The sequence below is a fragment of the Monodelphis domestica genome, chromosome 1, assembly GCF_027887165.1.
Source record: "Monodelphis domestica isolate mMonDom1 chromosome 1, mMonDom1.pri, whole genome shotgun sequence".
In the NCBI taxonomy this organism is placed as follows: Eukaryota; Metazoa; Chordata; class Mammalia; order Didelphimorphia; family Didelphidae; genus Monodelphis; species Monodelphis domestica.
Window position 1 is genome coordinate 716,959,272 of NC_077227.1, and position 72,089 is coordinate 717,031,360.

Consider the following 72,089-nt stretch of genomic DNA (forward strand, 5'->3'; position numbering starts at 1 on the left):
ATTAATAGGATTTTCAAATGAATACAGATGCTATTGTGACTTGTTAAACAGAAAATCACTTAGTGATATTGAATTTGTAATATCTTCCCTCCATTATGTATTTCATCAATCAATGAATAATAATAGGATTATTCTTTGAGAGTTTGCAAAATGCTTTGTTACTAGAAACAGGCCCATGTATTTGAGAGATGGAGGGTCTGTCATTTGTTGAATATGAGTACAACTCACAGACTATCCATTTGTTCTCATTCTTTTTTTTAAAACCCTTACCTTTAATCTTAGAATAAATACTGTGTATTGGTTCCAAGGCAGAAGAGCAGTAAGGGCTAGGCAATGGGGGGTTAAGTGACTTGCCCAGGGTCACACAGCTGAGAAATGTCTGAGGCCAGATTTGAACCCAGGACCTCCCATCTCTAGGCCTGGCTCTCAATCCACTGCTGCCCCCCATTTTTTCTCATTCTTGTTCAACAATTGGTCCACACTTTCATATTATATATACTTTATGACGTCTTATACACTACTTCAGTCCATTTACAGTGCTAGACATCTGTCCATTGTCCTTTGGATTATCCACAAATCTGATTCTTTGGAAAGCATATATTTCATGATTCTCAACCATATCCCATCACCAGGAAAATATGGGTGTGGAAAAGAAACCTGTTCATTTCTTTATGTTGCCAAAGAACAGCTTGGGAATCAGTGAAAGGACTATGAAGTTTCCCAAATTTTAAGCAACTTGATTTTATTGTCTCATTCAATTTTGAGGTCTAATTTTTTGTCCCTTGGAAATGCCTATTCCCAACAAATATATGATGGACTAAGTCAATGGGCTTCTCATTCAATTGTATGTCACAATCCAGGAAATATATTTTCTTCATCCATTTGCTTTTGCTCCTTTAGATTTCTAGACTAATCCCTTTTGGGTGGCTGAGAATTTTAGCCTGGTTGAAGTATGGGTGGCTACAGCATTTTGAAGCTAAATGAAATCAATGCAATATTATTTGCAATCATTTGAAGAACTTCAACATCTATAGGAATCCTTGTTCCATTTGAATTCTGTCAGGTAAAAACCTTTGATGATTTGACATAATAAGCAAAGAGGGAGTTCTACCAAACTCCTTTTACGACACAAACATGGTACTGATTCCAAAACCAGGCAGGTCAAAAACAGAGAAAGAAAACTATAGACCAATCTCCCTAATGAATATAGATGCAAAAATCTTAAATAGGATACTAGCAAAAAGACTCCAGCAAGTGATCAGAAGGATCATTCACCATGATCAAGTAGGATTCATACCAGGGATGCAGGGCTGGTTCAACATTAGGAAAACCATCCACATAATTGACCACATCAACAAACAAACCAACAAGAATCACATGATTATCTCAATAGATGCAGAAAAAGCCTTTGATAAAATACAACACCCATTCCTATTAAAAACACTAGAAAGCATAGGAATAGAAAGGTCATTCCTAAAAATAATAAACAGTATATATCTAAAACCAACAGCTAATATCATCTGCAATGGGGATAAACTAGATGCATTCCCAATAAGATCAGGAGTGAAACAAGGATGCCCATTATCACCTCTACTATTTGACATTGTACTAGAAACACTAGCAGTAGCAATTAGAGAAGATAAAGGAATTGAAGGCATCAAAATAGGCAAGGAGGAGACCAAGTTATCACTCTTTGCGGATGACATGATGGTCTACTTAAAGAATCCTAGAGATTCAACCAAAAAGCTAATTGAAATAATCAACAACTTTAGCAAAGTTGCAGGATACAAAATAAACCCACATAAATCATCAGCTTTTCTATATATCTCCAACACAGCTCAGCAGCAAGAACTAGAAAGAGAAATCCCATTCAAAATCACCTTAGACAAAATAAAATACCTAGGAATCTACCTCCCAAGACAAACACAGGAACTATATGAACACAACTACAAAACACTCGCCACACAACTAAAACTAGACTTGAACAAATGGAAAAACATTAACTGCTCATGGATAGGACGAGCCAATATAATAAAAATGACCATCCTACCCAAACTTATTTATCTATTTAGTGCCATACCCATTGAACTACCAAAATACTTCTTCACTGATTTAGAAAAAACCATAACAAAGTTCATTTGGAAGAACAAAAGATCAAGGATATCCAGGGAAATAATGAAAAAAAACACATATGATGGGGGCCTTGCAGTCCCTGACCTAAAACTATATTACAAAGCAGCAGTCATCAAAACAATTTGGTACTGGCTAAGAAACAGAAAGGAAGATCAGTGGAATAGACTGGGGGAAAGCGACCTCAGCAAGACAGTTTATGACAAACCCAAAGATCCCAGCTTTTGGGACAAAAATCCACTATTCGATAAAAACTGCTGGGAAAATTGGAAGACAGTGTGGGAGAGACTAGGAATAGATCAACACCTCACACCCTACACCAAGATAAATTCAAAATGGGTGAGTGACTTAAACATAAAGAAGGAAACCATAAGTAAATTGGGTAAACACAGAATAGTATACATGTCAGACCTTTGGGAGGGGAAAGGCTTTAAAACCAAGCAAGACTTAGAAAGAGTCACAAAATGTAAAATAAATAATTTTGACTACATCAAACTAAAAAGCTTTTGTACAAACAAAACCAATATAACTAAAATCAGAAGGGAAACAACAAATTGGGAAAAAATCTTCATAGAAACCTCTGACAAAGGTTTAATTACTCATATTTATAATGAGCTAAATCAATTGTACAAAAAATCAAGCCATTCTCCAATTGATAAATGGGCAAGGGAAATGGATAGGCAGTTCTCAGATAAAGAAATCAAAACTATTAACAAGCACATGAAGAAGTGTTCTACATCTCTTATAATCAGAGACATGCAAATCAAAACAACTCTGAGGTATCACCTCACACCTAGCAGATTGGCTAATATAACAGCAAAGGAAAGTAATGAATGCTGGAGGGGATGTGGCAAAGCAGGGACATTAATTCATTGCTGGTGGAGTTGTGAACTGATCCAACCATTCTGGAGGGCAATTTGGAACTATGCCCAAAGGGCGACAAAAGAATATCTACCCTTTGACCCAGCCATAGCACTGCTGGGTCTGTACCCCAAAGAGATAATGGACACAAAGACTTGTACAAAAACATTCATAGCTGTGCTCTTTGTGGTGGCCCAAAACTGGAAAATGAGGGGATGCCCATCAATTGGGGAATGGCTGAACAAACTGTGGTATATGTTGGTGATGGAGTACTATTGTGCTAAAAGGAATAATAAAGTGGAGAAGTTCCATGGAGACTGGAACAACCTCCAGGAAGTGATGCAGAGCGAGAGGAGCAGAACCAGGAGAACATTGTACACAGAGACTAATACACTGTGGTATAATCGAACGTAATGGACTTCTCCATTAGTGGCGGTGTAATGTCCCTGAACAACTTGCAGGGATCCAGGAGAAAAAACCACCATTCATAAGCAAAGGATAAACTATGGGAGTGGAAACACCGAGAAAAAGCAACTGCCTGAATACAGAGGTTGAGGGGACATGACAGAGGATAGACCCTAAATGAACACTCTAATGCAAATACTATCAACAAGGCAATGGGTTCAAATCAAGAAAACATCTAATGCCCAGTGGCAGCGTCGGCTATGGGGGGTGGGGGGGAGGAAAAGCAAATGATCTATGTCTTTAACGAATAATGCTTGGAAATGATCAAATAAAATATATTAAAAAAAAAAGAAAAAGAAAAAAAAATTAAAAAAAAACCTTTGATGAATGTCTATCACCTGCTTCCATAAATTTTGATAATTAGAGTATTATTGGGCACTGAAATCTCTACTTGTATCTATCAAGGAACTTTGTACATCTTTTTTTAATTACTTTTTAAAAAATATATTTTATTTTCCCAATTACATGCAATATCAATTTTCAATATATTTTTTCCAACATCATAAGATCCAAATTGTCTCCCTCCTGCCTCTTGGAGATGATAAGCAATTTGATCCGAATTATACATGTATTATCATGCAAAACATACTTCCATATTGGTCATTGTTGGAAAGGAATACTCATATAAAACCATAACTCCCAAATAAGACAACTGAAGTGAAAAACTGTTCTTTCTCTGGAGGTGGGGAGTATTCTTTGGCATAAGCCCTTCAGAATTGTCCTGGATCATTGTATTACTGAGAGGAGCGAAGTCTTTCACAGTTGATCATTGTACAGTATTGCTCTTTCTTTGCACAATGTTCTCCTGGTTCTTCTTATTTCACTCTGCATCAGTTCATGTAGATCTTCCCAGCTTTTTTCTGAAATCATCCTGATCATCGTTTCTTCTGTAGTGCAGTAGTATTCCATCCCCATCATAGACCACAATTTGTTCAGTCATTCCCCAGCTGATGGACATTCCTTCATTTTCCAATTCTTTGCCACCAGAAAAAGAGCTGCCATAAATATTTTTGTACAAGTGGGTCCTTTCCCATTTTTTATGATCTCTTTGGGATACTGACCTAGTAGTGTTATTACAGGATCAAAGGTGTGCATTGTTGTATAGTCTTTTGGGCATAACCTTGCTGGAACAAAGTCCTTGATTAGTCAAATTCTTTTTTGAACATTTTTCAGTCAATCTTGGCATTATGAAGACTGGGTTTGTGAAAATTTTCCTGTTCCTTTTGATACAAATAGACTATTCTTTTTTTTTTTAAACCCTTACCTTCCATCTTGGAGTCAATACTGTGTATTGGCTCCAAGGCAGAAGAGTGGTAAGGGCTAGGCAATGGGGGTCAAGTGACTTGCCCAGGGTCACACAGCTGGGAAGTGTCTGAGGCCAGATTTGAACCTAGGACCTCCTGTCTCTAGGGCTAGCTCTCAATCCACTGAGCTACCCAGCTGCCCCCCACAAATAGACTATTCTTATGATTTTATAGCAATTAAATAGTGGTAGGTGGGTCTATAGTTGCTGGTATTTTTTCAGTTGCTTTTTAGAGATGATGATGGTATCTGTGATCTTTTCCATCCTCTTATAATATTTCCTTGAGAATATAATGAAAACTGGCTTGCTGTAAAATTGTAAAGAAAAGGAATCGGTTTGCAATTTATTCTTTTTTTTTAACCCTTACCTTCTGGACTAAGTATTGTTTCTAAGGCAGAAGAGCAATAAGGGCAAGGCAACTGAGGTTGAATTACTTGCCCAGGATCACACAGCTAAGAAGTGTCTGATTTGAACCTTGGTTCTCCCATTTCTAGGCTTGGTGCTCTATCCACTGAGCCACCGAACTAACTGGCCCTGCAATTTATATCTGTATAAATAATAATAGCAGATATAAAGGTGGAAATCTGGAAGCTTTGTTCTTGTTTTAGACCAAAAGCAAAAAATGTTTTGATCCATATTGTAAACATTTTTTAGCCTAAATCACTTCATTTTCTTTTTAAAATGTTAAATATGTAAATGTTACTGAAATGTTTGATTTTTCCACCACATGGTGATGTTCCTCTCCCACTGTAAACTTCTTGGGGCCCCCATATTATATTTCATTGTCTCTTCTCTCCCCCAATCTTGTCCCTCCCTTACACCGGGTTGAACTAATGCTAGGCACATAGTATGGAAATACTGAGAGGATGTATGATTTTGTCAGCATAGGAACCTATGGAAATAACCCTTTATCAATGCAGGTGGGTTCCTGCTTATGATAAGAAGTCCTATAAAGATTAAGTGACTTATCCAAGGTCACACAGCTAGTGTTAGAGGCAGAATTTTCTGACTCCAAGACATTAGCCCTCAATCAACATTTATTAAATTAATTCATCAATCAATGGGAGAGTCCATACAAACCTAGATGTAAATTAAACAGCTGAAGGAATTAAGATCCTTGGAGCAAAAAAAGAGAGAAGACTGTACTTATTGGTGGAGCCATTATGGAAACTATGAAGTCATGGGTGTCAGCAAATTGCCTGTCAAGTCTAAGGCTCTGCTTCCCTTGAGTAATTCAAAACCAATTCTGTCCAATTAAACTTTGCTCTTTTGAAGGTCCCTGGAACCTTCTCTTCTATCGAAAGTATTAATTGAAAAAGGAAACTTTGAGGCGATGAGAAAATTCCATTAGCTCATTTGAGCCCCGATCGTCCCTTGAACAGACTCCCAATACTTCAGCTATCTTCTTGACTGGGGCTTACATTGAATAGCATCTTACACGAGTTATTTTTGCCTCTTCTACAGATTCTTCAATGTAATGCTGTTTCCAAAGGGCTAGCGCAACCTCCTCTCATCTGTTGCAGGAAGAATCTCATTTCCTCCAGGAGCCCAATTTCCACCATTGCCTGTGCTGAGTCTCTTGATGATTTACTGGATAAATGTTGGTAGGAAGGCAATGTGTCCTTTTGGAGAGAATGCTTTGAGTCAGAAAGACCAGGGTTCAAATATTGCTTTGGATGCTCACTGTGTGATTCTAGGTGAGTCACTTAACTAAGCTGACTGCCACCTCTGTAAAATGAAAATAAGAGTGTCCACACTCTTTGCTTTGTAGGGTTGCTGTTGGGATCAAATGAAGTAAAATGTTTTATAAACATCTTAGCATGAAATAAATATCAGCTGCCATTGTTTTCTTTGGTCCAGGGAGGCAGGGGAAATCACTCATTGAAGGGGCTGGCCTACAGACGTTCTCAACTTTCTTGGTGTCCTGGACCCCTTTGGCAGTAAGTGAAGTACTTTATGGACCACTTCTCTGAAAAAAGGTTCTAGATACATAAAATAAAACACACAGGATTACAAAGGAAGCTAGTTCTACAGATGGTATTCTTTTTGGTTTGCCCATTCTTCCAGCCTACTTCCCAATGTTGGCCCTGATTTTAGGGCTTGGGTTCTGTGGCATTCCTGGAGGGAAGGGCTGCTTTTGGGGAATATTGAGTATTGTGTTATTCCAGGGTCTCAAGGAGAGGCTGGAGGCCTGCTAGTTTTCAATGCTCCCAAAGGGGTCCGATCCAGTGTACACAGTATTGATTCTAAGATGGAAGGTGAGGGTTTAAAACAAAAACAAAAACCAAGTTCATGGGAGCAGCTAGGTGGCTCAGTAGATAGAGAGTCAGGTTTGGAGTTGGGAGGTCTTGGGTTCAAATCTGACCTCAGACACTTCCTAACTGTGTGACCCTGGGCAAGTCATTTACTAGAGCCTAGTTCTTAACAATCTTCTGCTTTGGAACCAGTACATAGTTGTGATTCTAAGATGGAAGATAATGGTTTAAAAAAGCCAACCAAGTTCACAGACCCCAGATAAAGAACCTCTGCAGGATTAGCATCTGCCTCATTTGCCCTGAAAACTGAACTTCTGCTCTGATTCTCCTCCTGCTCCCTTCCCAGTCTTGTTACATTTTTAACTCCCTTCCGCCATTTTGGATTTTGCAGTCCAATAACTCTGCCATCTTTGGTATTCTTTCAAGAAGACACTCCATATCAAAGGCTTTCCCCCATAGCTGGAATTCTTTCCCTCATCTCTCCCTCCAGGCTTCCCTGGATGCCTTCAAGTCCCCCTACCTAAAAACTTACCTTCTATATGAAACCTTTCCCATTGCCCCCTTAATTCTAGTGCCTTATCTCTGTTGATTTGCTCCAGTCTATCTGGTACATAACTTGTTTTATTTGCATGCAGAATCCCCCCTCATCCTTCCCACTTAGGTGGGGAGCTCTTGGAGAGCAGGGCTTGTCTTTTGCTTTGCCTTTTGTTCCCAGGGTTTAGCAAAGTGCCTGGTACCTACTAAGTGCTTAATAAATGTTTCTTGACTGACTTTTCCTGACTGCCATTCCCATAAACTGACAGATTCCCATAAGGCAAACAGAGCCTGAGAACTGTGAGATTCTGAAGCTAGCCTGGCTGAGAATAACATATTCAAAAGCAAAGTAGCAAAGAAAACAAGGCCATTGGCTTCCTTAGTTCTCTCATCAGCACCGGACTGTATTCGAGAGGGGAAAATCCAGATTTCAGTATCGGGAGGTTATTTATACGTCTAGCCTGAAAAAAGGAACAACTGGGTGTCTCTGGGGCTAATGAAGGTTGTCATTTCAAATCAGTGCTCTTCAGCACAGATTGAATTAATGAAAATGTAATTTCAATGAGTTATAATTGCCTCCTTGAACTCCTACTAAATCTTCCTGAGACTTTCTTTTTGGATGAAAATTAAATTATTCCCCAACTCCATATCTGGGAGGCAACTTTGGAGAAGCCTGGAGTGGGAATACAAAGTCCTGGATTGGAGCCTTGGCTATGTCACTGATGGGTGGCTATGGGGAAATCCTTCCCCTCTATGGGTCTTAGTTTCCTCCTGTGTAAAATAAAGGCATTGGCACTTGGCAGAGGCAGGGAAGAAGCAGAGTGGGAAACTGGTAACATAGGGAGCTGAATTAAACAGACAAAACAGCCACAAGCCTCCCCAGAGCAAGCCAGCAGGGCCAACTCCTAGACAGACACACCATGGGAAACAAAGGCAGCTATTCCAAAGGAGCCTATTCCAAATACAGAGAAGAGTCCCTTGTAAGCTTGGAGTGGTGCTTCCTCTACCCCAGGAACAGAAAAGAACCTCAACAGATAGATAAGATAATGGGGGGGGGGGGGGGGGAGAGACACTAGAAAAATGATCAAAAGTAAAAAAAAAATCAACAACAACAAAAAACAACCCTGACCATAGATAGTTACTTTAATGATAGAAAAAACCAAAATACAAACTCAGAAGAGTACAGCAGTGTCAAAAAGGAAACAGGTGAAGCCTCAAAGTAAAGTATGAAAGGTTGTCAAGCCCCAAAAGAAACCCTTGAAAGAATTTGAAAAGAAATGTTTAAAAAAAAAGACAATTGACAGAAATACTCAACAGCTGGGGGGAAAAGTCACTAAAGAAATCAACTTCCTAAAAACTAGAATAGGCCAAAAAGAGATGGAGGTACAAAAATACATCAAAGAAAATAAGGAAAAAATAGAATGGATCAGAATTATTTTGGATCATTGTATTGCTGAGAAGAGCTGAGTCATTCACAGTTGGTCACCATACAAGACTCCTGTTACCTATGATCAATGTTCTGCTGGTTCTGCTCATTTCACCTTGTATCAATTCAACTCAATCTTCCTAGGTTATTTGAGAGCATCCTGTTCCTCATTTCTTATAATACAGTAATATTTCACCATAATAATTTACTACAACTTGTTTGGCCATTCCTCAATTGATGGGTATCCCTTCAACTTCCAATTCTTTGCCCTCACCAAAAAAAAAAAAAAAAAAGCTACTATAAATATTTCTGTACACATAGGTCCTTTTCATTTTTTTTTTATTTTTTATCTCTTTGGGATACTACTAGGTCAAAGGGTATGCACAGTTATATATCTCTTTTGATATAGTTCCAAATTGCTCTCCACAATGGTTGGATCAATTCACAACTCTATTGACATTGCATTTTATTTTTCTGTCATATTAGCCAATTTGATAGATGTGAGGTGGTAGCTCAGAGTTGCATTACTTTGTTTTTCTCTAATCAATAATGAGTTAAAGCATTTTTATGTCTATAGATAGCTTTGATTTCTTTGAAAATTGTCCATTCATATCCTTTGAATGTTTATCAGTTGGAGAATGATTTATATATTCTTATACATTTGACTCAGTTCTCTATATTTGACAAATGGAGCTTTTATTGTAGAAATGTAATTTTTTTCAGTTATGATTATTATATATGTCCCTCCATCCTATTTCCCCCATTTATACTACTATACCTCTCTTCTTGTCCTGTCTCTCCCCAAAAGTGTTTTGCTTCTGATCACTAACTTCCCCCATTCTGCCTTTCCTTCTACCTGCTCTCCCTTTTCTTATTCCCTTCCCCTCCTACGTCCCTGTAGAGTAAAATAGATTTTTATACCCAACTGAGTGTGTATGCTATTTTTCTTTTAGCCAATTACAGTAAGCATAAGGGTCAATCATTGTCTGACACCTCTCCCCTTCTTCCCTTGTACTGTAAAAACATGTTCACATCTCTTATGTAAGATTTATTCAATTCTACCTTTCTTTCCCCCTTTCTCCCAGCACATCACTCTATCAATCCCTTCTAACTGCCCTAACAATGAAAAAGTTTTTAGGACTTACAAGTATCCTCTTTCCATGTAGTAATGTACACAGTGTAACCTTATTGAATCCCTTAGAATTTCTCTTTCCTGTCTGCTTTTTGTGCTTCTCTTGAGTCTTGTATTAGGAAGTCAGACTTTCTATTTAGTTCTGGTCTTTTCATCAAGAATGCTGGAAAGTCCTCTATTCCACTGAATATCCATTTGCCCCCTTGAAAGATTATACTAAATTTTCCCGGTAGATGCTTCTTGGTTGTGATTCTAGCTCCTTTGCTTTCTGGAATATCATATTCTAACCCCTCTGATCTTTTCATGTAGAAGCTACTAAATCTAGTGTTATCCTGACTATGACTGCATGAAATTTGAAGTGAAATTCCTGGCTGATTACAATATTTTCTCCTTGACTTGGAAGTTCTGGAGGTTGGCTATAATATTCCTTGGAATTTTCATTTTGGGATCTCTTCCAGGAGGTGGTCAGTGAATTCTTTCAATTTACATTTTACCTTCTGATTCTAGAATATCAAAACCGTTTTCTTTGATAATTTGTTGAAAGAAAATGACTAAGCTCTTTTTATGATTGTGGTTTTCAGGCAGTCCAATAATTCTTAAATTCTCTCTCCTCGACCTTTTTTTCCAGGGCAGTTATTGTTCTAATGAGATATTTCACATTTTCTTCTGTTTTTTTTCTTCATTCATTTTATTTTGGTGGGTTTTTAAAATGTGTTTGTTTGTTTCTTGATGTCTCATGCATGGGATTGTGACTCTGGATTATATCTGAGTGTAGGCAATATCCTGGACTCCTTTTGAGTAGATTTCTAACCCTCTCAGGAAGCTGCTCCAGCAACTGATTCAGTTGCCCTGAGGTGGAGTCTTGCTAAAGTATTGATTGCCCTAGACTGTATTTCACTCTCACCTTAGTTTGACAGACCCTTCTTGCTGACCTTCTAAGTTCTCAGGATGGAAAATTGTTTCATCCTATCCCTTTGTGGGTTCTGTCATTCCAGAATTCATTGTGAGGCATTGTTTTAAAGTTGCTTGGGAGAGCTCAGGTGAGTCTCTGGCTTTTGATTGCCATTTTGGCTCAGCTCTATCCAAAGCAGTCTAGTTTTTAAATGCCTGAAGAAAGTTTCAAGAATATAATCCTCCCTGTTACTGGCAATCTCACCCTTTTGAAAATCACCTTGTATTACTTTCAACAAATATTGATGTAATTTATTTGTATAGATTTATCTATTTGAATCATATATCTCCCTTGAAGAATGTAGCTCCTACCTAGGTGACTGGGGGCAAGTCACCTTGCCCTTCTCTTAGAGTTGTTGCTAAATCAGAAAGTAAGGATTTAAAAAAGGAAAAGAATGTAAGCTCCACGAGGGCAAGGTCTTTTCTTTTCGTCTGTGTTTCTTCAAAGCCTGGACAACTTTGCACATAGTGATGAATGTTGGTTGAATAAAAAAATTTTTATTGAAAATTTTAATTTAATTAATTAATTTAGAATATTTTCCCATGATTACATGATTCATGTTCTTTCCCTCCCCCACCCCTGTAGCCAACATGCAATTCCACTGGGTTTTACTTGTGTCATTGATCCAGACCTATGTCCATATTACTGATATTTGCACTAGGGTGATCATTTAGAGTCTACATCCCCAATCATATCCCCATTGACCCATGTGATCAAATAATTGTCTTTATTCTGTGTTTCTATTCCCACGGTTGAATCAAATTTAATTATTGAATCCTGATCCAGAAGGAGTCAAAGAACCTAGTAAATATAAGCATTCAATATTCACTAATGTAGGAGATAGAGTGAAAGTGACCCAGAGACTTGTGATATAACCTGTGCCAAATCTACCTTTCTGAAAATGGAGGGCAACCAGCCATGGCTAGAATCTCTGGGAATGCAACCAAGTGTGGATAATCAGGGAGTTTACCAGCTAATCTTATGAAGGAAGTCCAGCCCTGAAGTCCAACTAATGTCAGACCTGGAAAAGAACCTCAGGCTCATCTGGACCATCTCCTTTATTTGACAGAAGAGGAAAGTAAAATCTACTTGTTTGGGGTCATGTAGGAAGTCAGTGACAGAGAGGGCCAGAATTAGCCCACTGTCTCAAAGATGAAGTTTTCACGTGTAATATTTTGTTTGTTTGAAAAAATGAATAATGTTATTAAATATTTTGTGGGGAAATGGAAAGTTTATAGAGCTTTAAAGTTTGAAAAATATTTTACATATATTTATCTTATTTGAATCTCATAATGATTCTGAACCCTATTATTCTTAGGTAGTGAAGCTCTCCCCCATGTGTAGCATGGGGGTGTCTTTGTGTGGCTAATCACATTGCTATGACCTATCTCACCGTCCTTGTTTGGTCTATTGGTTGGTTACTAGCTGTGGTGGGATTGATTCTGGGTTTCCTTATCCATAAAAGGAGGAGGTTGGAGGTGATATTCTTCAGGGACTCTTGGAAATGTTCGCCAAACTGAACTTTAGTTTACTCCATCCTACTTAGTCTAACAAAAACAGGAATGTCTACACCCATCCTTAAGGATTAAGTATTTAGGAAGATGGCTTATGATAGACATGTGTTAGCAAATGACAAATCAGAAACTGACAGACCTGGGCTGTCCTAAGTCAAGCTTAAGCTACCATTGAATGTGAGATACAGGAAAGTGATGTAAAAACCGTCTATATATTTCATGTCACTTCCTCTCTCTGGGCTCTTTGGTGACAGAGAGGTGGCTGGTGGCAGCATGCTAAGCGTTTCGGCATCTTGGAGTGGTGGCTGCTATTGTCCGGGTTTAGTGGTGAGTTTTCCTTGATACCATACTGGAGGAAGCAGAGTAACCTAGTTCAGGTGAGGCATCTTTACTGAGCTCTCTGGGAGTTCAGGCTGATTCTTTCTCTTTTACCTTCCAAATACTATCCTCTTAAAAAGTCACCAATCTTTTTCAGAGACCTTGTGGCAGAGGACTTTGAACTGCCAGGAGAAATCCTACACCTTTTCCCTCTCCCTTTTCCCTCTCCCTTCTCCTTAATTCCTTCCCTCTATATTAATTAAACCACCATAAATCTCCAAACTGTCTGGGGTATTTTATTTGGGATATTCCCTGGTGACAAAATTAATTTAGGTTAGGTCCCAACCCTAAAATTATCCTTACAAAACCCTAAAGTATTCTACTAATATACGTGATTATTGTCCTTGTTATTGGACAGATGTAAAGACAGAGTCAGTCAACTACAGGCATTTACAGAGCACTTGTGGGATACTATTAAGTTCTTACAAATACAAGGAAAGGCAAAAATAGTCCCAGCCTTCCAGAAACTCACTTTCTCATTGGGAAGATATGAAAAAAATAATTGTACATCAAAGATACATACACAAGCCCTATAATAAGGTTCTCCCATAATTTGCTTGAGATTATAGTCTCAGGGCTGAAAGGGACTTTAGAGGCCATCTCATCCATTCCTTTCCTTTTGCAGCTTTGGAACCTGAGGCCCAGAGAATTGTGATTTGCCCCAAGTTGCAAAGCTAGTAAAGGGCAAAGCTGGAATTTAAGCCCAGATCATCTGGCCCTAATAATTAACTTTTCTACTCAGTTTCCTTAGGTAGTTCTCATCACATAGAGGACAATGGCATACAACTCTAGGATGGTGACTATTGCCAGGTGTCTCTGGAGGCAAAGAAATGAAGAGTTCCATTGCCTATGTGGGTTCTATTTTTATTAAAATCTCTATTAACTTGTTTCTCTCAGGGCAATTAAATTGTCACGGTAGCCATGAGTGGAGTGAAGTATTGCTGTGGAGTAGGAGGTGCTTTCACTGAGAATGCACGCTTTGAGCCTCAGAGAATCTCCTGAATGCTTCCCAAGAGTCACGGTATGTGGGTATGGGTGCTCCCTCCACCACCATGACATCTACCACCTGCTGCCCAGCCTCCTGGTGATGAGTCTGGTTGGTCTTTTGAGGGCCCCTTGGGTCAAGAGCAGGCACAACTTTGGGGGAGCCAGGGTCACCTCCCCCAAGGAGGACATCCTAGGAGGGTCCATGGAGATCACCTACGGTTTTACCAGTGAAGAACCCCACACTCAGGGGACGCCTAAAGCCCCACAGACCCAAGTGCTGGGACTCCATCAGAGCTCTGCTGATGCCAAGGCCAGTGTTCTCTCAAGAGAAGGGCTTCCTCAGAGAGCTTTCTTTAAAAGTAAATTGCTGTTACAAGAAATTATGAATGTGATGAATTCAGAGAAATACAGGAAGAGATATGAATATCATAATCAGGAATGATGTAAGCAGAAGAAACAAAATATCATTCCCAGGAATTATACAAAACTGAAGAATGCTAAAACCATCAACATTGAGTGCTGGAAAATTCTAATGGCTAATCTTGAACCCAAAGAAGAGACAGAAAAATTCATTTCCCCTGCTAATTTGCAGAAATGACTGCCTATGGGACAGTAAGGTGGCATGGCGGATAGAGTGCCCAGGTCTGGAGTTGAGAGGTCCTGGGTTCAAATCTGACCTCAGGCGCTGCCTAGCTATGTGACCCTGAGTAAGTCACTTAATTCCATTGCCTAGCCCTTGTTGTTCTGTCTTGGAACTCAGACTTGATTCCAAGATGGAAGGTAAGGGTTTAAAAAAGAAAGTACTTAAAAAAGAAAGTAATAAAAACAAAGGGTAATAAAATAATATATAATTAATAAATAATATGTAGATATTATATATAAATTATATAATATATTAATATATAACTTGAAAGATAATAAATTTTAATTTAAAAAATAAAATATATTAAAGAAGGGGTTTTTATTTATTTATTTTAAACCCTTACCTTGCTGGAGTCAATTGGTTCCAAGGAAGAAGAGAGGTAAGGGCTAGGCAATGGTGATTAAGTGACTTGCCCAGGGTCATACAGCTAGGAAGCATCTGAGGTCAGATTTGAAGGTAAGACCTGCCATCTCTAGGCCTGGCTCTCAATCCACTGAGCCACCCAAGCTGCCCCCTAAAGAAGGTTTTTTTTTTAAAGACTTGCAAAGCCTGAAGACTAAAGCTTGTTCTCAGCCCAAATGTCGTCTTTGTCATGCCACAATTTAGCAACACTCCCACATCTCTCTTTAACTTTGCTAGAGATCCTAAAATGTTTGTGCTGAAAGCGTCTCTAAGACAGAGGATTACAGTGCAGCAGAGCTGGAAAGGATCTTGCAGGTTATCCTGTACCATCCTCTCATTTTGGAGCTCAAAACCGAACCCTGTGGGGAGTGTCTTGCCCAGGGTGCCCCCTCGGTATTAGAAGCTGGGTCTTCTTTCCTCGTTCTTTCTTTGATCGAATTGAACAACTCACAGCCAGCTGAACGTCTCAAGTTTGCTGCAGAACCCATTTTAAAGAAAACAGTTACCACTGTACATAGAATGGAAGCTTTAAGCTCTGGTATTACAATGAGGGTGTGATTTTTCACCTAGAAGTTCAGAGTAATGTGCTTTTCTCAAGCTCTGTGCATGGAACTCAGGCCTGAATTTGATCTTGGATGCTTTAAAGAGGTGGATTATTTCTCCTCCGTCTTCATAATGAGTTAGAATGTGCCAAAGGTAGAAGGCTGCAATCATACCTGCAAACACTGACATTTGGGAAAGGGATCTTTGGAAGTCCATGTCAGAATGGAAAGGCACGAAAGCATCCAGCCCTACCCAAGAGCTAGCGGACAGACCAGCCCCCTCCCTGCTCCAGACGGCCCCCCAGAAAGGTTTATCTGCAAGCATGATTCACGTAGGACGCCGTATTGTTTCCAGCCCAGATACGGAGTTGGGAGGGAGGGGAGCTGAAGCTACAGATTAGACCTCCTGTTCCCAAAGCCACTGTGTCCTGCCAAGTTAGATACAAAGATTCTGCATGCCAGCGGCACGATGGGCAGGGTGCCGAGGCCAAAAGAATGCCCCCAAACAAAAACGCTCCTCTTTTAAAAATAGAATTTGTGGATCTCAGGAGTCTGCTTGCATGGCCAGTGGCATGAGGGGAGGGTTGTAGGGAAAGGAGAGGCTTTAGTATTTATATCTGTATGCACGTGTTGATTTTCTAAAGTATCTATTGTGCATTCGTGTGCCACTTTGGTCAATGACTTGCAATCTTTTGCCGTAAGAAATGAACAAGAGTGACACGATGAAACCTTGAAGGTTTCATTCCTTTTGTTCCCCAACATGGCAGAAACGTGCCTTGGAATGACCGGCAACAAAGCAGCCTGGATCGCGCATGCCGGAATAAAGCTTTGTCTCAACAAACGGTGGCAGCAGCTCATTTTTGCCAGGAGGGCTGAAGGATACTGGGAGAGGGCCCTCGTTCTCCACTCATGCCAGCCTCGGAAGCGAAGAAAACACTGGAGCCCTGAACAGAGGTCCTGGAAAGCCTGTTGCCAGATAACCTACCCAGTGATGAGAGGCCTGCTTCATACAGAGCTATGGGTATCCTTCACGCATCTTTCCGAGGGCTGGGGAGGGAGTTTCCTTTGTGCACGGGTCAGAAGGCTGCCTGAGGAAGGGAATTAGGTTCAAAGTTACAATTAAGCTGTATATTGGTCATTAACTCTGAAGTTAAACTGCCTTGCTTTCTCCCTCAGATTCATTGCAGCATTTTGGCTGGGACTCTTCTCTTTAACTGTGGCAGAGGCAGCAGAATCTTTTGGCACTATTAGAAGGTTCATTTATTTAAAGAAGAAAATGAGACACAGAATTTTCCTTCAAAGAAATCAGCTTAGTGAAATCCAGGGAAGAGGAGAAGCAGTGAGCTTTTACAAAGGACACCATGAAAATAGTCTAAATAATTCTTTGATTGAGTCCTACATAATATGTTATTTAAAATGAAAAACAATTTCACGGGGAACCTGTATTTTCACAGTACTGAACACATATGAATGTGGGATGTCGAGCTGGGGAAGAGGGCGCAAATCTTCTTCCCCTCTCCCACTATCAGGGGGAAGCTTTGAAATCATCTTGGAGGGGGAAGCCAACAGAAATGCAAAGCAAAAAAAAAAAAGAGCTAAAAGTCTAAGAAAACATTTTTCTGGCTTGCCAGTCACACAAGTCTCTGAGCCTTTATTTTGAAAGAAATGGCTTGTGTTGAGTCTTCCTTGATAGAGAAATTAGAGGGTGAAAGTGAACTGTCAACCTGGAAAAAGACAGGGTCCCTTTAAGCAGTCAAAAAGAAAAAGGTTCAATTTCTGAACTCAAGAGATAACTGTGTGCCAGGGCCTCTGGGTAACATTAAGATATGATCACTTGCTGGGAACAAATGTTTTCATCTCCCCCCTTTTATGTATTTGGCAATACTTGTAACGCTGACTCCCTAGTTGCTATTTCTTTGTTCAGTTTTTCCTTTTGCCTCAGAACTTTATCACACACCACCCTCCCCTCTGATAAATCTTGGCATAAAATTCTTGGCATCTTGGTTGGTTGGGTTCATATGGCCTCAAAACAGAGAAGCTAGTTAAATTTCCACCCTCTTCATCCTCTGGCTCACAGCTCACTTCTCAGAATCCTGAAGCAACGAAGAATCATCCAGATAGGGAATAATGTCATCCAGAGCCTCAGACTTCTGAGCTGGGATGGGTTAAGCCATTCTAGGTGTGATGTGCATTAAAAAAGCCTTTGTTGATTCTTTGCATTCCCTTTACGGAATATGAAGCAGCAGTCGTAGCCAGGCACTATTTTCAGAGCCGTGCCAACACTTATTAATAACGCTGGTGTGTAAAAGACATACCCATTTCAAACTCCTTTAGATCCAAAAAAAAATTACCATTTGCTGGGAAGAGAGTAGAGAAAACAACGGCCACAAATCACTACCAGAATGAAATGCTGCTCTTGGTTTTAAATGGAATCCAAGTACCCCCTCTGGAGCAGCCGTGACAAGCCCAGCTCTGGCATCCATCAGCTGGACAAAGAGGCTAGGACTTCAAATTAAACATAACTGATCTTCCCATCTCTGAGGAGGCTCTTGGCCTTTTGCTCCTGTGCATAATTATAACTGACATTAATGGTCATGACCCCTATTTCCTCAGCTCGATGGAATTTCATCCTTCCAAATCACCTTATCATGCTATTGACTTGGAATCTAAATTTGGCCACTGTGATTTTGTACAGTGGGACTATCTCTCCTGGGGTAAACTTTTATGAGAAAAGTTATAAAAATCAGAGGCTTTATTTATTTTCTTAAAGCTGGTTATTTTAATTTCATTCTGGGGTAAGCTCTTGGGAGAAATGTGTTATAAAATTGGAGGCTTTATTTAATTTCTTGAAGTTGGTTATTTTAATTGCACTGGGGCTGATCTCCGAATGGTAGAAATGGAAAAGATACCCCTGACTTCAAGATGCTATCCAAACCATAACTGTACTTGGATGAGTTCTCCCCAAGAGGACAGACTGAGGCAACAGTATAACATACACAGAAACTAAGTACAAATTGCAAACAGAAACATATGTACTTTATAAAAGGAAGACTCTTTTGGCTTTGTTTACAGACTGTTGGTGGTGGTTTGTTTTTTTTTTAAGTATATGGAGCCTTCCACAGATACCAGGCAGAAAAGCAAAACACTGGAAAAATCAACCAAGAGATTTTTAAAAGCTCAGACAAAAGACCAGGTGTTTTGCTTTGATTAATCATTCACAACCAATAACAGGGTGACTAAAGCTCTACTGACTTTCCCTCTGGCATATTACACCTTTTTAATTCCGCGTGGAGAAGCTGCGCATTAATGAGGAAGAAAAAGCAGGAGCTAACAACAAAGTCCCCATTTTCTGAAGTCTGGAGTTCACCACTGTAATCATTTCATTTACTGCTTTTAAATGAACTATGGTCCAGGTGAATGGTCTGAGTAGAACTCTGCTAGTCGTTATTATCACAGGCTAAACCATCATCAAGATGTTCTGTATGTTGGGTGCTGCAGAGCATTCACTTTCATTTTAAGTCAAACTCTTCATTTATCAGAAATATAAGTATGATCCCCAAATCAGAAAACTTATGCTTTTCCTTGTTATGGTTAATACTCTCATTACCAAAAAAATTTTTTACTGCCAGATACAAAAGAAGGAAAGATGAGCATCGCACAGAGGGCGACAGAATTCTGAAGGAGGGGAGATGGAACAAATATTTATTAGCCCACTATGTCAAAGATGGAGGAAAGGACCTACTTGTACAAAACATGTCTAGGAGCTCTTTTGGTGGTGGCAAAGAATTGGAACCTGGGAGGACATCCATTAACAGGAGACCGACGGAACAAGTCATGGTATATGATGATGATGATGATGGAAAACTACTGGGCTATAAGAAGCACAAAGCCAAATGATTAACAGGATAATGACAAAAAAAAAGCAACAAAAAACCTAGAAGGATTTATATGATCTGATGCAAAGTGAAGTGAGCAGAACCAGGAGGACACTGTAAAGATGATCAATCATGAATGACTTAACTGTTATTAACAATGCAAGAATAGTGGACAATTCCAGGGGACCTAGGATGAAAAACACTATCCACCACCATAGAAGGAACTGACAGAGTCTGAATGCAGATTGAAACATGCTTCACTTTATTTCCTCCATGAACTTCTCTTTAGTGTAAGTGATGTGTCTTGTTTCATATGATAAATATGTATTGTAGATAACACATATACAACCTTCCCTGGGGAAGGGCTGAGGGGCAGAAGGGAGGGAGAGAACAAGGATTGTAAACTCTCAGAAAACAATTATTAAAAATTGTATCAACATGTAATCAGGAAAAAAATTTTCAATAAGTACCTACTCTTGTGCCAGCTTCTATACTAAGGGTTTTACAAACATTTGTTCCTTTGACAGAAGGAGCAGATGAGCTGGACCTGGGGCAGGAACAGAGATAACTAGTGGTACTCTCATGATGGGTTGAGAAATATCAAAGGTTTCCAGACTGACGGGTAGACACCCTGGGGCTAACTTTTAGGAGAACCTGGTTGAGAGACACATTGGCTGGGCAGGCATAGACTAGGTTATAATTTTAATCTTCAAAGAGAACTACCAAATTAATGAAATTATAAAATTCTCCATTTAGTTTTCCCCCTTTTAGTAAACTAGAAAACTCTCAGGCCCATCCTTAACCAAATGGATGAGTTTGTTTGTAAAATGTGCTGGATTTCAGTGGGTAGAAAGCACCAATCTGCCATGAGTAAAATCATGTACCATCATCACTACCCCACTTCTCTGCCCCTGGCCCAAGAGCCACACTGATGCAGGGAATGCTGACCTAAACACAAATGTTTAATGGAATAGTCATGCTTGCATTAACTTAAAAATAATAATCATTTCTCTTCTTGGTTTCAGGAGCAATCTGGAATTTAAGTCAATTGGATAACTCCTTTGAAAAAATTTACCTCTTGGCTGCAACTAAATGTAAATATAAAAGAGGGCATATGGAGTGAGCTTTGTCTGGGGTTGGGAAAGTCTACAAATGGCAAAAAGATTGTAATGATGGTGGTAAGGATAAGAGGAATATAGGTTTGCACATGTCCTCCCCCCGGCACCATTCCAGGGTTGGGGCTCTTACAAAGCTAAAAACTGAATAGTGAAAAACATCATAGCAACTGAGATTGATGCTGAATATCACATGCGGTAAGGATTGCTTACTATGAGTGTCATATGCTATAGCAACTCCTATCACTAGTTTGCAAGTCAGAAGAGTGCAATTTAGGACCCCATCAGTGGAGCTCCTTTCTCACTAAAACAACACAAATGGCCTGCCCTCTTCTGAGTTAGGTAGACAAAGAAGCTGGTGCTGAAAAGGAGACTGGGTGGAGGTTATTGTCTACTAGGCAGATCCTTGGATAATTCTAAGCTTGAATACACAAAACACTGTGGTTAGAAAATAATCTTCTTGGTGTAGGTTCAACTGATAGCAATGGGGGCCATTTCCTTAGCCCTAAAATTAGTAAAAGATCAACTTGGTCCTAAAGGACAAAGACATTTTTACTACACTGTAATTCTAACAGTGCGACTTAACATGGAATTTCAAAATCTGGATGCTCAAATTTTCTTTTCAAATCGGGAAATTCTAAGAATATTCCTCCTCTGGGTGAGAAAGATAAGCTATCCCTGGTTCTGCTCCAGTGTGTTCAGGAATGGGTCTTTCTTGCTCAGTTGGGGGCTTTGTTTCTGACAGTCTCTTCAGGGGGAGGTTTTCTCCATGCTGAACACAGACTGTCTTCCAGTTAATGACCTGGGAAGACAGGCAATCATGGTGAGACGTTTACTGGGGGGAGTGTGAGAAGGAAGAAAAATACAAGGTCTCTTCTCACTTAACATTTGTTGTGTTAAGCTTCTCAAATAAGACTCTTTGTTCTAGCTTCCATGTCTTGATTTCTAGATGTAATGAAGACTGGTAAAACGCCCTTTAACAACTATTTTGCCAATTTCAAATGACTCTGTGACATCTTTCTAGAAAGAGAATGGAATAAATTTGAGGGCGTATAAAACCTTGGATTAAAAATAAGTTGGTTTGGGCATCTCCCCTCTAGGATGCCTACACTGAACTGAATTCAAGCTCAAAAAAATCCCTACTCACAGCATACAAAATAATATTGTTATTTGAAAAAAATCTCTTTTTTCTGCTTTTCCCCTTATTCTTTTCAGTTATTGTACTAATGATTGGGGAAATGATCATCAAGCAATAAGAAGTATTTCCAAACTAGAAGAGCTAAGCAAGTCAGTGTGATTGCTTTTCTTTTAATAATATGAAAAGGAGTAGAAGAAAATTATATTACCTTCAGGCAACTAGGCAAATTTTTGCATTATGGGTGAGATTTGTGCCCTCCTCAGCAGCTCCTGGACTCGGGTACTTGACAGTATTTCAAACTCTTAGGCACAAGCGCTTATAATTCTAATTTCATTGCTATGGTATGTTGTTTAAAATATTAGTAACCCTTACTTGGGAAGGATTTTTGTTCCGACAACCATGAAGGCCACTGCAAATTCTTGGAACAAGTAAATGTGGGCTGCCAACAGCTGCAGGATAATTTCCACACTGTGGAAGACTGCTTGGCTAAAGTCCATTCTCTTCCAAACTCATCTTTTCCCAACAGAATAATCCCCCATCCAGAAATGCATTTCAAGAAACAATCGATGCCCTGTGGAAAAGACGGTTTTCTTGTACAAGGACAGCCAGCTTCACCTGAGAGACACTTCAGTACAGATCTCAAAGTGTCCCTTGCAGCAACTGTGTCCTGCACATTTTCAGCCTTCCAGATCTGTGAATTTTCTCTTCTTGTAATTCTGAACCAGGCTAGAAGCTGTGATCTGAGAAGCTTGACCCTTCTCCCAGCACTGAAAGTCATTCAACCCTTTCTGGCCTGTGTGAAACAAGCCCCGTTCCAGCTCATCCAGCCGGGCAACCAGGCTTGAGGTGTCTTCATTGTAGGCATTCTGAGAGGAGTCCATAATACGGCGGAAACGCCCGATAAAGGTCTAAGAGAGGAGGCAATCACAGTCGTCATTGAGCTACAAGATGAAAAATGCCATTTCTACTTTTCACTTTTATGGTAAACCATCCAAATGGGATGGAATTTGAAAAAGTTAATATTGCCTCAAGTTCAGGTGGAATTCCATTGAAATTTTTGACCTAATGACCAAGAATCACCTACACATAAAATTTTCCACCAGAAAAATGTCAGATCTAATTACTCTAGGATTTTGTTATTGTGCTTGAGAGCAGGACTTGAGGGATGGGACCCAAACCTGCCTTTGCTGCCCTCGTGATTTGGGAATCATAAGACTTTGAGCTAGAAGGAATCTTTGTCATCTGCCTTCTGACCCCAGCCCTCCAAACTGAATCTGCTCTCTCCAATGTTACTCATGATCTCTTCACTGTCAAATCTGATGATTTGTTCTCAGTCTCCATCTGCTGTGACATCTCGGCAGCATTTGACACCGCCGATCACTCTCTCCTCCTCAATACACTTCTCTGAGTTGTGACACGGCTCTTTCCTGAGTCTCTTCCTACCTTTGTGACTCCTCCTTCTCTAAATGGCTCCAGGCACTCTTGTCTTCTCTAGTCTCTCACATGGTGGCCAGCTTTTATGGATTTAAGTAGGGCAGCTAGCTGGCAGTGGATAAAGTGCCAGGCCTGGAGTCAAGAAGACTAATCTTCCTGAGTTCAAATCCAGCCTCAGACACTTACTAGACGTGTGACCCTGGGCAAGTTACTTCACCTTGTTTGTCTCAGTTTCCTCATCTGTAAAAGGGGCTGGAGAAGGAAATGGCAAATTACTCCATTATTTTTGCCAAGAAACCCCAAATGGTGTCAAAAAGGGTCCAATAGGACTGAAAAGTCAGAACCACAACATTATCATCTCTCTGTAGATGACTACTAGATCTATATCCAGTCCCAGGCTCTCTGCTGAGCTCCAAGCCCACAACACTACCTTCTCAATGACATATCAAAACTGGATGTCGTGGACATCTCAAGTTCAACATGACTAAAACAGAACTTCTTATCTTTCCTTTCCAAACATTCCTGCCTTCTGAGCTTCCTTATCTGTTAAATACTCTTGGCTTTCCAGGTTTGTAACCTTAGCATTAACCTCAACTCCTCTCTTTCACCTCATCTACCCAATCAATAGTAATAGGTAGCATTTAGTTAGCACCTCCTTTGTGCCAGGCACTGTGCTAAATAATCTACAAATATTATTTTGTTTGTTTTTCATAGCAAAGCTGTGAGGTAGACCCTATTATTATTGCCATTTTGCTACTGAGAAAAATGAGACAAACCGAAGTTAACTATAAGCCTCTACATAGCTAAGGATTGTCCGAGTGGGATCTGAACTCAGGTCTTCCTGACTCCAGGCCCAGTGTTCTGCCCACTGCACCACCTTTCTTCCTGTGATCAGGTGCGAAATACTGGCATGTTTATATCTACACCTCTCAAAACCATCCCTCTGCCACTCTTCATTCATCCTATACTTTTGTTTGGTGACCTGGACGATTGCAATGATTCCTAATGGATCCCTTTGCCTCTAATTTCACCTCGCTCTTTTTGAGGAGTTCTTAACCTTTTCTGTTTCATGGACCCCTTTGGCAGGCTGGTGAAGTTTATACACTCCTTATCCTAAGATTTAAAATAACTGAAGGAAATGCTAAGTTTTAGTTAGAGGTTAATGAGAATAAATTCCCCCTCCATCCAAGTTGAATGACACACTAAGATCTCTCCCTGCAGCCCTTGAAGTCCCTGAACACCATCCTTCAAACAGCTATCAAAGTGGTGCTCCTCCAGTCTGGCCACACCATCGTTTTACTCGGCAACCTGCCCTGGCTCTCTACTATCTCTGGAAAAAGATATGAATTCTTTTGTTTCTCTTTTAAAGCCCGTTACAACCTGTTCTCAACTTCTCTGCCTCCCTTTACCAGGCTCTGGTCCAGCTTACCTGGCCTTCTTTCTAATCCACACACGTGACATGCCCCTCTCCAGGCCTTGGCACTGGCCCCCCTCCAAAATCTAGAATGCATTTTTTCATTCCTGTTGCCTCAGGGAATCCCCTTGCTTCTTCAGGACCCAACTCAAGCACCCCAAAGCCATCTCTGACTCCACCAACTGCTAGTGCCCTTTCTTTCTAAGTGATCCTGGATTGATTCTATTTTTATACTAGCTAATGTCTGTAGTATTTTAAGATTTGCAAAGCATTCTACATTTTATCTCATTTGATTCATATGACAACCCCATGAGGTGGGTGCTATTACCATCACTATTTAGCAGGTGAGGAAACTGGGGCTGAGACTTAAATGATTTATCCAAGGTTGTACAATTAATTCTGAGGCAGAATTTAAATTGCATCCACTGCCATCCATTCACTGCACCAGCTAGCTGCCTCTCCCTGTAGGGATACATCTTGTCTCTTTAGGTAGAAGGTAAGCTTCTTGACAGCACGGATGGTTATATTTGGGTCTTGGTGTCTCCAGTGCCTAGTTCCAAAGAAATGCTTGTTAACTGACTGCTTTACTATAGCGTAGTCCAATCCCTCATTTTATAGTTGAGGGTTTTCAACAAGAAATAAAATCCCTGAATTTCTATTCCTTCTGCTGTGTTATGGTCCTATATCTTGGCAGACAGGTGGCTATCAGAGTTGAGATAAAGCAATTTAAAAAATCAATGGAGACAGAAAACTCACTGGAAAAAAAATGAAATTAAGAAGGCTATTTCTAGAGACCTAGAAACAGGAATTTTCCTCATTTCATTAACTTGCATTTTCCCCATAACTATATTTTTTCTTTCTAATTTCTATGCATTAATGTTTTCCAAATTAAAATCAAATGAAGCCATTTTTGTTTACTATTAGCAATGAAAATAGCATCATCAGTTTAAAAATGGTAACACCTTTTCAGATAAAACATCTTTATTTATCCATCAGTCTGTCTGGTGATGTGAGCAGTCCTCAGGAACAAATGTGTGTCTAGCCGACTGCTCATCCCAAGTAAGAAAAGACAGAAAGAGTTTTGGGCTGCTTCAGTCCCAAAAAGCAAATGGGGAGGTTGGTTTGTTAGATAATAGATGATGGAGTAAAAATAATTATTAAAAATAATCAAAATGTTATACTTTTCAGTAAGGTAATATAGGCTAGGAATTTTAGTTTGTCCAGCAGACATTGAGGACAATGGGAAAAGGAAATAAGTAAATCTGCTTCAACTGAGGTCCTCAGACAGGCCACGTTTTTACTGTTGGAGTTAGACTAAACAGAAGCCCCTGTGACTTGCTACCATCTTTCCCTCTATTCTGAGGCTTCCTGATCATTCTTGGTTTCTCTACCAGCTGTTTGTCAGCAAATGAAGCAATAGCAGTCAAGTAAGGTTTTGTTTCTTTTGTTTTGGCCAGAAAGGATAGTCTAATTTGGAATAGGGAACAATATCAACTTTACAATTTTTAATATAAGAATGTTGACCTGCTTCCTATTTTTATATGCTTCTGAAGCAAAGAGCCCAGCAGACCCCATATTCAAGTCTTCATCTCTGTTACTTGCCTGTAAGAGTGTCTGGGACACATCTGTATTCTCTGGACTTTCGAAATGCAGGAGCTGAGAGCCAAAGCCATAGTAATGGGGGCCCATTTTATGGAGGTCCACCACATTGGCATCAGCACTGAACACTGTCCTCCAACCCTCTTTATAAATCTTGGGGAGTTCCACAGAAAGTATCCGTCTCTTGTTGTCATAAAGTCCTTTTGCCAGCCACAGGGGAATTTCCAATTTTGAGCCCTAAGAAAGAAAACAAAGGCAAGGTCTCAGAAAATAGATCAACCAAAAGGAAAACCCACAGGGCAAAAAAGAGAAACAAACCATGAGATAAGTTCAGACTTTATCACTGAATGACTGTTGGTAGCAGAGGATTTTGCAGTTACTTTCTGAAAAGTAAACTGTGGAGGCTGAAATAATTTTCATGACAATCTAGAGAAGAAAATTGATGAATACATGAAAAAAAGGCTAAAAAAATTTGAGTATAAAGGAAAGTTTTAGCATACCTCAAATATGCCAAGTGAATTCATTTTTAGAGCTAATCTCACTTTTGCTATAGTACTTTCTGACTGTGTTCAGTAAATTGTTCAAATATTAAAACCCTGGACATGGTATTTGTCTTCTGACCTGACTGCTGGTTCATGTCTTAAGCTAACAACAAGCCCCATGGATGGGTATTTTGCTTCCATTAGTTTTGACTGTTCAATTTTCCATTCTAAAGAAAAATTTACAAAAGGGCACTGACTTATCCCAAAGAGACCAAAGGAAAAGGACCTATTTTTACAGAAAAATTTTTGGCAGCTCTTTTTGTTGTGGCAAAAAATTGGAAATTGAAGGGGTGCTCAAGAATTGGGGAACAGTTGAACAAGTTGTGGTATGATTGTGATGGACTACTACTGTGCTGAGGAAAAATAACAAAAAGGAAATTTTCAGAAAAACTTGAAAACGCTTATATGAACTGATGCAAAATGAAGTGAGAAGGACCAGGAGATCATTGTGCCTAGTAACAGCAATGTCATAATGATGATACTGTGAAAGACTTGGCTACTCTGGTCGATACAATGATCCAAGACAATTCCAAAGGACTCATGAAGAAAAAAATGCTTCCCACTTTCATTGAACTGATGAACTCTGAGTGCAAACTGAAGTATAATTTTCTTACTTTGTTTTTCTTGCTTTAAAAAAATATAGCTAATATGAAAATATATTTTGCATAAATTCACATGTATAATTAATATTGATTGCTTTTTCAGTGCGTTGGGAAGGGGCAGGAGGGATGAAGAGAATTAAGAACTCAAAATTTTAAAAAAAGTGCTAAAAATAAATTTTTTTACAAAGAGTTGACTTGAATATATTCCTTAAACTAAATGGCTTAACTTTCATATTATATGAAATAATTGTATTGATGCACACCATACATCAGGTAGTACCTTATATTTTAAGGGATCTTTGATCTCATTGATGTACCCTCCAGCAGTATACAATGAAATCCACACCTTCAGACTTTGGTGACTCTTGTTTACACCCTTTCATAAATCACCCACAAGGGTTCCTTCTACCCATAGGATTAGAAAGGGCCTCCCTTGAAGTTTCTTCATGAGATAAGTGCCAGTGAAGCATCTAGGCAGCCCAGTATGAATTCTATGGTCTAAATGTATCCCTGACCACATCCCCCCATCTTCTCCAGTAATCTGCTCTCTTAGTTATCATCTCTCTTGAATATTTAGTCTCTCCATAAATACTGGTTCCTTCCCTATTGTCTTCATAATATGCCTACATCTCTATCTTTAAAAATAAATAAATAAAAGAACCCTTTACTATCATGGTCTCAGTTATCATTCTATATCTCCCCTCTATTTCTTAGCCAAACTCCCAGAAAAAAAAGCGCCTTCACTTTCTCACCTCTCACTCACTTGACCCTTTACAATCTGGCTTCTAACTTTATTACAACTCAAAAGGACCTTCCAAAGTTACCATTGTCTCTTCATTGTAAAATCTCATGTTCTTTTCCCAAACATCCTCCTTCTTGCTCTGTTGACCATTCTTTATACATGAACATTCTTGTCTGAGTTTTTGTGATGCTGCCCACTATCAACCCTCTTCCTACCTCTAAGATTCTAGTCACATAGTATTACTAGCATTACAAGATGGTTTTTAATTTCAGGGATATGCTTGGAGGTCATTAAAAACATTTTATCATTTCCCAAACACAATCCGAATTTCTACCTTCTCAATTATTTGCCTAATTCATCATCTCTCCACAATATATATGGAGAAGGTCCCCAAAGTCAATAGTTTTAAGCTTTAGTAAGATTAAATTGGCATTAAAGATCCCCTGTATCTATCTGAAGTTTATGTACTGATAGAACAGTTCCCTGGAATAGTCATCTCTTTGAATATCATGGTCTGGATAACAGGAATTATTCCTTTACCTTGTTTTCCTTGCTCATGTCTTCCTTCAGAGACTGTTTCCATTCACACTGTAGATATCTTACCCATACAATTTTCTGCATTGTCTCCCTTATTAGAACTCTGTGAGAGCAGGAATCACATTTTTGTCTTTCCCAGTATTCCCCCAGAACTCAGCCTGGCACATATAATAAATTCATTGACTGACTGGGTATAGGGCTTTAACTAGGAAGTCCTACTGGGCTTCATGGCTTTAGGCAATTAGTAGCTCATCTATAAGCAGGGGCACTGGGAGGACCTCATAATCTGTAGGGAATCTCTCTTCCAAAATCTGTGATGAAGTGGCATGACAGTGGCAAACATCTTTAGCAAGCATTCCTCTTCTTACGTTATGCCTCTCTTGATGGCAATAGTCAGAAAAGCACTAAAGAGTGATCTCTGCCATTCTGCCTGCCAAAGAATCTTTCATTCTTTCAAATTTGTGCAATGGGAGCTCATACTTTGTGGACCATGGGGGTGGCATTCTGCTCTCCTAAGTCAAATGCTTTACAAAAAAACAGTTGAAAAATAAAAAGCACAGTGGAGTCTTGTACTCTTGGCACTTTTGGCCAAATGGGGGGTTATGAAGACAGGGTGTGCTGTAGAAAATCATAGGCAAAATCCTAGCTATTCTCTTATTTCATCAAGGATGCTCTCAACAGGTATGAAAATTATTCTCTAAAGATTTTTAGAAATGAGAAAGAAGGCACGTGAGTCAGGTGGAACTTCCTGATCTCTGAGTCATCACTTTTTTGGTAATAATGTCTATGTTTTTTACATTCATTTGGCATCTTCCTCCTCTTTCAGATATCTTGATAACAGATCCCTCAGTATTATGGTATAATCTTCATGGATCTGCACTTAATGAATTTAATATAAATGTAACCTTTTTTTCTTTTAGAAAGGAAAGTTTTGAAATAGCCCCATCCTTTGACTGGGTCATGTATACCTCTTAGCTCCTGGTGTCTGGAAGACTGGCCTCTGACCTGGACTGAGGTCAAGTCTGTCCAACTAGAGAGACCCAGAAGGAGTGACATCACCAGGCGTTATAAGTCAGGGGTCTGAGGAAGCAGAGTCTCTCTTGGTTTTAGAGACCTGCCTGGTAGGGTTGTTCCATCATGATCTCCTACTAAGCAGTCGTTGGGTGATTGTGTGACTATTTTTCTCTCTCCAACTTCAACCTTTTTGATCTAATAAGTCATTATAAATTAACAGTGAGTCTCTGGAGAATTTTAATCCCAACATGGCAGAGTTGGCAGACAGGAAATGTAAACAGGGCAGGTATCTTTGCAGGGCCAGGATTTTGTTTTGCTTTGCCTGAACTTATTTGTTCTACTGGTAGTAGTGCTGTCATCAGAAGGTGACAAGGATGTTAAAAAGAAGGAAGGACAAATCAACAAAACACTTCCTAAAAAGACACAAAGAGAAACAATTTCAATGAGGAGGAAATGGGGAAGTTATCTAAAGACACATGGATGCCAAGAGCTTTCATTGCCCAGATGAGGTCTTTCAGTACAAAAGATGGATGCAAGATCAGGTAATAGAGGATTTTAAAGTGTTGTGTTAAGATTAAAATTCTCTGGAGACTGAGCTTAATTTATAATTATATATTAAATAAATTTAAAAAGCAAGTCAGAGAAAGAAAAGGTCCTGGCCATATGTGGCAGGCTGCTCCCTTCATTCTCCTTCCCTGCTAGTCACACTGAGCTTGAGCTCACCTAGTCATCCGTGCTCACCTAGCTGCTTTGCCTCACTCTCATAGCGATTCCAAAGAAGGCCCTTCCTTTCCTGCACCAGAAACTTGTATCTTCTGTGCCGTCACTTTTCCGAGTCTCTCTGACTTGCTGGCCAAGCCTGGAGACACGAGGTTCTGGATTCAAATCCGACCTCAGACACTTCCTAGCTGTGTGTCCCTGGGTAAGTCACTTAACCCCACCTGCCTAGCCGTTGCCGCTCTTCTGCCTTGGAACTGATAGATTATAAGAGAGAAGGAATGGGCTTGGGGGGTGGGGGTGAAGGTATCCTGGAGACAAGTGAATAAAAGAAAGAACAAGAACCCCTGTTTCAGAGGATGGGCTTATGATAACATAACAGAAAATGCAACCATTCACCTTTACAGCTGTTCTTGGAGAGGAGGAATGAGATGCGGTGAGAAGCTGCATGCAGGAAGACCTGCTAAGGTCTTACAAGAAGCTACTGAGACATTTCAAATGAGACCTCAGGAAACCCTAGATGAGGCGGCTGTGCCTTAACGGGGGTAAAGATAGTGAGAAAGACACCGGAGAGGAAAAGCAGACTATATAGACTGTCAATAAGGGGGGGAGAAGGGGGAAATGGGATGGAGATTGTGCGCGTGAGCAGCAAGAACCGTACCCCCCCAGGCATGCGCGAGACTACCTCTTGCAACTCCCCCCCTCCGCCCTTGACTACAATTCCCAGCATTCAGTGCGTGATAAAGCCGAGAGGCTCAGACGACACGTGGCCGGTGGACCTGACGGGAATTGTAGTCTTTCCCCGGATGGAGGTCGGAAGAGTTACCTCGGGGATGCCGCGGTCGCTTTCTCCGCCGCCGCCGCTGTTGCCTCGCTCCAAAAAAAACATTCCGAGTCGGGGCAGGACTGTCTCGGTGCGAACCGGCAACTTCTCGTGGGACATCAGGATATCGTCGAGTGACAGGAAGTTCTCTTCGGGCCCCAGCGCCCCCGACTCTACCGGGAAATAGGCCTCGGACATGGCGGTACCTTCTCTGTGTCTTCCCAGCGAGACCGCAGGCGGAACCTTCCCTGCCCGTCAAATCTCCCGCTTCTCGTCCGGACTCGGCGCGTGGGACGGGCCAGGCGAGAACAATCTATCCGGCGCGGTGAAATCATCGATTACTCCAAGGCCAAAGCAATCGAACCGCGGAGGGCCCTGGGCTCTGTGGCCAATGGGAACCAGGACTGTTCTTCCTTCACCGGGTGCAGAATTGTTTAGAAAAAGGAAAGAAAAAAAAAAGATTGCAGGCCCTAAAGTTACAAGAACATCGTTACCAAATATTGCATCAATAACTTTTTCCTGCTTTTCCGTCAGATTCATGACCCCAGTTAAGCTTTTCTTTGTAAAGATGTGGGAGTGGTTTGTCATTCCCTTGAGCAGTGGATTTAGACAAACAGAAGTTAAGTCATTTGCCCAGGGCCACACAGCTAAAGTTTGATGCCAGATATAAGCCCAACACTCTATCCATTGAGCCATCCAGCTGCTTCCTATCAATAACTTTATGTTTTTAAATGTCATATATATCAAATATGGTACCCCAATAGATTGGTACCAGGTTAACCGACCTTAGAGCTGCTTTAAAAATCAAATCATTTTGGTGATGAAATACTTTTTTTGCTCTAAGGAAGGATGAGCCACTTGATTTCTCTAAGAACCAGAAAGACCTCCATGGATTGATGCGGAGTGAAACGAGCAGAACCAGGAGAACATTGTACACAGTAACTGAAACACTGTAGGACCATGAAATGTAATAAACTTTGCTACTAGCAGCAATGCAATGATCCAGGACAATCCTGAGGGACTTATGAGAAAGAATGTTATCCACAGCTAGAGAAAGAACTGTGGGAGAAGAAATGCTGAAGAAACATGTTTTCTCACTTGTTTATTTGGTTATCTGATTTTAAATATATATGAATTAAAAGATTATTGCAAAAATGAATAATATGGAAATAGGTTTTGAATGATAATACATGTACAACCCAGTGGAATTGCTTATCAACTCCCAGAAGGGGAAGGGAAAAAAGGAGGGAAACTACATGAATCATAACCATGGAAATATATATTTTTAAAAATTGAATCATTTCTTTGTTGTTCACTTTTGTTTACTTCCAATAAAAGACACATTAGAAGAAAATTAATTGCCTCTGAATGAAATAAAGGCAATTTTCCCACTGTCCTAAAGATCTACTTAATCCTAGTGCATTCCCTCTATGCTTTTCTCCAGTTTGTCAAAGATATTTTGTTGACATGAGATCATATGCCCACCTAAACATACTGTATGTTCAATTAGTCATATATATGAACATATAAGTACAACAACTAATAATAATAGCTAACTGCTATTAAGGTTGCTTTAAAGTTGGCAAAGCCCATATATATCAGCAGTCAATATGTGTGTATGTAAACCCATACATCATACACTGTAAACCTTAAACACTATATATAGTTAGCAATTGTTATTCGTAGTCATACATAGATATATTTATCAGGTAAAGTGTTTTACATGTGTACAGATATGTATACCTTAAATATATATGGTTATACTGCTTTATAAATCATATATATGACATATATTAGGTATATTTTATATAAACCTAGTGCCTTGTGATCCTTAGAGCACTTCATTAAGCTAACTATGTTATTTTTAATTGTACCTAGTTGTTAGCATATCCTCATCTCTTCCACCCCACCCTTCCCAATAGAGCATAAGGTCCTTGAGAGCAGGGACTGGATTTTTACACCTTTCTTTGTTTAACTCCAAGCACTCAGCACAATGCCATGCACACAGTAGGTACTGAATAAATGCTTGCTGGTGGGGCCAGCTGGGTAGTTCAGTGGATTGAGAGCCAGGCCTAGAGATAAGAAGACCTAGGTTCAAGTCTGACCTTAGACATTTCCTAGCCGTGTGACCCTGGGCAAGTCACTTAACCTCCATTGCCTAGCCCTTACCATTCTTCTTCCTTAGAACCAATACATAGTATTGCTTCTAAGGTGGAAGGTAAGTGTTTAAAAAATAATAATAAACTAAATTCTTTCTGGTTCAATGATGATTCTAGAAGAGCAGTTCTCATTAGTAGAGTGTTTTACTGTTTACTCAGAGGTGGTATTGGTATAATGGTAAGAGCCCCGAACCCTGGGCAAGTCTCATCTGCTTAGCTCTTGGTCTTGTGTCTTAGAGTAGTTACTAAGAAAGTAAGGGCTATTTTAAAAGTAGAATTATAATATTTGTTTGGTAATTGTTTGCATTTAAAGTATATTTGCATAGATAGGAACAATTATAGTGAATTATAAAAGTTTTGCATCAATTGATAGACCTGGTTCTTCTAGTGTTAGTACTTGAGAACAGGGGCTAGACTTGTGTCTATAGAAAATATATAGAAAGTATAGAAAATCTCCTTATTAAGAGTACTTAGGTACATTTCACTAATCCAAGGACCTGTGATTTCCTCAATATGAATGCTCTCATAGAGCCATACAGCTTGCAAATCCTCTCCAAATTTAGTGAAGAGTCTTTAAGACTTGTGCCTCCTTTACTCCCAAATCTATCACATTTCTTAGCTCAACTTGGGGATGCTAATCTCAGCTCAAATCTTGTCATTAAGTAGCATGTATGGTATTTTCCCTATGTGATAAGAGAGAAAGCTTTTTTCAAACTGAGAGAAAAACAGCCATCATGTTGTTTTATGGAGAGGAGAGACATTTTTTTATCATCTGTGCAAAACTGGTAGGTTTGATCACAAAAAGATAAAGGATAACAGGAACCTGGATCTAGCCCTGGAAGGGACCTTAGGGACTCTTTAGTCCTGTGTTGGCGAACCTATGGCAGGTGTGCCGGAGAGAGCTTCTCCCTTCCCCCTCTCCACACATACATAAGGACATTTCTCCTATCACCTGCCCCTCTGCCCAGCAGCCCAGTGGGAGTGCTTCCTCCCTCCCCTGTCTAGGTTAAGGCAGGTGGCTCACATGCCATTTGAGAGGCTCATTGCTCTAGACTGACACCCTCATTTTACAGATGAGGAATCTGAGTTCCAGAGGCTGTGACTCAGACAGACTTGCACAGACATTAAGTGTCAGAAGTGGGATTTGAACCTATGTACTCAGATAATTAACATTTATTATAGAGTCTCCTATGTGCCAGGCCCAGGGCTAAACACTGGAGGTATACCAATAGGTGAAACAAATAAAAAACCCAGTCCTTGCTCCTAAGGAGCTCACAGTCTAATGGAGAGAAAACATGCAAACAAGCCATAGTCAGGTTAAACAGGGGGTTATCTCAGAGGGAAAGCACTAGAATTAAGACTAGGAAAGGCTTTCCATAGAAGATTAAACTTCAACTGAGCCTTGAAAGATTCCAGGGAAGATGGCCATGGAGATGAGGAGGAAATGTTTCAGGAATGGGGGACAACCATCAAACATACTTAGACTTGAAAGATGGCGTGTGTTCAAGGCACAGTTAGGAACACCAATGTCTAAAGTACTCACTAAAATAGTAAACACAGTGAAAAGATCATAAGATGATGAAATTCAGCGTTGACAGGGAGATGAGAAAATAAATGCATTCATTGTTGGTGAGCAAGTAGATTGGTGCAAGTTTTTTGACAAGCAACCTAGCAATATGCAACAAGAGTCAGAGAACCAATTATACCTGTGACCAGTGATCCTAAAGTTAGGACTTTAGCCCAAAACATAAAGAAAAAAGGGACTTATCTGTCTAGAAATATTCAGAGCTGCCTTATTTGTATTGCTTCCTCCCATACAGGAATGGCCAATATTGTCTAACAATTGGAGGATGGTTGAATAAATTATGATATAGTAGTGAAATGAAAAAAAAAAGTTTTTGATCTGGATGTGTGATTGAGGAAATTCCTGTTGTGGAAATTCCCTCTGTTAATGTAAAAGGGGAATTAGTCTTCGAAATCTGCCTGGGACAATGAGGTTGAGTGATACCTCCATCTTCACAAAGCCAGTGGGTGATAGAAGCGATATTTGAAGCTGGGTGAAGTCCAGCAGCCCCTCTGAAATATTAAGATGCTGTAAAAATGAAAATGAATCATCTGAGGAAACATTTGAAGATCTATATGTAGCAATGCAAGGTGAATTCTACAGGAGCAAAATTAGAAAGCCCTTGACTATAACTGTACAATGGGAAAGAGAAGGGAACTGAACTTCACATAGATCTGAAAAAAGACAGAGAACAAAAGTAGGTCCTTCTTTGTTCCTTTTAAACTCAGAACCAGATAGCCCAGAAATGACTGAGCTGAATGAGAATCCTCTTGGAAATATCCCTGACCAGTGGTCAACCCATCTGTTGCCTGAAGATCTCCAGGAAGAGCAAACACATGAGCATTCCTCCCACTTTTAGATGGTTCTCATCATTGGGAAGTCATCCCTGTCATCAAGTCTTCTTTGTACCTTGCTAGTTCCTGGCTCTCTCCTTTGGGATCCAGCAAACAAGTCTAATCTGTCTTCTATGCTACGTTCTTTTCAATATTGAAAGAATCCATTCTCCTTATTCACCCCAATTGATGGGGAAACTGAGGCAGTATTCTATCAGCTGGAGAACATCTCACAGATCATCTCATTGAAAAATGTCTTATCATGTTTTGTTTTTTACATCTCCAGAATTCTGTCCAGTATCTTCTTTCTTGAAAAGCAATCCTATTTGTGAGGAGCTTTTAAATGGTCCAACTTAAAGAAAAGGAGTTGGGTTGATCAGGGAATTTATCTTTTTAAAAATTGCCCAAGGGGGCAGCTGGGTAGCACAGTGGATTGAGAACCAGTCCTAGAGACGGGAGGTCCTAGGTTCAAATCTGGCTTCAGCCACTTCCCAGCTGTGTGACCCTGGGCAAGTCACTTGACCCCCATTGCCTAGCCTTTACCACTCTTCTGCCTTGGAGCCAATACACAGTATTGACTCCAAGACGGAAGGTAAGGGTTTAAAAAAAAAAATTGCCCAAGTAATTCCATAGCCTGAGATATCATAAAGTACATTTGGGGGTTCAAGGTAGGGGGTGCCCTATGGGGTGTGGTCATGCATAAGCCAAGATCTGCTCTTTCAGCAAAACTCCCTTTTCCATCCTGGTCTCCTTGAAAATTAAAATAAAATAAAATAAAATTAAATTAAATTAAATTAAATTAAATTAAAAAGGTCACTCATTCCAGGCTGAAGACACAGCTAAAGTCTGAGAAGGGGGCACGGGCAGTTGTGAACCTGGAGAGGCTGCCTGGTGGAGGAAATCCCTGGAGCCCCACTCCCCACCCGCAACCGAAATCCAAGGGGCGATAGCCAACTAAGGCTGGATGGTGGAAGGGAAAGGGTGTGCCCGGAGAATTCAGGGTCAGACCCCTTTGGAAAGACCCTGACTTTGCCACTAGCTAGCTGGATGACGGACTGTGTGTGAATGACTTCATTTCTCTGGCTCACCCATCAAATTGGAATTAGAATATTTCCTGCAGGGTTATGGGGATGAGCAAAGGAGTTTATGCTTCCCACTGGACCCCGCCAAGGTAAGGCAGTATCAGTACTGCTCTTGTTTTTAATTTTTTAAAATGTAAATGTAGATACATTTTTAAATAATCATCTTCTGGCATTTTGCCATCCAGGTTCTCTTCTTCCCGCTCTCCTCCCCCCTCCCTCCTCCCCAAGAAGGCAGTAAATATGCTATAGATTGCATATGTGCTATCATATATGTAATACATATTGCCACCTTCTTGTGATCGCTTACACTAGAGGAAAATTCATGGAGGAAATAAAGTGAAGAATGATATGTTTCAGTCTGCCTTCTGGTTTCTGTCAGTTCCTTCTATGGCAATGGATAGTCTTTTTCATCATGACTCCCTTAGAATTGTCCTAGATGGGGAAAGCTGGGTAGCTCAGTGGATGGAGAGTCAGGCCTAGAGATGGAAGGTCCTGGGTTCAAATCTGGCCTCAGACACTTCCTAGCTGTGTGACCCTGGGCAAGTCACTTGACCCCCATTGCCTAGCCCTTACCACTCTTCTGTCTTAGAACCAATTCACAATACTGGTTCCAAAACTGAAGGTAAGGGTTTAAAAAAAAATTGTCCTAGATCCTTGCAGCACTGAGATAGCTAGACCTTTCACAGTTCATGCTATATTGCTGTTGCTGTATACAACGTTCTCTTGGTGCTGCTCATTTCATTTTGCATCAGTTCATATAAGCCTTCCGAGTTTTTCTTTTAGTATTCTTTTTAATAATATTTCCTTTAGGAAAGGAATATCTAAGACGGTACAGGTAGGGAAAGGGAGGGAGGAAGTGAAGACATATGTCAAGAGTACAAAGAAACGATCTAAGTTAGACCTAAACATTTTAAGAACCAGTCTCCCTAACTATGGAAAGTCTCAGCTGCTAGAAGCACTGGCCTGGGAGTCAGCACACCTGAGTTCTCATCTAAGCTCCCTCACTACCTGTGTGATCTTGGGAAGGTGGAGGAAGTGACTAGCTAGGTACCATGGGAAGAAATCTAGGTTTGAAGCCCAGGGATCTGTCTGGGTTCATCATTCTAGAACCATTTGATAGTATGCCATTTTGGAAAGCACAATGGATTTGCAGTCAGGGAACCTAGGTTCAAAATGTGACTTTGCTCCCTAGGTTACCTATAAAACCTTGGGCAAGTCATTTCCCCAAGAAAGTCACAGTGACTTTTCTGGACCTTAATTTCTGTATCTGTACCTAGAACTATCTCTTTTTTTTCTTTTTCAATCCTTGTCTTCTATTAAGACAGAAGGACAAGGGCTAGGCAAATGGAGTTAAGTGACTTGCCCAGGGTCACACAGCTAGGTCAGATATTTGTGTGAGATCATTCCTCCCATTACCCTGGTCTCCAGACCTGGCACTCTATCTACTTACCCATTTACCTTCCCCTCCAACTCTCTCTTAATGGTTAAAATCAACCTGCATTTTGCAGTATTTTATATTGTTGGCCACTCCTTCCTCCTAGATACTCTTTCCTCCTTGAATTTTAGTGATGGAGTTCTCTCCTAATTTTCCCCCTGCTCATCTCACTGATTCTTGTCTCCTGTACCTGATGAAAATGTCTGTCCTCTTTGGATGTCTACAAGAGTCTGTCCTGGGCTTGTTTTCTCTCTCTCTCTCTCTTCAACTCATTTAAGTCTCTTTGTACCTGCATGTTTTGTGACTCTCATATTTTTATATTTAGATCTACTCTCTCCTGAGCTCCACATCTGTATGACTAGTTACCTGCTGGACAGCTTCATCTAGATGTGCCTTGTGTGAATTTTAGTTTTACTCCTCCCTGATTAGTCTTTAGAATTCTAGCAACCAGGAATGTATACACCCCCACTTAAGGATTAAGTGTCAGGGAGGAAGGACTATGACCAGCATGTGCTAGTAAGTGACAAATCAGAAACAACTGACTGATCCCCTGGGCTGTCTTTCCTAAGCTAAGCTTAAACTACCTTTGGTATATGTGAGACACAGGAAGTGATGCAAAGAACTGCCTTTATATCTCACTTCCTGTGAGAGGAGGCTTGGTGGAGTTGGCCCTGGAATTCGACCCTGGAGGAGCTCAGTGTGAGACCTCAGACTGCTTTCTTTTAGATGGTCACGTGGTGAGTTATAAGGCTGACTCCCTTTTCCCTTGGCTTCTGGAGAGGCCCCACCTGCCTGGCTCAGCCTGGGCCGGAGCAATTCAATTCCTTTTTCCCTCTCTCTCTAATTCTTAATTTCTTCCTTCTATTGTAAATAAACCACCATAATTTCCATTCTGACTTGAGAATTTCATTGGGACTTAGAATTTAAATCCCTGGCAGCCATCTAAATTTATATTCAGTCTCAACCCCTAAATTTACCCTTAACACTTGGACACTTCAAATTCAACCAGAAAACAACTCATTATATTTTCCCCTAAATCCAACCCCTTCTCCAAATTTCCAAATTTCTGTTGAAGAGTTCACCATCCTTCTAGGAACCCAAGGCTCACAAAACATCCTCGTGAGACATCTTTGATGCTTCTCTCACTTTCCCCATCTATCTAATCTATTGCCCAAGTTATATTCATTCTGCCTCCACTTGTCATATCTATCCCTATCTCTGTACTCACATAGTTCCAGCCTTCATCACTTCTCATATAGGTGGAATAGCCAACTAATTGGATTCCTGGCTTCCAATCTCTCCCCTTTTCAACCCCCTCCTCACAGCTGCCAAAAGAATCTCCTTAAAGTATCCTGTTAGAAAATCTTATAAAACCCTAACTCATATATATATACATATACACATATATATATATAAATACTTACATATTTAGATACAGTAGCTCCCCTGGAAATATGTAAACTCTTTGAAGGAAGGGACTAGGTTCTCCCCCTTTTATCTTTATATCCCATTGCCTTGGATTATGACTTCCATGTAGGCATTTAATAATTTTTTTTTAATTTAAAACCCTTACCTTCCATCTTGGAGTCAATACTTTGTATTGGCTCCAAGGCAGAAGAGTGGTAAGGGCTAGGCAATGGGGGTCAAGTGACTTGCCCAGGGTCACACAGCTAGGAAGTGTCTGAGGCTAGATTTGAACCCAGGACCTCCCATCTCTAGGCCTGACTCTCAATCCATTGAGCCACCCAGCTGCCCCCTTACAGTAATATTCTGACATAGGTACCAAGTTATTAGTATTCCTATTTTCCAGATGGGGAAACTGGGGTTCAGCTTGAATGACTTGGTTATAACCATGTAGCTAATGTCGGAAGCAGGAGGCAAAGTTGGCTTTCTCTTGAGTCCAAGTTCAATGTGCCACCCTTTGTTTAAATGTAAGCTGGTTAAATGCTCTCTAAGAACCAGCTCCCCATAGCTAATACCCCAATAATAGGCAGCGTAATGAAGGGATTTGCACATCATTATCTCCTTTTTAATCATTGTCAGTAGGATGAGCCAGGAGAGCAGGTGTCTGGTCATTTGGCTTTCAGGAAATTCGAGGCAGAATTTGATGCTTGATATTATTGGTGTGATTTGGATGATGAGTGAACCTTTAGAAGCTCATTCTAAGAAATGTATTCAGATATTTTGAACCTATCAAATGGTTTCTCTCTTTTCACTGGAATGCCTGAATTTCAGTTGGAGAACTCGATTCATTACAGATCCTACAGTCAATCTCTTTGGCTACTTAGGTGGTGTGATGGTTTGAGCACTGAGGCTGCAGCCAAGAAGACCTGGATTTAAATTTGACCTAAGATGCTTATTAACAGTGTGACCCTGGGGGCAGTTGGGTAGCTCAGTGGATGAAGATTCAGGCTTAAAGACCAGAGGTCCTAGGTTCAAATCTGGTCTGAGATACTTCCCAGCTATGTGACCTTGGGCAAGTCACTTCACCCCCATTGCTTAGTCCTTACCACTCTTCTGCCTTGGAGCCAATTCACAGTATTGATTCCAAGATGGCAGGTAAAGGTTTAAAAAACAAAAGAAAACAGTGTGACCCTGCAAAAGTTATTTAACCCCTCTTTGCCTCATTTATCTGAACCATAAAATAGGGATAATAACAACATCTGCCTTTCATGGTTGTTGTAAGGACTGAATAAGAAAATACTGGTAAAAACACTTAGCAGCTAGGAGGTCCAGGGAACAGAATGAATAGAGGGGCAAGTCTAGAGTTGGGATGAACAGGGTTCAAATATAGCCTCAGACATGTCCTAACTGTATGACCCTGGGCAAGTCACTTAACCCCATTTGCCTAACCCTTGCCATTCTGTCTTAGTGTTGTTACTAAGACAAAAAACAAGGGGTTTAAAAAAGAAAAGATATGGAATTACATGATATCTGAATAAAATTATTTAGAATAAGATTCCAAGGGTCCACCCACCATTTAAATCACCCCAGAAATTTCACCTAAATCTGTTTCTAATTTCCTGAAAGCCATATGACTAAAACTACTCCAGCTCTCCTGGACCCTCCAACAACTTGTATGACTACCTACCTTGTACCGCTATGATAGCTCTAATGGGCTCTATTGGGTAGATAGTGGATTGCTGGGACAGAGGCAGTGGCCACCTTTTTTCCTAGCACAGGGTCTAACCTGTATAGATAGGTACTAGTTGACAGATTAATTGTTGTCACTGTTACAGTAGATTGTCATGAAAGATGAGGAAGCAATATGGTGGGACTTCCTTGGTCTACCCTCTACAATTACTGCTTTGACTGAATGATTGAGCATTTTCCCCTACTATAGTGCCCTTTTGTCGGAGTGTCTTACATGCAATACGCTAAGAAATGGGATCTGCTCAGCCATCACTTGTTTTAGAACTTTGATGACTTTTGGAAAGTTCCCAGGAATTGGGAAAGAAATGGTCATAAGACCTCTTAGGATGGCCCTTTAGAGTGGTTTCATATTTTTGGTTTTTTTCACTTTTAAGGTACTAAAATCTTTATTTTCAGAGTTAAATTGTTATTTCAAGTAACATTTTTATTTAAAAATTAATGCATTACCCCATCAAGAAAAAAGTAAACTAAAACATTTAAAATAGGACCTAAAACAAATGTATAAATACTAACGTGGGAGAATTAAAAATAATCAACGAAAATATTTTTATAGCTATCAAAAGCTATGATGTTCTCGACATTTAAAAACTCCCTTTTTAAAAATCACTTTTTGGCCCTTGAACCAAAGATTTAAGTAACATACAATTTAATAATTTAATTAGACAGATACATGGATAGATCACAGGTGGAAGGTGCTGCAGATATGATGATATAACATAATCATTCAACCAACAAGAATTTATTATGTATGACCATCACTGTGCCAAGCATTGGGAATACAAAGGGGGAAAAATCTATGCCTTTATGGAATTTATATTCAAAGAGAGAAGGGAACAAGCATTTATTCAGCATTTTGCTCTGTGTCAGACAATATTGTTAAAAGGTGGGTGCTGTGACTATCCCCATTTTACAGTTGAGTAAACTGGGGTAAATAGGGGTGGAATGACTTGCCCAAAGCTAAGTGTCTGAAGTTGGATTTGAATGCAGATTGTCCTGAGTCTATAGCACTTTATCCACTGTACCACTTAGATGCCCCAGTAGGGAGACGATCAAATGGAGAAGACATCATGTATGTATATAGGCACTTGCAAAACACATTCAAGGTAACTGTGGAGGAAGGATCTAGGGGAGAGGAAGAGAGGAAGTTAGTGCTTGAGGTGAGACCTGAAGGAAATCAGGGACTCTTAGAGGCAGAGATATGGAAGACAGCCTGGTCAAAGCCACCGAGATGACTATTGAGAGTTGTGTATGGCACAGAATAGAATGGGCACATTGGTTGGACCATAGAGCACACAGAGGGGAGAACTGAGACATCATTCTGGAAAAGGATGGTGGGACCAAGCTATGAAGAGCATGAGATGTCAAATAAGGGATTTTGTTATTGATTCTGGATATAATTGGGAGTCACTGGAGTTTATCGAATAAGGGTATGGCATTGTGTTTAAGGCAAATCATTTACTTTGTCCTCTATGATGTAGAGGATGAATTGGAATGAGGAGAGATTTAGGGCATGGAGACCTATGAATAGGCTATGACAAGAGTTCAGCCATGAGAACAGGAGGAGAACAGGAACAGAGATGGTGACACAGGGTGAATAGAAGAAAGGGGATGGATGCCAGAGATGTTGAGAAGAAAGACGTAATAGGAACCAGCATCTGATTACATTTGTGTGACAATAGAAGTGGAAAATGGTACCAAGGCTACAAACAGGTAACTTTACAGGAACTGGGGTTTGGAGGATAGCTGAGTTCTTTGGGGAAAGATAATGTTCTATTTTAGATTGTCTCCAATTCATCCTGTTTATATCTTATTTGTACATAACTGTATTGTTTCCTCCAATAAGACAGTGTGTTTTTTGAGGGTGGGATGATCTTTTGACTTTCTTTGTATCCCTAGAGCTTAGCAGTATGCCTGGCACATAGAAAGCACTTCATTAATGTTGGTTGACTGATTGGCTCACTGTTGTAGACATGCTGAGTTGGAAATGTCTATTGGATATATCCAATAGGGCATTTGGTGGTGCAGGACAGGGGTTCGAGAGAAAGACAAGAAGTCAATAAATAAATCTTGAAGTCATCTAAGTAGATGATCATTAAACTCATGGGAGCTGATGAGCTCACCAAATGAGAGCATTTAGATCACCTAGTTGTGGAAGAGGGAGGGAGCTGGCATGGAAGATGCTTCAACAAGAGACTGAAAAGAAATGGTCAGAGAGGTAAGAGAAGAATCACGAGAGGAGAATGTCATGAAAACTTAAAGAGGAAAGGATATCCAGGAGAAAGAGGGAAGCCAACAGCATTAAATGCTACAGAGATGGCAAGAAAGATAATGACCCAAAAAAAGGCTAGAAAAAAGAGGGAAGAAAGACTAGCTAGGAGCTTGATACAATAATTCAAATATAACGATGAGGATAAGGATATGAAAATGGATATCCTTGCTTTATCCTTGATCTTATCAAAAAGACTTCTAGTTTGTCTCCATTACCTATCTCTAAGGCTGACTTTTGGTTATAGATAGATAAGGAAAGGTACATTTATTCTGAAGATTTGTAGCATCTTTAAAAGAAATGAGTATTATAGTGTCAAAAAATGTTGTATCTGTTGATATAATTATGTGATTTTGAAAGGTTTTGCAAGAGAAATACAGTGATCCTTCACCTATCACAGGAGTTACATTCCAGCCCCCTCCCTACTTGCAACAGGTTAAAATCTGCCAAGTAGTGACTCTATATTTATTTTATTATTTATATCTATTTTAAGGATTTATAAACCCTTCCCACTCTCCTATAAACCTTTTCCACACTTCTTATTAACCTACAGTCACTGAGCCAATCAGCGCCCAGGATATAGAACACAGCGCCATGGTTGGTTGCCTTTCATTCCATCAGCCAATGGCACAATAATTGTAATTCCCTAATACAGAATTAGACATATATTTAAAACAAACAAACAAACAATTGAGTGTCAGGCCTAGAGATGGGAGGTCCCTGGGTTTAAATCTGGCATCAGACATTTCCCAGCTGTGTGACCCTGGGCAAGTCACTTAACCCCCATTGCCTAGCCCTTACCATTCTTCTGCCTTGGAACCAATATACAGTATTGATGGAAGGTAAGGGATTTTATTTAAAAAAAAAAACAAGAAATAAAACAATACAGTGAAGCCCAGGTAAGTAAATCCAGATATAGCAAGGGATGACTATTGAAATTAATTGTTCTTTGAATAATTTGCTAGATCTTACGTGTAAATTCATTTGGGTTAGGGATTTTTGCTTTGGAGTTTTTTCAACCCTTCCCCCCTTCCCCCCCCCCCAGATCAGGTTATTTCAGTTCTATATTTCTTGTTTCACTAGTTGGAATAATTTACATTTTAAAAAACATTCATTTAATATTCATGACATTTCCTTGTCGCTTTTGCTGACCTATAATTGGGCAGAATATTCTTGTAATTTCCTTTATTTCTTCTGATTTTTCCTGTTTTCCTTTTTCATATAAACAATTTAGCTTTCCTTTCTTCTTAAAAATCAGACTAGCTAAAATATATTTTATCATTCTTGCATACTTCTGGTTTTACTTATCAATTCAGTTACTTACCAATTCAATGGTCTTTAACCTACTTAAGAGAATAAACAGTTTAAACTATTTTTGGAACATCCATCTGCAGATAAGCATTTGTCATTGCTAATTACAAATGGGATTTATCTGTTCATTAATGCAGATGGGAAGCCTGCATTTTAAAATCCAGCCTTTTCATTGATTCAGATTTTATTATGCTGATAGATATATAAACAATCATCCAAAGGTCCCTCATTTTTTTTATGCCAATATTCTTCCCCTTAATGTATGGCCATGAGTCATGGGGTATCATAGTCTCCAAAGAATTAACATTATAAGCAGAGGGGAAACCCGAAATTTTGGGCCCATAGGAAAAGAGGCAAGAAAAGGGTCTCCAGTTTTGATGGAGAGACTGAAGAGATGGAGACGCTGGGATACCATCATGATGATAATAGCTCAGATTTTTATAGCACTTTAAAGTTTGCAAAGTGCCTTACAGATATGATTTCATTTATTATTACAACCTTGGGAGGTAGATGCCATTATGTATGATCCCTGTTTTACAGATGAGGAAACTGATTAAACAGAGGAGAAATGACTTGCCCAAGGTCATACAGCCAATAAGCATCTGCCACTGAATTTGGACTCAGATCTTCTGACCCCAGAGCCACTGTTCTGTGTACTATGGCACCACCTCACTGCCATGAGGGGCAGGTGAAAGGAATTCATCCCTATGGATCATCTAATAGCTTATTATTCATCTCAAGAAGTATAGTGCTGGTCCTGGAGTCAGGAAAATCTGAGTTCAAATCTAGTCTCAAACACTAAATATGTGGCTGAGCAAATAATTTTCTTTTCTTTTAAAAAACCCTTACCTTCTGTTTTAGAATCAATACTAAGCATCTGTCCCAAGGCAGAAGAAGGGTAAAGGCTAGACAATGGGAGTTAAGTGACTTGCCCAGAGTCACATAGTTACAAAGTGTCTGAGGTCAGATTTGAATCCAGCTCCTCTCAATTTCAGGCCTGATGCTCTATCCTGAGCCACCTAGCTGGGCACATGAGTCTCAGAAGCTCAGGAATTCCAAAAGGTAGAGGTGAGGAAGGAGTGAATTGTAGGCACTGAAGTTAGCAGGCACTGTGATATGGAGGTGGGAGGTGAGATGTCATGTGCAGGGAATAGCATATAAGCTTGTTTGTCCAGAAGGTAGAGTGTGTAAAGCTGAGTAAAGTGAAATATGCCTGGAAGGTGGCTAGAGCTATACAATAAAAGGTTTCACACACCAAGATGAATCTCTATTTTATCCTTGGAACCAAAGGGAAACTCTAAAGGTTCTTGGGCAGAGAAATGATATAGTCAGTGAGCAGGAAAATGACATGGCAAGACTTGTGCTTTAGGATAATTTGATTGACATCTGTGCAGAAAATGGCTTGGAAAGAGGAGGGATTGGAATCCAGTCTGGTTAGGAAGCTATTGCTATAGTCCATAGAAAATGACTTCCATCTATCCATCCATCCATCCATCCATCTGTCCATCCATCCATCCATCCATCCATCCATCCATCCATCTGTCCATCCATCCATCCATCCATCCATCTGTCCATCCATCCTACCAAATGGGGCAAGTGGTGTCCACAAAAGCAGAATGTGCTGCCGAGTCAACAGCCAATCAAACAACTATTTGAGCTTAGTGACATGATCAGTTATATTACTTTTGTGTCCTCCTCTGTGACTCTACCCACAATTCTGGTCATTGTCTCCTCAGGGGAAATGCATTCTGAGTTCCAAACAGCTAGTTGAGGCAGTAGGGGGGAACCATGGATAGGATGTTGAACCTGGAGTCAGGAATACCCGAGACCTTATGGAACCCCTTCCTTTGGTAAATTGAAAATGGTGCCTGCTAAGGTCTTCTGTTTTCAGATGTTCTTACCCTCCTCCTGCCCCCAACTCAATCAAACTGCAAAGAACCTGTCACTCTGTTTTGAAATATTGCTTTGGAAAGGGTTGATGGATTGAAAAAAAATCACCCAAATACATCTTTATAATATTCCAAGTCAAGCTGTTTCTTGCTCTGCTCTAAAACGCCTTCCTCAGGATCAAAATAAATTGATGGGCATGATGAGACCTCATATGTGGGAAGTGCTAGTTTTAGATGCTTCCCACAGTCTTCAACAGAGCTAACAAATTGGAGACCCACGTTATATTTTCAACATGAGGTTTTTCTCTTGATTTACTTTTTTACTTTGGGAAGGGGACAACTTTCTGTTTGTATTTATATTCCAAGTACTTATCCCCAGTGCTTAGTACATATTAAGTGCCATGTTCTATCTATCTAATCTATCTATCTATCTTCTATCTATCTGTCTGTCTATCCATCCAACTTCTGCCCATCCATCTATCTATCCATCCACCTATTTATCTATCTCCCTCCCTCATTCCTTCTATCTATCTATCTATCATCTATCTATCTATCTATCTATCTATCTATCTATCTATCTATCTATCTATCCATCCATCCACCCATCTATCTATCTATCTATCTATCTATCTATCTATCTATCTATCTATCTATCTATATCTATCTGTCTACTATCTACATCTATCTTTCCATCTATTCCTTTGTCTATCTACTATCTATCTATCCATCTATCTATCTATCTATCTATCTATCTATCTATCTATCTATCTATCCATCCATCCATCCACCTAACCATCCATCCATCCATCCATCCATCCATCCATCTATCTATCCATCCATCCATCCATCTAACCATCCATCCATCCATCCATCCATCCATCTATCTATCTACTATCTATATCTATCTGTCTACTATCTACATCTATCTTTCCATCTATCCCTTTGTCTATCTTCTTATCCATCCATCCACCCATCTGTCTTAGCTAAATACATACAAAAGTATATTCAATAATAAACCCTTTGTTCAGTCCCTTCCAGAGCTGTCTTAAGATCCTATGATTTCTTCCTGTTCTCTATGAGGGCAATAGTCATTCCTTCTCACTACTGTAGGGCAACAAATAAAAGTTGTGAGTGGGGGATGGTGGTTAGCAGGAATTGGTGGAGAAACGATTTCTGTCTAGAGACTGGGAGCTCCTGAGGAGAATGATGTGTCCCCGGGACTTGGACTTCCCATAGGAACAACTAGAAACTGTTAAGACTAATTTCAGCTGCATAATGGCTTAAAAGGCCCCTGTAGACTAGCTGAGAATCTAACCGCTGCTTATTAAATGTTTAACTGAGAAACTGTGTTGGTGCATTCCAAACAGCTAATGTATACGTAAACTTGTAGGGGGAAACCAAGTTTGGGGCTGAGTGTATGACTTTTCGTCTCTCTTTCTAAAAATCAACAGCCATGCTCTTATATCCTCTTGGTTGGTTTCACTTTGAAGGTGATGGCTTTTCTAATAGAGAAAAAATAAAGGGGGTAATCTAATGATTCAATTCCCTGCCTCAGATTCTGCTCATGGTAGGAGTCACTAGGCCCTCACACTCCTGTTTCCTACTACAGAGTTCTTTCTACTATGCCTCATTGTTTTCCTTGATAACAATAACTAGCATTTAATAGTACTCCTTAGTTTTCAAAGCACTTGACAAATGATTTCATTTTATCCTCACAACAACCCTTAGAGGAAGGTACTAAGTATATTATTATTCCCGTTTTGTGCATGAGAAAGTCAAAACAAAACAAGCAGAGGTGAGGTGACTTGTTGAGCATCATGCAGCTAGTAAAAATGTCTGAGATCAGATTGGAACTCAGATCTTCCTGAATCTAGGGTCTGTACCCTATGCATGGGGACATCAAACTGTCCTGAAGAAACCAATCAATAGCTTTATGTAGCTTTAGTTTTCTGTATGGGGTGCTCAGAGAAGACTATCACTCCTAGTGTGACACTGACTGAGCCCTTTTTAGGACTGCTCATCCAGCTTTGGTGTTTGCCTTTCATCCAATTCTCACATGTGGCTCCAAGAAGCTGTAGCATACAGCTGCATCCTGATAAAACTGTATTGGCGAGCAGGCTAAACTAGACAGAAAGAAACAGAGAGGCTTCAAACTCTTCAGTGAGTTAGGGGCATGTCTGTCCCAAGCATGTGATGACTTCTCTGGTGGAATGGACAGATGAGGACAATTTGTTCCAACCGCCATGAAGGCAGCTGAAACAGGGTTCTGTGGAGCTCCAAGGACATCCACTGCATCGTGGGCCATCACCAGCCATCTTGACTTTTGTCTTGCCATTGGACTTTGATGACTCTGGAAGAGAGAGTGAGGCTGAAGACTTTGTGCAACCCTGCTTCACTGAAATCCCGTTCACTCACAAATCAAGACATCACTCCCTGATATCATTGGTTCTCTTCAGAAACAAAGGACAAACAACAGTAGTTTCGGTCTCCTTCCAAAGCTTTTGAATGTTGGGTTTGTAAGAGAATAATATCTAACTTCTTTTAAGGGCAAATTGAAAGATAGTGTTAAAATGCTGCCATGCCAAGGCCCCGATATGGACACACTATCCATTTCATTGGAGCCTGCTTATAACATCTCTTCATAGTTCAGATTTAAGGGATTTGCTAGGAAGTGTCAGAGGTGATATTCTGCCCAGGGCTTCCAGACTATTCATTTTTCTCTCTCCACCTTACTAAAAATGACAGGTTAAAAAGGGGGGGGGCAGCTAGTGGACAGAATAGATAAAATGCTAGGATGAGAATCAAGAAGACCTGGGTTCAAATATGGCCTCAGAGACTTCCTGGCTGTGTGACCTTGGGCAAGTCACTTAACCTCTGTTTCCTAGCCCTTGCCCTTTTGTCTTAGAGTTAGGGTTTTGGGGGAAAAAAAGATGTATTTACTATTTTGATGGAGTTAAGTTCATGCATCCAAGCGAGAAGCATGGAACTTTAAATTTAGAGCTTGAAGAGGCATCCAGGACACCCCCTTCTTCTACATGGGAGGAAAGGGGGGCCCTGAGAGGCCGACCAGCAGGTAGTAAGTGGCAGAGGTAGACAGTGTGGCTCTAGACCAAACACTCTGTGCCAAGGTGCCCCCTTAAAGGAACTTTTCCATCAGGGCAATTCAAAGGAACTTGGGTACTTTTTAATGGCGGTGTTCTCAAATGGAAAACAACTGTGGAAGGCTCAGATTCAGGGCAAGAAACGCACAGCTCAGGGAGGACGAGACACATGACTCATTTGAAATTGCTGTAAAGGCTCATGAGACAGCAAGGCAGGTGTTCAATGGGAAGAAGCCCTTTTTTTCTTGACTAAAACACGTTGGGGTAATTTGATTATTATACACCGGGGATATCGATTCTGAACTCCAGTGTTTCCACTCATCACTCAATTTGATTTCACGTCTGCTGTTCTCAGGGGACAGATGCCAGCGCTGAGCGCTGTTCTGGATGAGACGAGATCTGCTGGATGAGCATGCGTGGGGGGGAAGAATCCCACAATGAAGAAACTGCTTCTGGGAAGAGGGAGGCTCAGGGGGCTCACCCAATCTTTTCTCCTCTTCACGAAGCTCCCTTCTGCTCTGCACCCAGACCTGTGGTCAGAGGATGCACAGGCCAGGGGAAACCAGTTCGAAACTCCCTGTCTACCTAACACACCCATCTCAGTGTCTGGAGGGGAGAGTTACCTAAAACGTGGGCTCCTATCTAGGGTCTTCCCAAAGAAGAGAAAGAAAGATACTCAACATACAATGAAAATTAGATATGGGATGGATATTTTTTTCCTATACCCAAAAGAAATGCTTCATGCAAAAGGCTTTACCAGTTGCTTGCTAACAAATGGAAAAAAGCTTAAATAAGATAAAAAGAAATATTAATAACTATTGCTAGAGATGAGTGATCTTGGATTCAAATCTTACCTCAGACACTTCCTAGCTGTGTGACTCTGAGTAAGTCACTTTACTTCTGTCTGCCTCAGTTTCCTCATCTGTAAAATAAGGATAATAATAGTACCTACCTTGCAAGGTCTAATGATATAATAAGTGTAAAGTGCTTTGCAAACCTTATAGTGCGTTATAAATTTTAGTTGTTACTAATACTAACCAGAAGGATATAAATTCTATTTATTATTATTATGTATAATGATATTGTTATTATTAGCCAGAAGCAGACAGAAAGTTCATCAGCCCCCAAAAACCATAGAGTCAAGTTAGCTAGCACCCCCGGACAGTCAGAAGCAGAGAGGGCAGCTTTACTCATGCCCCATTCCCAAGATATTAGGTAAAAATCTCTATGACGGCTGAATCCAATTGGCCAACAAAAAGCTCATTAAGTGAAACATATGGTGGAATCAAAGCACATTAAATATGTAAGGGACTTTAGAGATCATTGAACCCTCCCATTTTACCAGTGGGGAAATATATACTCAAGGAGAGTGACCTTGCAGAGGCTGGAAGCCCTTTAGAGTGACAGAGGCAGTTGACTTTTAGTTGAGACTTTTACCTGTCTGGCAGTTAGGTGTACTATAGTGCCTGGAGGCAAGAAGACTCATCTTCTTGAGTTCAAATCCAGCCTTAGATACATACTAGCTATATGACCTTGGTCAAGTCACTGCACCCATTTGCCTCAGTTTCCCCATTTTAAAATGAGCTGGAGAAGCAAATGGCCAGCCACTCCAGTCACTTTGCCAGGAAAACCCCAACTGGGGTCATGAAGGGTTGGACACAACTGAACAACAACAGTTAGTTCTCTAGAAATAGTTCTTTCTGACACTGGACTCTCAGTCATCATGCTTTAAATATATAAATGGGTATGATCAAAATAGGGTACAACAGGAAAAGGAATGTGGTAAGAATGTGGCCAAAGCAATACCTCTTCAGGTAGGGTTTATGGATAACGAAGTATTCTCCTGTACTCATTCCACACTCCAGATTGAGTGGTGGGCTCAGAGTCAAGAAGATCTGAATTAAAATCTGACTTCAGTTCTGATTTGGCTGTGGAAGTCTGGGCGAATCAATTAACCTCAGTCTGCCTCCATTTCTTCATCTGTAAAATGGAAATAATAAGAATCCCTACCTCACAGGGCTGCGGTGAGAATCGAATGAGATAAAATAGAAAAAAAAGACTTTGTAAACTTTAAAGTTCTCCATAAAATGACTATTCTTGGATCAGTGCTAGCTATTATTCAAATGACAATGGCAAGATGTGGGGCGTCCAACTCCATGGGGAAGAGTTGAGAATTCGTCTTCTCAAATGTTTAGAGAATGTCAGTTTTGAGTTGGCTTTTGCTTTCACTATTCGGCAGAGAGAGCTTGTGTGAGAAGAACACATTTTAAATCATCTTGAGACTGTAAAAGTTAGTATTGTCAGTTAAATGCTTTGTGCCTAGATCAGAGACTGTTTCATCGCTTCTTTTTACCTCTCGGGTCCTGCAGTGGGTACATTTTTATCTGTCAACTAAAGGTATCAAATGCTTTTGATACTGTTTTCATGAAGTTCTCCCAAATCTCAAATGTTTGTTAAATGAACCATCTGGTGGAATTAGAGGCTGTTACACTTGTTTACTTTCTTATGTATACTTTCTTTCATTTTCGAGGCAGCTAGATGGTACAGTAGATATACAGGATGTGAAATCGAGAAGAACCGAGTTCAAATGTAGCCTCAGATATTCACTAGCTATGTGACCCTGGCAAAGTCACTTCACTTCTGTATGCCTCTGTTTCCCCAGGTATAAAATGGAGATGATAAAGACTTTTGCCTCCCAGATTGTTGTGAGTATAAAACCAGATGATATTTGTAAAGTGCAATGCAAATCTTAAAGCTATTATTATTATTAAAAGCAATGGGTAGTAGTGGCAAGAACCCATCTGGAGTGCTAGATTCTAGTATCTCCTACAATAAGCGTGATGTTAGTCAAGGATCTGGATCTCTCTGAGCCATCATCATATCTGAAAAGTAGGGATCACAGTATCTTCTCAGCCTGAAGTCAGGGGGGACAGGACCTTGTGTTCTTTTGGTGGTCTTTCCAGCTCCCTCATCTGTGATAATGGGGATATTAGACATGGTAGGAATAATAACTATGTTTTCTAATCAAAGAAGTTTTCTTCTCTTTCTCCTCTCTTCCTCTTCTTCCTTCTTTTTCTTCTTCCTCCCCCTCCTCCTTCTCCATCTTCTCCTCTCCTCTCCTCTACCATCACCATCCCCACCCCTACTCCTCATCAATTAGGACCAGAATGTCCTCCTGACACTGGTGATAAGACTTAATGACTAATAAGGTAGTTGACCCTTGGGCGTTTGGATGGAGCATGTTGAGAGTGGGGTTCAGGCATCTGAGAGTGGTTTGAGAGATGGAGGTATGGGCAGGTCATTCCTTAATTTCCCCTGGAGTTTCCTTCCTAAATCTCATCCAGAAATGCAGAGAGTGAGGAGTTGAATGACCTGGGATACCAGCATCAGTTATCCCACTTCCCAGAGTTTTGGAGACAACTCCAGCCCACTACTTTAGCGCAACCAGGACTGAGAGAGACCACATGGGCAGGGGAAAGTTCACTCTGCTCATAGCCGAAGGAGTCTCTCTCTTGGGTATGGATGGCTTTGAAGGTCATAGCCCTATTGGTTGATAAAACCTACTAGAGCTTACTTAACTCAAGAAAAAGGCAGAGCTAGGACTGAGATTCAAGGAAAGGCAGAAGCTTTCACTGGAATAAGCAAACCCAAGATGGCTCCTGTCCGTGTCTCCTTTGGTCAGCTACTTATTGAACCCCTTGGGGTATAATGGGACAGTACATTCCACCATTTTGTATGACAATTCTGGAGGAGGAGAATGGGAATGAATGGAAGTTCTCTTGGAACATAGATTCTTTGCACCTTTGTTCCCTTGGGAAAAGTGGAGTTGTGAATTTAGTTAAAATTTTAATCAGGAATGGCCAACGGAGGCTCAATTCTTAGACAACTGGGCCTCTTTTGGCCGGCTCCCCATCACAAGTCAGCTTCTAGGGAGGCACAATTTCTGCGTTTCATTATCTTTCTATTTCATCAGTTAATGTATCCTAAACCATAACTCTGTGTGTATGTGTGTGTGTGTGTGTGTGTGTGTGTGTGTGTGTGCGCACGCACATGCGCGTTCCTTTTGGGTCATGCAAAGTTGGGAAGGAGATAGGAATCTTAATGAGAAATGAGAGACTTGTTCTATTTGGAGATTTTCCCAGGGCTCCTGTTCAGGCATAATGAGCCGATTTGTGACAAATTTATGAACTATTAAAGTGTAAATCATTTTGCATTTTAAACTCCAGGCCAAGCTAAGAAGTATGTGGGCCAAGTTAGAGGGTAGTTACTTTCGTAGTTTGGAAAACTTCCTGAAATATCTACAGCAAAAGCATCAGAGTCCCTTCTTTTGTTGAGAAGACTGAGCCAATCCCCTAGTTTCTGGTTTGTAGCAAGAGATGGAAGGGACCTCAGATGGCATCTAGTCTAACCATTTCATTTCACAGAGAGAGGAACCTGGGACCCGTGACTCGTCCAAGGTCGAAGAGGTTGCAAGCAGCAATGGTGGGATTTGAACCCAAGTCCCAGGAGGCTCCTGAGCCAGAGATCTTCTCACTCTACTATTTTGCATAGAGGGGATTATTCAGCAAATAGAGTATGCCTCCTTTATGCACAGAGTAGTGGGTTGCATGAGGGAATAAAAAGGACCACAGTGTAGTTTGTGAACGAGGAAGGGAGGGTGTATTCAGGCCATGTGAAGATGAGTGTTTATGCAGATGGCCGGGCATCTTTGGGCCTCTGATCGATTGTGAGAATGAGGGGAAAGTGGAGAGTCAAGGCAGTGTAGAGTGGTGGGCAGCTCAGTCTGGACAGACTGATCCCAGGCTTTGTCAGAGTGCCTTCCCCAAAGCTCAGTTCCTTACCAGAGAACAACAATGACTTAATCACATCAGATGTGATCTTCAATAGCACAATTCAAGCCCTGCTAGCCTCTTGGTGGGAAAAAAGAACATCTGGGGTGGGTACAGACTGTCCAGGGCTCAGAATGTAAAACTGTGGTATGAATGGCTTGTGGACAAAGAAGCCTTATTTGAGCGTTGGGAGATTCGCCATGGGGGTATAATAGATTTTAGTCTGCTTCCATATATATGGTGGCTATGCCCCACCATCTATCCTCTCGAGGATCTGCGTTCTGGTCCTCCATGGTGATTTTTCAGTGCACAAATGTCCATTGCAGGGTAGAGCTAGACAGGAACCAAAGACTTGTTCCAGAGATTCAGCCTATGTGGAGTTGGACATCCTTTTGGCATCATACCCAAGTGTACATGCCTGAGTCTCCTAAATGGAAACAAACAAGTGTCTATATGTCTGAAATGTGCCCTTATAACATTTCCTTTGTACAAATGGCTAAACTATATTGTTGATTCTATGTACGGTTTATGGTGCCGTAGAGTGGAATTCAATGAAAAATTGAGAAAATAATCTTATTTGCCTTTGAGCATGAAGAACAGTTCTGTTTTTAGATAGTCGCTTTTCTCGATTTTTAAAAGAATTTTGTAATTATTCTTGGGTAAAATGAAAAGAATCTATCCAAGGTAAAAGAAATGTGGGATTTTCAAGTGAATATTATGTGCTTTCTTTTCCTCTTCCTGGATACTTTCGTGAAACTGCATGGATGTGGGCACTCTGGCCAACGATGCAGAACGCGATCCATCCTGTGCCGTTCTTGTCCGTATCCTCTCATAGATCTGCTGCGATGGTCCCTAACCAACATTCTTTGTAGCCTTTTTCTAGGTCTCTTGGCATTCATGAGATCCTAATAGAACATACAGAATACCCACTAGTCATGTCTCCTCTTTGCTTTGCCAGACATCTTGTGGCTACTTTGGTTCTCCCATATGGGGCTCCTTTATTGGCAAACTGACTCATGCCCCCTACGAACCTCTCCATTGCTCTTTGGGTAACCTTCAACTTAAAATCTGAAGAGATTGGGACCTATGGATTGAAGTTGTGCAGCTCCAGAAGAGCACTGGCATGCTTAAAAAAAAATAGATCCGTCTTTGTGTCAAGGGAAGGCTCATGATCATTGCAAGGCTTATACTTTCTTCATTTCTGAGAATAAAGATTTTAACTCTGTTCCTAGGACCCCGGGGCCCCCTTTCAAGTCAAATCCCCCCCTCCTCCGCCAGAGTCAGATTCCAGGGATTTGGGGGTCAGGACACTAGGGAATGAAAGATCCCTCCTCAAATGGACCACTTACTCAGAAAACCAGTAACTGTGTAAAAATGCCCTTGGAAAAATAAAGATTTTGACCTATATGTAATTGTATTGTATACTAAAAAAATGTTAACAACTCATGTTTATCTAGATCTTTTCAGGGGGAAAAAAATGCTTTACACATCCTTTTTTGTTTGTTCTTTGAAGGCACAGAGTGCTTTATATACCCTGTTTTGTTTGAATTTCCCAACAATCCTCTAGGATAAATAATACAAGTTCTTATCTCCATTTTCCAAATAAGGAAAACTGAGACTCAGAGGAATTAAGCAACTTAGCCAAATTCTAGAACTTATTGGTAATAGTTGGGGAAGAGTATTAGACTTGGGGTAAGAAAGACTGGATTCTGAATCCTGCTTTGGACATTGACTAGCTATGACTCTAGGAGAGTCATTTAACCGCCCTCAGTCTCAGTTTCCTCATCTGTAAAATGGGAATGATAATAATCTTTTCACTTTCTACCTCCCAGGCCTGTTATAAGGAAGGAGCTTGGCAAACCTTTAAAGTACTTTAGAACTGTGAGTTATTCTCATGATTACCAAATAAGAGATAAACTACTTTTGAGAGTGTGAGAAAACAAAGATCCCAAATATTGCAGGCACAGAGAAACCCAAAATCTGTCAGCACCAGCCGCTGGGTAAGTAATGCAAATAGAATGATTACACCTCCCCAAAACCTACTGTTCTTGCTCTTGCCACATAATTAGACACATCACAGAATTCTGAGATTTTTCCTATAAAAAACGAGTTGGAAGCCGGGGAGAGGGAGTATTGTGACTTCTTGCAAGAGATGAATTGTGAAAAAATAGCACAGTGTTACCTTTGACAGCTAATGCATTTAAGAAGGAACATGGGAAAACATGAGCGGAGAAAGAGATCGACATTTTAATGAAAGTAATTAAAGTTCTTGAAATGTAGGAGCCCCCGCAGAAGGTTGAACTTTTTCGTGTGGACAAGTTAAGTCAACTGTGGGTTTGAGGCATTCTGGTGAATAAGGCTGAGCTGAGGCAAAAGCGATGCCCGCATTGACCCCTGCTCAGGGACTGTCAAAAGGCGCTGCCCGTTTGTCTCACTCGGACTCCTTAGTGCCTGTTCCACCTCTTCTTAGCTCCAGGTCTCCATTTCTGGAATTCCCAAGAACAAGAACTGCCTGGTCCACTCACTTTCCCAGAGTCAGAAGACCTGGGTTAGAAGTACACCTTAAAGGGCAGCTAGGTAGGTCAGTGGATAGAGCTCCAAAGCTGAGAGACGGGAGGTCCTGGGTTCAAATCTGACCTCAGATACTTCCTAGCTGTGTGACCTTAAGCAAGTCACTTAACCTACATTGCTTAGTCCTTGCTGCTCTTCTACCTTGGAACTGATGTTTCGTATTGATTGTAAGACAGAAGGTAAAGGTTTAAAAACAAATGAACAAAAAACCCAACCTTAATTTGTGTCTGAATCAATACAGAAGAGTGGTAAGTTCTAGACATCTGGGGTTAAGTCACTTGCCCAGGATCACAGACTTAGGAAGCATCTGAGGCCAATTTTGAACCCAGGACCTCCTGTCTCTAGGCTTGGTGCTCTATCCACTGACCTACCTAGCTGCCCCTAGGTTTTAAGAAAAAGAAAAAAAAAAAGAATCTCACCTTAGAAACTGACCTTTGTGGTCCATGGACTTTCAGAGCCTGTTTGCTCATCAAAGAAGTGCAGTTCAATAAATAAATATTTATTAAGCATCTACCACTTACTTGAGTCTCTGCTACGATCCTTATACTCACGACTTTACAGGGCTATTATGAAACCTTTAAAGTATTTTGGAAATGTGAGTTATTCTCCTTATTACCAAATAAGAAATTTACTGGTTCTATGAATGCAGATGAAATGCCTGGAAGGAAGAAGGAAAACAAGCATTTTTAAAGTACCTATTATGTGCCACATGCTTTACAAATATTCTCTCTTTGGATCCTCCCAACAACCCTGCAAGGGAGGGACTATTTGAAGAGTCATTTTATAATTGAGAAACTGAGAAAGACCAAGATTAAGTGACTTGACCAGGGTCACACAGCTTCTTATTGCCTGAATTTGAACTTAAGGCTGATTTGAACTCATGAAGATGAGTCTTCTGGACTCCAGGCTTGGTGCTCTGTGTACTATGGAACCTCCACAGAGAAGGTCACAGCCCAGGCCTTCTCACATACATGACTCAAGGTTGGAGAACTGGATGAGGAGGCAGGAATTTGGGTAACAAAGAGAAGAGAAGAGAAGGGTTGACCAGATTCCCTGGAAGAATGCTGACACATCCATTTATGTCCCCTCTAGGGGGGCATATAAGCAATAACAAAATGGCGACAGGAAGAGGACCCAACCGAGAACTTTCTTGGACAAAGTAAAGGAGTTCCAAGACAAAATGGGAGTTTCAATTGGAGTGTAGCAGAAACTGCCCCATGATGGGAAGCAGCAAACCTAGAGCTTATCCTTCCCTCCAACCATGAGTTATGAGGACTGTCCAAATCCAGGGGTGAGAATCAATAGTTCTTTCTCCATGTTGGGCGAGGACAGAGTAGTACTATAAATTGAGAAGATAATCTAGGACTCTAAGGAGGTACAATCACCAAAGACAGGGATTGCTTGATTCTAGCAACCCTAAGTTCTGTCCCCTTTGAGTGTGCATGTAGGTGGGAGGGGGAGAGGTCACCAAGGCTAGTACTATGGTTCTGGATAATGACAGCAGATAGGGAGGAGAAGACCTATTGGACTTTATTGTTTATAGGTTCAGATGATGTTCTCTGAGATTTTTTTGTTTTTACTGTTATTGGATCAAATGAAGGCTGACCCTCCCATATTCAGTATTTGGTGAAACTGAGTGCTTTTGTGCATGGAAATGGGGGTCAACTTCTGATATTCCCAGGGGAAAACTTTGGTGGAGGCAGGAGCCAAAGAATATGATATTTGAGCATCCCCCAAGAGAGAAGCTAGTCTGTATGAACTCAGCTGTGCTCCTGGGCCGTGACTTCCACTTACATGAGGAAACTGGGCTCCAAAGTAGGGAAGTGGTTTTGTACTGGAGGGTCATAGGCAAAGCTAGAAGGGGTGTTAGTGATCTTTGAGTCAGACCCTAATTTTAAAGATGAGGAAAACCGAGGCTTAGTAAGGATACTCCATCAAGGATTCTGAGGTAGTAAGCATCAGAGTCAAGTCTTCTCACGCCAAGTCCCATGTTCTTTTCTCTACATCTTGGAGTTCATGGGGGTGTTTAGGGAAGACTAGTACCTCTGTTTTCAGGGCTGCTTTCATTCTGTGGTATCCACATGCCACCCTGATCTCATTTGTGGCACCAGGAGGCTATAGCACAAGCAATGGCCACATCCCAATTAAACCATCCTGGCAGATGCACTAAGCCAGGTAGAGGGTCACTGCCAAATCTTAAACTAATAGATGGAGTTGGGTTGGGTTATCTACTCCACACAAGTGAAGACTCCACACCTCCCAACCACCCTGACCAAGAAGGGATGGATGAGAGTTATTTGTTCCAAAGGCCATGAATGTGGAGGGAGTAGGAGTCAAGGAGCCCTTAAAGCCTGGATGGAAGAAGCCTAGATCATCCATTGCATTCCAGACATCATCAGTAGCTGGACTTAGATGACTCTGGAAGAGTGAGTGAGGCCAATGACTCTGCCTCACTTAAATCCTGTTTATTTGTGAGGCAAAGACATCATCATCTTGGTCCTCTTTGAGTAGGAAGGACAACCATTCTACCATCCTGCCCTTTGAAGGGTGGCAGGTTTTAGTGAGTTAGAGGGAATTGTGATTGGATTATTAGTGGAATACTTTGGTGATTAATTCTGGGTGCATTTATATGAAGGCAAATAAATACATTCATGAGGCTAGATTAAATCCCACAAATAAACCACTCTAGAGATCAGAACAAATCTAGAAAGAGCCCCCAAGGGTGCAGAATCATGCTTGAAAGAGTGGCCAAGGCCTTCTGGGCTGTGTGCAACAACTACTTGATTTTTCAATCACTTAATTAAAAATCTTCTGTCTCTGGGACAAGGAAACGTTTGGAACTTCTGGAACCTATTTCTGTCACCAACCCAGGAATATCCAAGAAGATGACCTGTGTGAAGACTGGATTTGGCTAACTCCTGATTATAATAATGACAGTACTTAGCTCTTCCTTTATTGTGAAGATTAAATTGTCATCCCCTGTCTATCTTTACATTTTAATCCCCAAAGTGTTAACTTGATATTTAAAGTAGATCTACCCATTTTAACTACAAAAAAGGTGTTAACTAACCAAAAAGGTGTTAACTAACTACAAAAGGTGTAAACACCCATTTCATACATTGAGTGGGCAGTCCTGGAAAGGAGTGTCTGCTATGATTGGTAGACGTAAAATTTTGGGAAGGTGACACAAGAGAAAAAGATCTTTAATTAGAGGAATTGAGATAGACTCAGTTACTTGGGCATGGAGTGAAGAAGAGTCACTTGGAGCAGAGACTGGAAGAATCGGTCACTCGGAGGAGAGACTGGAAAACAGATGCTCGGACTTGGAGTGAAGACACTTGGCTGTGGAACTGGACCCCTGGAGGAGCTCATGCAGGAGACCTCAGACTGCTTTCCTTTTAGAAGGTCACTGTGGTGAGCGAAAGGGTGACTTAGTTTCCTTATCTTTCTGGAGGTATGAACCTCTGAGAAAGGCCCATCATCTTGAGGCTCCTTTCCCCTGGTTGGGGCCTGAGAATTTCTACCTGGCTCAGAGGAACCCAGAGCTTTCTCTCTCTCTCTCTCTCTCTCTCTCTCTCTCTCTCTCTCTCTCTCTCTGTGTCTCTCTTTTCTATCTGTCTCTCTCTGTCTCTCTCTCCTTTTCTCTCTTCCTTAATATCTTCCCTCTATTATAAAAATAAACTGGCATTAATTCCATTTACTTGAGTAATTCATTTTGGGATTTAGTAATTAAATCCCTGGTGACCACCAATAATATTTAAGTCCAACCAGATAAAAATTTAACACCTGGTAGCTGTGTTGGAAATGACCCTTTACCTGTGTGGCTAGTAAAATGACCCTGAGACAAACTGATTCAACATTTTCTTTGAGGGGTTGGATCAGCAAACAAGATGGGACTGAAAAGACCATATTTATTAATTTATTTTCCCTACATTTTATTTTTATTAATGTTTTTAATTGAACTTATTCCCAGGTATCTTGGTCACTCCCTCCCTTCCCCACACTGTAGAAAATATCACTTGACAAAAAAAATATGTATATATAGAATGTGTTTTTCATATTTCCATTTCATTATCTGGAAGTGAACATTCACAAGTTATTCTTCAAATATCAAATCTGTAGCTGTATATAATGTTCTCTTGGCTCTACTTGGTTCATGTTTCATTATTTCATATAGGTCTTTACAAGTTTTTTTTTAATTAACCTGCTCATCACTTCTTATAGCACAATAACATTTCATCACAATCACATAATACAATTTGTTTAGCTACTCCTCAACTGATGGTCATTCCCTTGATTTCCAGTTCCTTGCCACCACAAAGAGAGCTGCTATAAATATTTTGGGACATATAGATTCTTTTCCTTTTTCCCTGATCTTTTGGGAGACAGACACAGCAATGGTATTTCTGGGTCTAAGAGTATACACAGTTTTATAGCTCTTTGGCAATTCCAAATTGCTCTCCAAAATGGTTGGATCAGTTTACAGCTCCACTAACAGTGTATCAGTATCCCCATTTTTCTACATCTGAAAAGACTATGTTTATTGAGACCCTATTGAGACATAAAGGAGGTGGAAAAGTTTTGATTCCCAGCTGGGGAATATCCAGGGTGTAGTCAAGTATAACTCATTACAATCCTCTCTGACAATTAAAGAATAGTAATTGCTTTATGGGCCTCAGTTGCCTCTTGTCCAAAAAATCAGAGCCACCCCAATCAGCTAGCTCCATGATCCTGCACAAGTTAATTTCTCTATGCCTCAATTTCCTCATAAATAAAATAGAGAAATTGGACCCTCTAGCCATTCTGACTCTCTTTATCCTTTCATAACATTTTGTTGTACAATCATGTCTGACCACTTTGGGAGTTTTCTTGGCAAAGACACTAGAGTGGTTTATCATTTCTTTCTCCAACTCATTTTATAGATGAGGAAACTGGGGCAAATAGGGTTAAGTGACTTATCCAGGATCACACCACTACTAAGTGTCTGAAGCTGATTTGAACTCAAGAAGATGAGTCTTCCTGACTCCAGGCCAGACACTATCCTCTGAGCCACTTAGCTACTCTGAATCTATCAAAGATCATCCACCACATCCCAGGCTATCACAAGCCATCTTGATTTTTATCTTGCCATTGGACTTCAATAACTCTGGAAGCAGTAGTGAGACTAATGACTTTGTACAATTCTGCCTTGCTTAAATCCAATTCACAAGCAAGTCAAGACATCATCTCTCTTATGAGGTTGTTGCTAGGATCAAAGGAGATGTTCATAAAGTTCCATAGAAATGTCAATTCCTTTGCCAAAGCTATTCAACCAGCCCATTGTTTTTATTTTTTTACAGAAACATACTTCTCTGAAGACCTTTCATTTCTCCTGCATATTTACCCATATATGATATGAAAAAGCATTCTTAAATCTTCCATGTGCCTCTATTTCCCTTTGAATGACCTTTAATTTCAAATCTTCAGAGACAAATATTCCATGACTGCCATATAATAGCTTTGGAAGGATGCTGTTGTTTGCAAAAGAAAATTGGCCTTTATTTTCAAGGAAAGACTTGGGATTGTTAAAAACTCTGCATGATTTCTCAAAGACAATCTGTTCCATTCCCCAATTCCTTGTCTAATTTTGGGCCAAGTCCAGTGTCCATTTATAGTGTCTGCCCAGATATATGTACTGATGAATGAATTTTATATATTTTTCATCCAATTGTATAATATAGTCTGGGGAAAATTCTTAATTTACTTGGTTCCTCTTGAAATAGTTAATTGTTGGGTTAATTAATAATAAACTAGTTAAATAATTACTTTTCAATTATTTTATAATAATATAATATATATTATTAAATGATTAATTATTTAATTGATGATTATGAATAGTTAAGCTAAACTCTTTTGAGTGATTAGGAATCTCCTTCAGGAGACTGTGCAACATTCTAGGTCTTGAAGGATATAATCAGCACAGTAATCCATAAATAGGAACATGTCAAGGATTTCATCATCCCTAGCCTATAGAGTTCTTCCCATTTCCATCTGGAATTGGTGCTTCATCACTTCCATGACAATGGCAAATATCTTTGCTTGGCACATCTTATTTTATGCTCCTTGATATAATAATCAGAGGGACTTGGAATAAAATTCTTTGTTGTTATATTCAAAAAGGAAACGTCAGTTCTTATTGTCATGGAGCTTTGGCGGTAAACAATGGGTCCCTCTGGTCTGCTTTGGCAAGTGTCTTAGCACTAACACTGTTCTCTGGTAGCTAGGGATCTTGTATCACCAGTAGAAGGGATTAGTCCTAGGGAATATACTAACAGCCAGTAAGTACAATCACTTCTAGTTTCTAGGGGCATGATGGGAGCAGAATGAAATTTACTCATTAATCTAAAAATCAAAGCAAGTCTAGGGAGAATTTTTATTGAGAGGCAGGAGACTGGAAAAGATACTGACCTTCGAGGCCTTCTTAAATGCTAGCCAAGTGTGATCTTACAAGTAGGCAAAGTCAGTCTCACAAAAGAGCAGTAACACTTCTTTGGAGGAAAAAGATGTCCCAAAAAAGGAAGACAGGAGATAGAAGCAGCTACTTGATGAAGAAGTGTCAGACCAGTAGTAGCTCTTTGGGGGGAAAAACAAGGGATAGTTTCAGAGTCAAGAAGGCCAACTGGTATGGTTGGAATGGAAGCACAATGAAGCACAGCCAATAGCAGTGAGACCTAGACCACTACTAAGAGATGGAGCCTTAAGAAGTCTAGCTGGAACTCAACTCCAGGGCTGTGAATTATTGGGAAAATGAATACTTTCCCACTGGTAGCAAGAGAGTCAATGAGAGACTATATCTCTCAATTCAGGTAGGGAATTTTTACTCATTGTTTACTTTGTTATTTTATCCTAGTTAAAAACATCAGCAGTTGCTTTATGATTCATGTTCTGTTGGTAGAAAGTATTCAGGATGGAAGTTCAAGCTATATTATGATTACTCTAAATGCTGGACACTGAATCTAGGGAGTAGTGACTCATACTACATTGAAATCTGGATTAAGTGTTTTACTTTAAAACTTTTTATTTTACTTTAAATATACATGTATATTTTTACATAATCTTAAATATATACAGTTTTAGTATATGTGTGTATTTATATGTATACATAGTTTTCACATCATTTACTAGTTTAGTTCACCTATTATTCAAATGATATCAAATGCAACCCTTAGTTGCTCATTAGAATTTGCCTACATTTAATTCCAGTAGTGCCCATTTGATATTGGCTAAGATCTCAAGACTGAGGTACCATTATTTCCAAAACATATCACATTAAATCCAGGAATCCATGGGAATTCCAGAATGGTATGAAAAACATAGGTGATACATTCTTCATTCACTTATTTTTTTCCCTCTGTGTATGATTAATAATAATGAACAACTCTTTGTGACCCTATTTGGGATTTTCTTGGAAAAGATAGTGGAGTGGATGGCCATTTCCTTCTCCAGTTCATTTCCCAGATGAAGACATAGGGGCAAACAGGGTAGAATGCTTTGATCAGGGTGACACAGCTATTAAGTGTCTGAGGCCAGATTTGAACTCGGAAAGATGAGTCTTCCTGACTCCAGGTCTGCTACCTGGAGTACAACTAGCTGATCCTAATAATAATAATGATAGCTAACATTTATATAATTCATGAAGGCTTACAAAGTACTTTATATATATTATCTCGTTTGATCCTCATAACAACCCTGAACAGTAGGAGCTATTATTATTTCCCTTTTTCAGATGAGTAAACTAAGATTGAGAGAAGTTTACTTGCTTGTCAAGCATCACACAGCTAGAAAGAAACTGAGGCAAGATTCAAACTCAGATCTACTTGACTCTAAGTCTAGCACACCAGCCACTTCCTCCACTGCTGCCTGATCAATTTTACATTGTTTGAGCTGCATTGTCAGCCTGGTTACCCACAATCATGTAGTAGCTTTTCTGTTCAATTGCTTTAAGTCATTGGTGTTATATAATAATATTGGCACACCAAGATCTTGTATATATAGTGCAAAGAGATCTTTTGTCAATGTTCCCATGAGTCATGGCTGCTGAGCCCATAATAGCTAAGCATATGTTCTAGCAAGGACTGAGTCATGTACCTTAGCCCTACTTAAAGTGACATAAAGTTTGAAATGATAAAAATGATAAAACAAAAAATTCCAAAAGACTAACCTTACTTTGGCAGATTTTTTTCCTCCCAAAGTGCTACTCCTGTGTTTCACTATGGTGTAGAACTGATCTTGGGCTCTGGAAGGCTATGCCATCAGAGAACAAGCATTAACCCGTTCTACCATGCTAGAAAGGGAGTACAGTCCCCATCGCAGATTTTGACTGTTTCCCAAGCAAAACGAGGCTAGCCAATGGGCAATGAGGTTTTTGGCCACGATAACTAACAAAGCAGAAAAATTTAAGGAAGTTTTCTTTCCTGGTAGCCCCCTTCCCTTCCCACAGTGAGAGTGTGGAAATAATAGAAAAGGGATAAGAGGGATGCCTGTAGTTTTAAACTGTCTATCAATATTAATTTGCGGATACTCTTGGATCTTTTTCCAGTGGCCAATGAATGGGAATTCTATTACAGGAATTGAATTATATCCGGATTGACATTCTTACTAGAAATAAGATTAGATGCTATAGTGGGGGTTGCAGCTAAATAGAATGGAAAGATGGCTCACAATTTCCGAGTTGATATTGTCACGTACCCAAAGACTCCAGTAAATATTATTTCATGAGATGTTTGGTCATCTCATATTATAGTACTCATGATAAGTATAAGCAAAAAAAAATCAGTGCAAAAACAACTGCAATTTATCCACTAAGATCTGTCACCAAGGATGAGAAGTCAGAAACGTTTGAAGAAGAAGATTCAGCCACTCTGAAGTAAATCATTATTTATTTTGTTGCCCTGTAAGTTCAACACAATGGTTGGCACAGGGGAGAATGGTGAAAAACACTGAGGGAAATGAGTTCCATCATCAAGAAGTAAAGTGTCCAGAGGTTTTGAGATGATTTAGAAGTCCCACACCTGTAAACCATATCAATACTTCCTCAGAAAGAGTTAGAAGTAGTGAATACACTAAACACTCAATAACATCACCAAAAAAATGCAACTGATTATATCTTAGTGGACAAGAAATGATGGGTTGCCAGTGTGGGAGACATTTCCAAAATGGTCGCCTCTCTTTGATTAGAGCAAAGATAAAAATCTATAATGAATTGGAAAAGATCATAAAAAAGAGAAATAATGGGGAATAATCAAAATGGCTCCAGCCTAGCCTATTTATATAAGATATTCATGCTTTACTAAGTGGAATGTAGACAAAGGAATAGACCTCAGCATGGACTCTCTCCCTTTCCTACAGAAGTTTAGCCGATGTTAAGCAATGAACATAATGAGGATGCCAAAAGAGTCTAGATACAGCCTAAGCCAAGACACATTTGATATTTTGCCAAGCAGAGAGATATGGCAGCCAGGGGCAATACCATTTTAGAATTTAAATTCATTTGTAAAATTTTACAGAGAAACATGGTAGAAAAATGTGAGTCTAATTGCCTCAAACAATGGCAAGAAGCAAGGGAGGAGGCAAAAAAGTTTAAGCAAAGATTGGCAAAGTAAACTGTTAAAATGTACCAAAAGCATTTAAAAATGAAACAAGGAGGAGGAGAAAAAAACATTAAAAATGAGGAGGTGGGGGGAAATGTGTCAGAACTTTTATAACAAACTGTTTTCTTTATCAACAGCAATGGAGTTATTATATTTGGACTCTAACATGACAGTCTCTGATGGGCTACATGACGAAGTGAAATGGAGTTGGGACAATGTAATTTTGAAGGCATGGAAAAGTTGGTCCTCAAGATACCTGAAAGAAAGGAAAAAACAATTTTGTCAATAGTCGTCTACTCTTGAATCTTTTACTTATGGACTGAAGAACAGGGCTTTTCAGCATTGGGAAGAGTGGGTCTACTTCAGCTTTATGTTACACAATTTCAACTGGTCCCTCAGTGCAACAAGGCAAACCTTTTACTCCTCCCTAATTGATCCTTTGCCCTTTGTCCTATGACTGCTCATGTCTTGTCACATTACATCCCTGGATTACCTTTGCTCACCTCTGAGAAATTCCTAGAGAATCATATTGACCTGAGTTGAAGGCATTTGTGATAAAAATGAGAACAGAATGGATAGAATGTGCCAATGATCGTCTCATAGGTACGGACCCACAAATGAATGATAGAAAGAATGCAAGATCCTCCAATGCTTATTTTTACTTAATTCTAAAAGATTGTTGATTCAGATGTGACCTCCAAAAGATATTTCCAGACATAGCACCTTGGATTGTTTTAACAGGGAGAAGGGAGGGAATAAAGTACATTTATATAGAACCTACTACATGCCAGGCATTGTGCTAAGCACTTTTTAATAAATGTTATCTCATATGATCCTTACAACATCCCTGGAAGGCAGGTACTATGATTATTTCCATTTTACCATTGAGAAAACTGAGGCAAAGAGAGGTAAATGATTTGCCAAGGGTCACAGAATCAATCAATAACTGAACTCAAATCTTCCTGACTTCAGGTCCAGCATTTTATCCACTGTACCATTAGGTGCCTCTGGACAATAAGATCCTCTGAAAGTTGTCTGAGACTTGAGGCATATTGTGGTTCAGAATTCACTCAAAACAATAGTTCACGAGCCCCCACCAATGTGTTCCTTTTACCAGCCAACCAGAAAGCATGTTAGTTCAAAGCAAAGGATATTTATTTAATCATTTTAGCAAAAGAAGTGATAAAGATCTTGCCCAGATCAGGACTACTTTCCCAGAGTTTATCACACTGCCAGTGGGAAAGGAATCATAAGATCATGAAGTTGGAGCTGAAAGGAATCTCAAAAGATTATCTAATCCAATCCCCTCATTTTTGCACATAAGGTAACTGAGCTAAATTATTTGCTCAATATCATAAAGAGTTGAGATATGGTCCCATTTTGTCCTACTGCAAAACCAGTGAGACCCATGCTAGGAAAATTCTTAGCTGGGAAATTCACATATTACCTTACATCCATTACCTTAGCCTCTCAGGTCCTTAAGCTTCTCAGCTGCCATGACCTATTCTTTTCTTCACCACAACTGCACAGGGATAGTCATACCCTTAATCTCACCATCATATACAAGGGTTCTAATTCCATGATCAAGAATTCTGAAATTCTTTTATCCAGCTATAATTTCCTATCATTCCATCTCTTCCTTAAACTTCATCATGAATTCCATTCTTCCTCATCTTCAATACTTCCAGTTCCCTCTCCTTCTCAGTATACTCACAGGTTATCAACCCTTCTCTGGCTTCACTTTTCTCCTTTCCTAATCTTTGTTGTTGTTGTTGTTCAATCATTTTCCAGCCATATCTGATTCTTTGTCACCCCATTTGGGATTTTCTTGGCAAAGATACTGGAGTGGTTTGCCATTTCCTTTCTCAGTTCATTTCCCAGATGAGAAAACTGAGGCAAACAAGGTTAAGTGATTTGCCCAGGTTAAGGGTCACCCAGCTAGAAAGTGTCGAAGGCCAGGTCTGAACTCAGAAAGATGAGTCTTCCTGATTCTAGACCTGGCAATCTATTCATTATGCCACCTACCTGCCCTTTCCTAACCTTAACCCTATAGTAAATCACTTCAGTACTATATCTTCATCTACTCTTGAATTCTTTGTCCCTTTGTTCTATAATTGCTCATATTTTGAAAAATTCCAACCCTAAATTACTCCTACCATCCACTTCCTCTGCCCCTACTCATGAGCTGATGAATGGTTCTGTTCAGCATTGGGATGAGTGGGTCCACTTCAGCTTTATATTTCACAATCTCAACTGGTCCCTCAGTGCAATAAGGCCAATCCTTTTACTTCTCCCTAGTTGATCTCAATCACACTACTCACAGAATGTATTCCAAACTTTCTCTTTGCCCCTAAAACATCTCACACTACTCCTTCCCCCACCTCTTCAGAAGTAGAGAATTATGCCTCATCCTTTATTGAAAAGAGAGTTCATTCATTGGAAATGCCTTCTTCTACTCTTTATTTCAAAATCCCTTGACATAATCTTCGACTCTTTCCCTTCTTTGCTCCAGATTGATGAAGAAATGGCCCTTTTCCACTCCAAGGCTAACCCCTCTGTGTGTGTCTTTGACCTCATCGCCTGTCTCCTCTGGGATTGCCCCATAACCATCTCCCCCACCTTCAATCTTTAATATTTCCCTACTCAATTGTGTCAATCCCTGGCTATGAACATACTTAAGCCTACGCCCATCTTTTAAAAACTTTATTTGATGCTGCAGTCCCTTTAAGATGTTGTCCTATAGTTCTATCCATTCTTTTCCAGACCAACCCCTAAAAGAGACTGTCTACCCTTACAGCTTTTACTTTCTCTCTGATCATTTTTCATCTGCTTGTAGTAATCTGGCCTCTGAGCTCACCCCTCAAATAAGATTGTTGTCTCCAGGGTTACCAGTAAGCTCTTAATTGTTAAAGCTGATGCCCCATTTCTTAATCTTCATCCTCTTTGAGTGCTTTGAAGTACTTGACACTGATGATCACCCTTTTCTCCTGCCTATCTTCTCTTCTCTAAGTTTTCATAACATTGCTCTTTATGGGTGCTCCTATCCATTTGACAGCTCCTTAATTTCCTTTGGTAGATTCATCTTCAATAGGATCATAAGGTTTGGGGCCAGAGGGGAACATAAAGGTCATTGAGGCTAATCCCCTCGGTTTACAGATGAAGAAACTGAAGCTTAGAAAGGTTAGGTAGCTTGTTCAGAGTCACACAGCTATTAAGTGTCTGAAGCAGGATTTGAAGCTCCTTCTTGATCCCACCAGCCTGTGGATATATTCTAAGGCTTTGTCCTTGATTGTCTTCTCTTTTCTTCTTTCTTTTTTTCAACCCTTACCTTCCATCTTATAATCAATAATGTGTATTGGTTCTAAGGCAGAAGAATGGTAAGGGCTAGGTAATGGGAGTTGAATGACTTGCCCAGGGTCACCCAGCAAGGAAGTGTCTGAGGCTGGGACTGAACCCAAGACCTCCTCCCTTTAGTTCTATCTCAATCCTCAATCCACTGAACCACCCAGCTATTTCCCTCTTCTCTTCTCTTTCCACACATCCCTTTTGTTGACCTCTTCAACTCTTGTAGGTTGGTTCAGTTATCTTCCCCACAAATTTTATTTCCAGCTATACCTCTAGCCCTTACCTCTCTTGAATTCTGGGACTGTATCACCAACTATCTATTGGGTATTTTGAACTGATTGTTCTATACACATCTCATATTTGACATATCTAAAATAGAATTCATTACCTCCTCTTGACAATCTGCCCCTGCCTAAATTTCTCCGACTTTGTTATGGGCTTTATCATCATTATCATCCTAGTCACCAAGGCTTTCAACTTTGACATCATCCTTCACTACTCACCCTCCCACCTAACCGATCTAAACAGTTGTCAAATCTTGGCAATTCTCACAGGTCATATGTCCATCCCTTTCTTTCCACTCATCCTAGTTCAGACCCTCATCACTTTTCATATAGACTGTTATAATGGCCGTCTAATTACTTCCCCTGCCTCAAATCCCTTCTCTCCATTGGTCCCAAAGAGATATCCCTGAAATACAGATCTACAAATGTCACTTCTCTCCTTTTTCTCTCTCTCCTTTTGTCTTCTCTCTTACACTGCTCAATGAATTTTTTTATGGCTCCCTATTACATAAAGGACTAAATATTAACTTCTCTATTTGGCATTTAAAGTCTTTGGCAACAATTATATATTAGTTCTATATCACATCTAACTTATATTGTTATATATCATATAATGTTATTACATTATTGACATTTTATTATATATTTATTACATATTGTTGACATTATTATATATTAATTATATATTATCATATATTTATTTCCTTCATTCTTTCTATACTCCAGACACATAGTACTTCTTCCAGTTCCTTGTACACTAGACTTCTCCCATCTCTGTTTTTACATAAGCAATTCCCCACATCTGGAATATACTCCCTTCTAATCTCTGCTTCTTCCAATTTCCTTTGTAGCTCAGCTATACTACCTCCCACATGAAACCTTTTCTGGTCCCACAAGCATTAGTGTTTCCCCTCAAAAAAATTACTTTGTATTTATTTGGAATACACTTGTATGCACAACCAGGTTCCTCTGAAGAATGAAAGCTACTAGGGAGCAGAGATTGTTTCACTTGCTTTTTATTTTTTTATCTAGTCTCTGACACATAGTAGGTGCTAAATAACTGTTCTTAATTGATTGAATTGGAAAGAAACACAAGGAGAGAACATATTGCCTGGTCAACTAATGTTCCTAAGGAGGCTTTCTTGTTTAGACTCTTCTCTGCCTACACCATTGTTGCTCATTCCTTGGTAAAGCCAAGCCATCCTTTGGAAATATCATCAGGCTTTGGATGATCTGGTGTGTCTCCTCAGCTGAAGTCTTCTAGTGCTTTGTTCTCTCTGCTATACTATTCTCTGCTCCCATCTACTGGCACCTCCAGTGAATTTCAGCTGCTGGAATCTCAGATCTTTTATCTTCTAGCTATACCTATTTCTGTTGTTTTGTGATTCCAGATCCTAGACTGCCACGACTAACTTACTAGCAGCAGAAATCCTTAGATATATTAAATATCTCTTTTTACCTGAATTGTTTTCATTGTTGGTCAGATTCTCTCAGTCTATAGTTTTATTTGAGTTATGAACAGATGATTAATTTAATTATTATAGTGCCCTTTGGCAATCAGC

The 72,089-nt window shown here is 40.0% G+C and overlaps 1 long non-coding RNA gene across 2 annotated transcripts; it reads left to right on the top strand.

The window, feature by feature from the left end:
- The first annotated feature begins 15,184 nt into the window (after positions 1 to 15,184).
- Positions 15,185 to 27,913, top strand: LOC130456405 (uncharacterized). 2 transcript variants are annotated; one of them, XR_008915200.1, is made up of 2 exons: positions 15,185 to 16,545; positions 16,701 to 27,913. It is a non-coding gene; the product is annotated as an uncharacterized LOC130456405 (long non-coding RNA). The 2 variants fall into 2 exon arrangements; XR_008915201.1 differs by having other exon boundaries at positions 19,154 to 27,913.
- Positions 27,914 to 72,089: the final 44,176 nt, after the last annotated feature.